The sequence below is a fragment of the Mizuhopecten yessoensis genome, unplaced genomic scaffold (assembly GCF_002113885.1).
Source record: "Mizuhopecten yessoensis strain PY_sf001 unplaced genomic scaffold, ASM211388v2 scaffold10589, whole genome shotgun sequence".
In the NCBI taxonomy this organism is placed as follows: Eukaryota; Metazoa; Mollusca; class Bivalvia; order Pectinida; family Pectinidae; genus Mizuhopecten; species Mizuhopecten yessoensis.
Window position 1 is genome coordinate 162,328 of NW_018408622.1, and position 60,948 is coordinate 223,275.

At 35.0% G+C, this 60,948-nt stretch overlaps 3 protein-coding genes across 5 annotated transcripts in view; 2 read left to right on the forward strand and 1 right to left on the reverse strand.

The window, feature by feature from the left end:
- Window positions 1-22,995, forward strand: part of LOC110461193 — a 40,611-nt gene extending 17,616 nt beyond the window's left edge. The window contains exons 4-12 of the mRNA XM_021514559.1: window positions 8,055-8,219; window positions 8,836-8,951; window positions 11,380-11,561; window positions 12,149-12,302; window positions 12,982-13,038; window positions 13,764-13,898; window positions 14,492-15,881; window positions 16,603-16,694; window positions 17,568-22,995. Of these exons, the coding sequence (XP_021370234.1) occupies window positions 8,055-8,219; window positions 8,836-8,951; window positions 11,380-11,561; window positions 12,149-12,302; window positions 12,982-13,038; window positions 13,764-13,898; window positions 14,492-15,881; window positions 16,603-16,694; window positions 17,568-17,707 (2,431 nt within the window). The 3' untranslated portion in view covers window positions 17,708-22,995. The remainder of the gene's footprint in view (window positions 1-8,054; window positions 8,220-8,835; window positions 8,952-11,379; window positions 11,562-12,148; window positions 12,303-12,981; window positions 13,039-13,763; window positions 13,899-14,491; window positions 15,882-16,602; window positions 16,695-17,567) is intronic.
- Window positions 22,996-26,799: 3,804 nt separating this feature from the next.
- Window positions 26,800-38,525, reverse strand: LOC110461187 (ELL-associated factor 1-like). 2 transcript variants are annotated; one of them, XM_021514553.1, is made up of 7 exons: window positions 38,361-38,525; window positions 35,819-35,913; window positions 33,619-33,755; window positions 31,780-31,958; window positions 30,944-31,042; window positions 30,213-30,284; window positions 26,800-28,800 (listed from the first exon to the last, which is right to left on the reverse strand). In XM_021514553.1, the coding sequence occupies exons 1-7, from the start codon at window positions 38,461-38,463 to the stop codon at window positions 28,754-28,756; spliced, it is 732 nt and encodes a 243-aa protein (XP_021370228.1). In that variant the 5' UTR covers window positions 38,464-38,525; the 3' UTR covers window positions 26,800-28,753. The 2 variants fall into 2 exon arrangements, with proteins under 2 accessions (XP_021370228.1, XP_021370227.1); XM_021514552.1 differs by having other exon boundaries at window positions 30,213-30,287.
- A 100-nt stretch (window positions 38,526-38,625) lies between these two features.
- Window positions 38,626-50,433, forward strand: LOC110461196 (methyltransferase-like protein 6). Of its 2 annotated transcripts, none has more exons than XM_021514563.1 (6): window positions 38,626-38,820; window positions 39,197-39,495; window positions 44,691-44,816; window positions 46,281-46,451; window positions 47,230-47,371; window positions 48,142-50,433. In XM_021514563.1, the coding sequence occupies exons 1-6, from the start codon at window positions 38,817-38,819 to the stop codon at window positions 48,630-48,632; spliced, it is 1,233 nt and encodes a 410-aa protein (XP_021370238.1). In that variant the 5' UTR covers window positions 38,626-38,816; the 3' UTR covers window positions 48,633-50,433. The 2 variants fall into 2 exon arrangements, with proteins under 2 accessions (XP_021370238.1, XP_021370240.1); XM_021514565.1 differs by having other exon boundaries at window positions 38,627-38,846.
- Window positions 50,434-60,948: the final 10,515 nt, after the last annotated feature.

Below are 60,948 nucleotides of genomic sequence, written 5' to 3' on the forward strand. Positions count from 1 at the left end.
CATAATCAAATTTGGATCGGTTCTTTGAGGTGGTCATTATAAAATTGTGATTCCTTTAAATATATCAAATCTATATTTCGCCAAAGTCCACATGGAAAGACATAATAAAATCATATTCTACATATATTGTGAGTTCACTTTCCATGAAATGTTACCTGCAAGCAACCTGATTTTGAAAGTTGATATCTGATAACAACGCTGTGTCATCTGTTCAGCATTCAATAAAAATATTAATAGTATATAGATATAGATTTGTAGTCAGTCACATGAACGACATTTCTCTTACGTGTGCATGTGTTCTACCTGTCCGACGAATGGAAAGGTTAAATACGTAGGTTCCGAGTGGTTGGAGGTATATAAGGGTTCGAGGAACATGGGCTATTCGAGCAATAGCAGTTTTACAAAGGATATATACTAATACAGTATATATATATTATTTACAAAGGATTTATAAGAGCTCGGTCGGGACCAAGCGAATTATTCAAGGACCAGGGGTTATTAGAGTAATGTGAGTTAGAGTAAGTGGCGTTTCACTGCATATGTCGATACTCAATAATAGGTTTCCATCGAGCATCTCTGTTATGATGCATATTCATCATGGTAATATCAATTCTGTGAATTCATATTGATAGCTTTGCCACATTGGTAACGATATGCAAGTACGTTTATACAAACATCATTTAACCTTGGGGACTTGTACCAGGTAAAAAGACAAACAGGACGTTGATGAGAAACTAATAATGGAGAAAGGCGTTTGAAGGCACAAATATTAGCTGACCAAAGCCATAAATATACTGATTTCTCTATGGATTGGCTTTCACGTGATAAAAGATTTACATTATCGAATTGTCAATCTGCATTGCCAGAAATTAAAACAGAACGTTGTTGATGAGTTAATAATGAAGAAAGGCTTAGGAAGGCATTATTGCTTGTACTCTCAAATATCACCTGAACAAAGTCATAAAATTACCTATTTCTCTATGGAGTCGCTGTCACTGATTTCATGATAAACGTTCATGTTATCAAAACGTCCATCAACATCGCTATAAATACGAATCAGGAATGATAATGATAGGACAATACTTACAAATCAATGCATTTCAATATGCATGACACAATTGCTTTGATAATTATCACAGTTACATAAGCGCGTTTTTACGCCTGAAAGCAACTAACACCAGCCCTTAATGGTTAATGAATGCATCGTGATACGATTCGGTTGATTATAGAGAAAACAGGTCGTTAAAACGCTATAATTGTCTACAAAAAATCACTTAATTAAAGTCTCATTTTCACATTTGGACAATTCACAATTTAGATTGCATTAAAAGATGTGTGTGGTTTTTTTTTTCTATATATATGCAATGGGTTTATTATTCAAAGACATAAAAAATCAAACCAAAGAAAGAAAACAAATGAAAAAGTCATTTAAATGTCGTCATCAATTTGCATTTTCACAAAAGTACGTTATAGTTTCGGGGGATATAACAGATAATAATAATACTTTTTACCTTAGAAAGGGTGACATAATGCGTTAAAAGCTGGTCTTTCCTAAAATAAAACATATCGACAAAACATAATACATTATACCATCCTAATATCGATACTGTTTACAGAGTTTTATGCAACGATGTTTTCATTTTAAAGATTCGATACCTCATGACATCACGTGTTGAATCAATGAATCACTACACGTTATCATTGTTGGACATGATAACAGTACTATCGAGGGAAATCATGTTTGCGTGATAGGTGCAGTAGCCAGGTGAGTTCTGTCACAACTGAAAAGTCGAATAGGTCGATATCAAGATTCTTCCTCTCCTTTGATAATTAAAAAGGGAATGGTCATTTGACGTAAATATCACGGTTGATATTATCTTGTTTTGTTAGGTTTGTTTGGTTATGTGCCTTCATGTTTGTAATGCTTCGTGTATGCTGGAGGCGGTGTGTTGGTTTATTTACCTCCTTGCGATAGCGCAGATCTGATGCTGACGTTAGAGTGCTACCTCACTGAAATTTCACGTCAAAGGCACCCAGCACATTATTACATCCGGTCACGTTATCCTGACAACAAGTTAACCAGTCCTTATAGCTACCAATTAAAAACTGACTGTCACCCAGAGAGCTGCAAAATACACTGTTTTAATTTTAGGACTTTGGTTTGTCTCGGTCTGAAGACAGGACCTGTAATTTTCTTACTTTGAACAAACGCTCTACACCAAGACTGAAATAGATGCATTGCCAAGTGAGGCATCAGAAATTGAGAAGAAGGTGGTAAAAAGAGAGATGGATCCCAAATATATCAACTAGTGTAGCATATCTATATTGGTCACTTTTTGTCCCAAGGTAGTGAGCACAAAGGTCATTCCAAGAAAATATGCTAGATGAAATAAGCAAAAGTAAAACTAAAACAAGGCAAGACTGGGACCCGAACCCATAACCTCCAATATCGATACGGTCGCTCTGGCCAAATGAACTTTTTAATCAGCGGTGGTTCTATTTCCAAGTAATATCGTTAACGAGTCTAAGGGGGAAATACTGTTCGTAATTTGTTTCATATATAGCAAATACACTGAAATATAATAAAACATAAATGTAACACACACATGCATACATGTTGATTGCACCTATGAAAGTTGGGGTCGACGTCTATTGAGATTAAACATTAGCGTCGGCCCCCGCTTAGAATTACAAAATAAATTTAACGTAAAAAGGCATGGGACATCGTTGACTTACACCTGTGTGGGTGTTCAAGTTAAATTCCTCATAAAGAATTTAAATGACACAATAGCTATAATAGTGTTCCATCATTGAATGCAACATATTCCAACTACTACTTTGATACCGATTATCATACAAAATAAAGGAAGAGTTGTTCTTTTTAATGAAGATTTAAGCGGTAAAGTATGTAAAATTTCATTATTAAAGTGAGAATTCCGATTTTGGACTTGTTAAAAATTTGCTTAGTCATAAATTTAAACGAGGCTATTTTTCTTTGCTTAAAAGTTGGGTACCGATACTATCTTTCAACATCAGGATATCAAAAATCAATTACAACCAGTAAAGGTGGTGTGCCAATTTGGGCCTACTGGTGGTGTACATTGTATCACCACTAAGTTTAAATACATACAATGTACATTGGGGCTACGCCATTATGAAATGACATGAAAATAAGGTCAGCTTGGAGATCATTCTGAAATATAAGGGGTAAACTGGGGGACCGAAAATCACATATGGTCTCTTTTTGACAAATCTACATGTTATTTTTTAAAAGTTCTTCATAATTTTGATCTACTGTGTAACACTAAAGCTGCAAATAATAATAAGAGACCAATTGTGATTTGTGGTCCCCCATTTTACCCCCCTTATACCTGGGAATGGTCTCCAAGCTGACCTTAATTTCATGTCATGCCACCAAATTTGGTAATTCATACAGTATACCAAACATAGCATACACTACAGCATACAGTTGTAACTTGGATACATCGGCATGAACGACACAACACTCACTGATAACGAGTTAGCAAGGTGTAAATACTTACCTGCTTAATGTATAGAGATCAGATTTATATTCATTAGGTATTTTATTGATATAGCCTGTAACGTTAATATAATAAGACATGCAGTCAAATGATAATTATCATATCGTTATTTTATTAATATTTGTCGATAAATATAATTTATAAGTGTTGAAGCAAGTTGTTCGTTTATTGGAATAACTTGATGAAATATAAAATGTCCGGGTATTATTGATTACCTATTAAATGCCATCACTGTAAGTTGACATCGTCTGTATATGACCAAAGCCGTGTCGTGGAAGCCATGCAATCGGCTCGGTGATAAGTCTGCAGTTTTTTTCGTGCATTTGATGACAATTTTCTTTGCTTTATACACTTCGGTTGTCTTAATCAATCAAAATATGAAGACGGAAGAAGTAATACCTCATCCCTACTGGGCCTCGATAAGTTTTGAACCCATTTGCTTAATCTCACAGTCTATTAACGGCAATAGATACGCTTCGACTAAACTAATATGTTGGGTCTATTTTAGGAAGGTACGGACAATGATATACAGCCAATATAGCAGCTATCCAAACCAAGCCGATAGTCTCCCTGAGTAAATGATAGCTTTATACAACATAAGTGAATTTTTAAACACATGATGTTGGTGTGCTGGAGTGATAGCTATAGAGAGAAGATTACTAAGGATAGCTTGTTGCTATGGAGTATTCGATCATGACATCCATTAGTGTTTATTTTGCGAACTAGATATTGTTGCTAAAAAGTAAAACACATTTTTTTTGGAAAGTGAATAGTTTTCTGTTCTTATTAGAAGATATAGGTGTAAATAACATTTCCTTGTTTGACATTTTGTCATGTCATGATTGTGTACACACCATTTTTGTTGCGTTCCCCTATGCATTTTACCTTTCTTTTTGGAATTTGTTTGAGGTAATTATGGCGCTATTTTGAAACAAATTTTCACATACTGAAATAAACGTTTCAGTATGATAACGGGAAAAAATTATAGGTCATATTGTATGTTATGGAGATAAGTTATTCAGTTGAAGTCGATTTATTATGCCATTTTGTTCTTTGACTTACAAAATAATGGAAACGGAAAAAATATGAAAATAGTGTCAGCTAAACATAAATTTTCTTTCATGGTGTCAAATTTCATTTCATTGACGCAATAAAGTGCTCCAAGAAACAAACTCAATGAAAAAAGACAGATGCATGCAATATTAAGTAAATCTGGGCAAATCGCGAGTACTTTTGTACAACCACAATGGTTGATTAAATGGACCAGACAAAAGAAAGTCCACCCATCACTTTAAAGACCAGGTGTCACTGCGGCCATTGACATGTGTACAATGTTATATTGGTTGCAATAACGTGTATAAAGCATCAAATCGCGACGTCTGACATTCATCTTTTCGTCTCTCTACGGAATTTGAACTTTTACTCTTTATATTTGCTTTGTACTTTATAACGCCTACATTGGTACAAGTTCATTTTTGACTATAATGCAGAATTTTCTCTTTTAAAACAAACAGTGTTCTCTTCCCAGACCAGGGCAAACAAACGATATTTGTATTCCCTTCTAAACGTTCAACAATTAGAGATAGAGCAACAACTCCATTTTTAATATGCAGGTTGACGCAGTGAGGATCAGCACCAAATCCACGCTATAACAAATAGGCAAATACACCAAACTGTCGCTTTCACACACGCCTACATTTCGTGCGTGGATGCATGTCCTTCAATGACTTTCGCTATTAAAAGGATGTTAAACTCTAGAACCAAACCCTGACATTACTTACGTTTTGCAGCATCTGATCCATTAACATGTGTTTGTGTTAGCAAATATATGTTGATAAGCAATGCCCTGATTTTCTTTGTGTGTGCTATTTGTGACTACTTGACTGGAAACACAACCGGAAAAGAGTCGTTATCACAAGCTATTTCTATTTGATACTGGTATCGAATTAGTATTGATATTTTGTGTAACAAGGCAGAAAGACACTGATACATCCGGTAAGTGGAAACTTCGTGTACTGGCTGTTTGATATATCTTGTAATCGTTTATATGATGGCACCAAAAGAATCATTAACAGACATAAAACATAACTTCACTCTTCAGGACATTGTATATTCAAGATAAAAACTAATGGCTCCACTTTGTTCAGAATCGAATCAATGGTCAAACGTGTATGAATGTCCCTACAAATAACACATATTTGTTTTACCCTTTTATTGACTTGCTGTGAAAGTTGTTAACAAAGTAAATTACAACTTCTATTTATTTTTATAAACCTCATTATCAAGATATTATCTGATTCTGCATCATTCATCAACACATGGCCAAAACCTCATGTTCAATCAACAATATATAACAAAGAGAACTATGAACGCTGATTGATCTTTGAAAAAACGTTTGTGGGAATATCACATGGTGTACTGGGTGTGAGAGTGTAGAATTATATAATGTTCACGTTATGTACATACACTTTATCCAACGCGGTTAAGCAGTGCATTATTTAAACAAAACAGCCAAAAAAAAGCCATAACCATCCGACTCAAAGTCGGAAGAAAAAAACACCAGCGGGCGCCGAGGCGATACCAGAACCGAATGAAATTCATTCATAACTATCGTCTGTGTTGTGAAGCGTACAACTAAGCGCATGAGATCAAGATAAAATATTATTTGGCTAGGTTACAATATTGGATATAAATAAAGCATAGCTTTTTTACGGATATCACAAAAATGTTCCGAAATGGCTATCAACACTGCTTGTGAAAACCAATTAAGAGATAATTGCATGAATGACTTCACTTTATGAATCGATAGTTGCGCCGTAATATGCAAAAACCTAGTTGTCAAATAATGTTTCTACAGAGACAAAACAAATCATTTTGTTATTTCTACACAAAGTCGACCAATTAAATCGCAGTATTTGGTGTTAAATATAACAAACATTTTTAGATGTGACGTCACAATAGCCGCAAGGTTTTTCTTATTGTTATGTTGAAATACATTTGCCTTGTCCCAATAATGTCCCAATAATATGGCGGGAAAAAGACTGTCTGTTTGCTGAAGTCCTTGTCTTTATTTAGAAACAACAAAAAAGTAATTCCGTCACACAACCATGGAAAAAAATCAAAATAGTCACACATAACCCCCGCACACCAAAAGGTGTTATGCATCCACGTTTATTGTAATAGCTTGGTTCCAGAGCAATTACTAATATAACCCGTGTAATTTTGTATTCCTTGTTCCACTAAACCGTTTTGAATACAGCAAAACAAGACCCATACTTCATCGTCATACTTTTTCATATGAAAGGGCAATGTGTTAAATAAGCTATAGACAGTCCGTCACCAATAGAACCAACGTTTAAGAGAATTATGAGTTAGCACAGGTTTTATCAAGTCACTATTAGACCGTTTGTCTACGATGTCATGCGTGTCCGTTGTGTATGGAGACTTTTCTTCTTATCTGCGGATCTGGTGTCGTTGCGTGTCGCTCTTCAGTTAACTGTTAATAGTTGTAACACGATTGTCTTCGTCGGCGCAATCTGATTCTCGTATTTACACAAGTTATAAACGTGTTTTATTGGTTGTTGTGCGACGAATGATGTTAGGGGAAATGTTTGCTTGCTTATCGACTCGAAGTTCAGCTTATACTATAAACATTGAGAAGTCTGGTGCAATTATATTGATTAAGATGAACATGGCTTGTCAAAGTATGCAGTTTGCAGTATGTTTACGGTGTACATATTTCAACAGATCGATCAAGTTTTTCATACGTCTAAGTTGTATATATTGTTTTACATAGTAAAATGTGGGTGTTTCAATAGAGACTACCCTTACAGGTTCGGTGTCAGTTATTGGCCTGCTGCATCCCACTGCATGATCGTGAGAGAGTATCAGTATGAGTCCACTGCAGAATCCTTAGTTTTCCTCTGCTCATTCTGCATGGGTACATTGTTGAAAGTGATGAATACAACATCGACCTGGTGTCCTAATTGGTTCCACCCTGGTTCCCTATGTTAGGTTTCTCATATAACTACTTTGTTCCTTTCAGTAACGCATTCCCTGTTTACTTCTCTGGTAAACAAAACCAAAACCATTTCACTAGAAAAGCTCTCATCTCAACTTAGTGACGATGCATTGTTTTTGCATTATAAAATGAACCTTGTGTTGTTCAATTACTTCTCGTACCTTTCTACCGTCGCAAAGCAACGGCATACTATTCTAAACATTATAGCAACTCAAAAACACTGCAACTGGATTATAATTCAATACACACTTTTGTTTATTTCAATTTGTCACAAATAATTTATTGAAATGTGTTGTTATAGCATCTCGTTTTCAAAGAATATTCTATTAGTAGATCACTGGGTAATAATGTTTGCTTTAAGGTACCACGTGATCAGAGTAGCCATCTTGAAATAAATCACCGGGCAGCTGCAAGACATATGAAAAATATGGATTATTACGTCATTCAAATATATGTTTAACGAAAAGATTCTTACCATTTTTCTTTTCAAGGGCAAGTATATCCAATCAACTCAATAGATACCGCCTGTTGGAGAGCATGTACACGCACCCGGATACATTTAATGAAAACGATCTGGCCAGATTTAATGACCAGAATCTGACACTTGAAGATTTGTTTCTCCAATCAGCTCATCAGAAAGAAGACTTCATTACCAGGTACAAACTTCGTTGCATATTTCAGGTTAACAACTGTATTATATGGTCAAGCTGTTCTGTCAAGATCTTCAAAAAAATAAAAGTAAGATATGGTGAAATGTGTTACAGTAAAGTAAACAAAAAACCGTTTGTTTTCCATTTTGTTGACATGTTTCTGAATCCTTGTGTACACTTGTTATGGTTACATGTTGATGACCGCCCTTTGTTTCACGTTACAATATCGAGTTTCTGTCACCCTCTGTCCCGTGTTGTGAGGAGGCGTCCCAAATTGTGATCACATGTTTCTCCGAAGCTTTGTCATGTGTTTTAATTACATGTTTCTATTAAAACTTATTTGCGCCATTTTTTTGATAAATGAATAACGCAATAATTCGTTGAAATGAGCCAAAAATCCTACGAACGAGACAAAAAGTCGTTCTTGCGGAAAATGGCGCGAATACGCTTATTATGTTTCAAACTTTACTAAATAGTAAAATATTAGAAAGACGTTTTTTAACTAATAACATTATAATCACACCTAACAATCAGAGCCATGTTTCTTCGTTTATATTTAAAATATTAGGTATTCGAAAGTTATCTAGAATTAAACTTAAGTGCATAATGTTAATTATTGTAGGTGTTTCTGGAAGGGTTTGCCGTGTACCACGGCCGACTTCAACACTACACTTACCGACCATGGTGTATGCTACACATTCAACGAGGGGAGAAACCAGGAGTATATCTCGTCCGTTGGTAATATGTTTAATTTGTTAGATGAGTTCATTTTCATTTTCTTTGTTTTATCCTTCCATTGAACTTCCTGGTGATATTTTGCAACTTTAATTATGTTGAAAAGGGACTATCCACAGTGGATTGTTCAAAGGTGGAATTGTCCTGGAGTATGTTAAGGATCCCTTTCTCACAACACTGTTTGGACAGTAATCATGGTCAAGCAGTGATTCCAGGTTCAAACCATCTTTCGTTTAACTCGTTTTAATAATGTAGCACTATCAGATATCAAATTTATGAAAAAACGAAATGTGCACTTTGTATTTATTATCACCAGAACAAATATCACCTTGAGCTCACGCCCACAGTTTGATTATGATAACGACATCGTGAAAAGGGGCCCTGGTATGCTGTTCTGCACGCGCAATGTATCAAACGATATTTCAACGCGTTATGAAGTATGAACTGTGAAGGGGTAATTGCTTACAATGTGTATGTGCCTCTTAAATGGGGTTTTGTTTTAATATTTCTCTTGGATTTTTTGTACAATTGGCAAACATACTTGACGCTATCGTTGCTCATCCATCAGGTCATCCCTGGCAGCTAATTCTTTTCACGAACAATCTTACATGTAGCCTCACCTTGAATTCAACCTTCCTAAACCAGGCAACCGTCTGGTTTAAATTGTCCGTATTGTAATTAAACGATGAATACTAAGTGGATTAAGGGATCAATAGATAATTATTACGACAGATTAAAAATTAATGCCAATCATATTTGTCTCAAAGTTATTGGAATCTGACTAACGACGTTGCAATTTCCCATGCATGATAGATAAAGCCTTGAAACAATTTCCTAGCGTTCCGTATACAAAGACTTTATATATCGCGTAGCCATTGCCAATCAGTGCGCCATCCGTGACCTAGTTTGGACAGCTAACCACTCCACTATCTAGTGATAATGCAAATTGAGATTAACTCTCGATAATGATTTTTTTACGATAAAATCGAGAGAGTTACTCCCTGGTCTAATTGCAGTTCATTAGCCATGATGATGTCCCTCTTAATACCGACTAAAGTCCAATGCATATCATAAACATTCCATATCACTTTCTATTGAATATGTCTGGACGTTTACTGGAGTATGTAAATTGTCTAATTGCAAATGTGTGGTCAGGTTATTACGTTCCGTGGATAAATTGTAAATAAATATATGACAATGTGTCAAACAGTTTGATGGATGTGACATCATTACTCCTCTTGTTTGCAATTATATCAATTTAGTCATCAAATTGATGTCAACATACCCCCACTGGTCCGAACGGATTTGGGTAATTTGGTACACATGCCCACATTCATTGTGTAAACAAGCGATTCAACCAGTATCGGATATAAACTGAAGTCTCTTTGGTAATAATCTAATCATTATTATAGGATTGTGAGACCGTCCATAGCTTGTGAGATTAATTATTAGGAAATTTTGCCGATAATGTAATCAGAAGTAGATTGTGAAATTCATTGTGGCGAATGTTTGGCCATATTTTACCAATAAAAGTTTGCCCTTTTCCCTAATCAGATTAGATTGTCAACGCTCAAATACAATATCCGAAATCGACGACAAACATTAAAAACTATACAATTATTCAATTCATCAAACTTGCAATATATGGTCTGTGTCAATAACAAATGCATTATTGAAGCAAATAACCAGCAATTCAATAGTATACCAGCTGGTGTAGATCCACGGTCGTCAATGCGTTTGAATACTGGAATACAGTTGAGTGCAGCTGCAAAGCATTACATTGCAATGATGAAATTCTCTCCATTATTGTGCAGTGCTAACAAAAACAATGCTTAACATTTGGACAGAGTTTGAGGGAGAACAAACTACATCTTCAAAACAGGAATCGTTCGTTTGACGTTTTATTTGTCTAGTGACGTAAGAGTAAAAATTGCAGATTTTGTTTTTCAAACCTCTTTTTTAATATTTCAGTTTTATCATTTACCCCCATCCTCATTCAGTCCACACCTTTTCACTCCCTTCGTGTCATCATTTTGAATACTCGCACGTACATATAGGATTAATATTTATTTATTTTAGAATTATAGAAAATCTATAAAGCAGTGGTTTCTGGTCAGTTTATATTGAGCACATCACATGGTAATTAACCACCATGTGTTGTTCACGCCCTCGAGTTTCCCTGGTCATATTTTCCGCATTATAAAACTCTCTAGACAAATGAACAAGATACATTACTCATAGTGACTTTTATATGCAACGATAATGCCTATAAGCGTAGTTATCATGTGTACGTTAGAAAACACCTTTTTTCTATTTCAGAACAAATAAAAAATACATGTAACACTTTGCAAATGACCTTATTATTTATTGAAGAAAATAAAAAGAAAAAAAAATGTATTGTATATAAGTGGTGTAAATATTTTATGTACAGGGGTGGAGAACGGCCTACGACTGACCTTGAACGTGGAACAATATGAGTATATGCCTGGCCCCCATGACGCCGCGGGGGTGAAGATGTTACTGCACGCTAATGGAGAGGTACCGCGTGTGCACGCGCTGGGTCAGGCGGTGTCCACCGGTGCTCACGTGTTCGTCGGTGTCAAGGTGTTCCGCGTAAGGATCTTGACACCACTTATAGGGTCCTAAAATAACCTTAATTCTAGGATTTTGTGAATGGCTGGGTCCTATTGGTAATCTGATTTAAAACTGTGGTAACTTTTCATTTTTACACTTCTGTGGTCACCGTGTTATGATGTTACCTTTCAAAGACATCCCAACTGTCAAAGACTGTCTCAATTAAATATTCTTTTCGACCTTTATATTGATTTCGAAAAAATGTGTTTCCTTAGTTTTTTGTTTCCTATTTTTCATATTGAATATCCGTGGTACATTACCACTGTAGCATATGCGAGACTCATATTTAAGAATCCCTCGTACTATTGCCAAAATAGATATGTGCATTGAAAACTCTACTTCATCCGTGACTATAGCTTTGATAAATCATTTCTGAAACCCAGATATTGCTGAACTTTCACTAGAAGTTCAAAAAGATTAAAGAAACAAAATCACTACAATTTTCTAATTGTAAAGGAGACGTTTTCAAGAAAAGCTATAATGGATTTGTTTAGTGTTTTGTCGGCAGTGGGACAGACATCCTTAATATATTAACACATATGGTAAGTGTAGGATATGTATTGTAGATAAGTAACCTGCCCCGCCCGCACGGAAGTTGTAGAGAACACACACTGGAGTATGTTGATACGTTTTCGATGGACGCTTGTCAGATGGACTGTCTAACTTCCCTGGCCAAGTTGAGATGTGGTTGTCGCCACGCCTACATGCTACATAAAAACGGTATGTATCATGAGTTCATTAAACATATCATCTTCTTCTGGAAACTTTAACAAATCTTTCACAAGGTCAAATATGTCACATGTAGTCTGTAAAACCGCTATTTAGTGTTCGAAATAAAATAAAATAGCTTTTAAAGTCAATTAGATGTAGCATATTAGAACTTTATCAATGAGCTCTTGACACCAGTCAAGCTTCTATATCAAACATATCCAGCCGATCAAAAGGATTTTCTCCCATTTTTATATTTTGACATAATAACAATTTTCTAATATCAATCATTATCATCAACGAGGAAAAAACATTAGTTTCTATCATTATGCCTAATATAAATCACCTATAAATTCAGTGAAAATATACTTCATGCTAATGCAATTTTGTTTGATGACAATTTCATTTCATTAAAGAAAGGTTTTTGAAATATTGCCACCATGTTATCATCTTTCATTCTGATGCAATTGATACTCGACGTCAGTTACAATGCAGTAACTGTGCGATATTTCCATTTTAAGATTTACTCTTTGTTAATGTAATTCGCGTTTGATGACAATTACACCTAAGTGAGCGGAATGCATTTGAAATATTTCCATAGTGAGTTTTTTATGATGAAGGAAATATTGTTTGACGACAGTTACAAATAAAAAGCTTTTGAAATATTATTTCGTTGAATGTTTTGTTCCAGGTGACCCCCCAGTGTGCACGCTATACGAGTACTTCAAATGTCTAAAGCCACTCATCGGTATGCTGTGTGACACAGACAACGGACACTTTATTGTTTCTGTGAAGAAGCACGATTTCTTACTTATTGTGTCAAACCTAACATACCATAGATATTTATACCGACTGGAGCATCAATGCCCCTTCACTAGGTGACATAGAATGGAACTCCTTATTTCAATAAACAGTAGCACACCTATCTTCTCTTCATCGTGCTATGATTATTCCTTAATAGAGTCACGTGATAGTTTATGCCAAAGCCTCAAATTCGTCTAGTAACATTATCTGCCTGTTTGTTACACGAATTTGATAACATCTCTCACTGCTATGAGTGTAACCAAACTGGCAAATTATAAAAGTCGATGTAATTGTTCACCAAGCTCTCGCAATTTTTCATAATAGACTGAAGTTGGCTTCCTGATATTAGGTTTTCGAAAAAAATTCTTTCGAAGAATACCAATTATACCAGACTCGATATAGTTATTCATACGTATATACATGTATGTGTAATTATATATATATAAAAAAAAAGTGAAAACAGTAACAGAACGGTGATTATAAGAAAATACATAAAGCCCTAAACCTGAAAAGAAAACAAATTTGAGCTACAATATTTTACAAATTGTCTGTTGTAAACTGTAGTTGTATTTTGAAACTTCATCAAGAGAATATACAACTGACGCTAAAATAAACATGACATGACATCATCTACATTACCATTGACTGTATCATCTTGTCGTCTTGCAGATGAGTTTCCCAGTATACATGATACTCTTTGTGACTGCCCTGTGCCTTGTAATTTCATTATTTACGAGCCGGACATCTCGTATGCCTCCACGTCTCAGTACGCTGTCAACAAGTTCCTTAGCAACAACGACAAAGGTATTTATGTAAACAACGTCACATTTGCTGATATATATTTACGGATCCAATATGTGTATTAGAGTAAATCGCTTTTTTTGCTGTATGTTATATAGATAAATTATTGTCTGTGTTTGCACTCTTTGCCCATATAATGATGTCCTGTGTGGACTATACTCCGTCAGTCATGAAAAACAGCAAACGCTATCAAAATGGCATCGCTTGAGTAGTGCGGGAAAGAATGAAGGACATGCGTCCCAAAACTGTAGATATACATTTTTACTTATTTAATAGAAATTAAAAACTGAAAGAAATATGTAATTTTCTTATAAGTATAATAGTTATAAATATCTTTAGGAAGATAAACTAAAAAAAACTTACTTGTTGCAAATTAAAGAAAACGTATTGCTACGTGCATATACAGTGTACTGTTAACATCACAAAAACTCCCGCTTGGCTATAGGGGTTATCCATCAAACGTTATAGACCTTCTAATACACACGCCCTTCAAGGGTAGATAATAATGTTTCTGAAACCGCCATGGTTCGTATCAAGTTTAGTTATTCACATTTATCGACACAGAAGACGTAAGATCCATAATTATTATCTTACAGCGGTTTTGTCGGCCGAACTGCTGAAAGCTACAGAGGTGACTTCACGGATGGAAAATTCAACATTTCAAAGAACAGTGACCCTGGCTAAGAACTTAGAAAAAACACTGAATGACGTTGAGCATCTAGTGTTGGATAACCTTTCTACCATGATTGATGATCTCAGTATGATGGTAAATGACAGTTATTCCGAGACATTTGAAATCTATTCCAACAAAGAGTTTCTATACAGATTTCAAGAATACATCGTAAAGAAGAATTTCATACGTGCAAGGGACGCTATGGAAGAGAGGGTCATTCATATAGTTGCCTTGGCGTACGCTGAGTATATCTTAACTATTGAAAGTCGAATTAGGATGATGGCTAATGAAAACTTTACTGACCATTCCGCGAGGCTTATGATGCATGAGACCACGACACTCATGCTACAAAATCGAAAGGCAATCGTAAACCTAGCATTCGACAATTATTCCACGCTCATCAATGCTTATGATATGGGTGCTCCTATTTTTAACTATTCGTTTGAAGGCCTAGGGCGACATTTTAATAGACCAGCAACGCCAAGGCATCTTATTATGGAAGCACGCGTCCATAATAGTTATGCCGTCAAGTACGGGCAAAAGTACGGCCTATACTTGAACAAAACTATTGAGCGATTGGAGTGGCTACAGGAACTCTCGGATGTTGCTTTTTATAACTCGACTTTGGATGAAGATCGGATGTTTTACTGTAGAGAGGAGTTCAAATACTACATGCGCAATTTTGTTTTTGCAAGAAGTGTGTTCTATTTTGATACAATAGAATGGCCGATTGGGGTCTTACAAAAACGATTAGAATATTTCAATAGCATATGGTCGCAATATTCAACATTAATGGAAAATATCTTGCAAAGTTTAAAGTCTCTAGAATTAGAACTAGACAAAACAGATGCTCTATTTTTAAACCCGCTAAACAACGTTCTATGGGACATATCGCAGTATATACACGAAGAGAATGCTACAAAAATGGCCATTGTTGAATTGCTGACGTCACAGGGCATACAGGACGGGATGACTGAGTTCAAGATGTTTTTCCAAAATGTCCGCGTAAGGGAAACAAATTTAATTGACTGGGTCAATCGTTTGGAAGAAGATGTATTAGAAATGTGGAAGATAGTTGTAGATGATATTGATTCAATGGAATATTATGAATACCTGAATGAATCTCGGCTTCTTCGCAACTTTTCAGATGTCGCAATAGAAATTCGTTCCGCTTTCTCAGAAATACGGAACATGTGTCAAATGTCACAGATAGTTGACAACAAAGACGCACTATTTCTGGACGCACTCGAGGCATTCATAGTCGACGCAAGAGCATTCAAAGAGTCCATCATAATAGATAGTGATTTCATCAAGTGAGTATGATTAAGACGTAAGCTTGTTGAATACGGTTGTCCTTTTGTAGATTGCTTTAAAATTGATTTTATTCGACAGAGTACAGTGTATAAACGACGGTTATAACTTTTTAGATAAGGTGCATGTCTAGTGTTTATTTTACATCACAGGGTTGTTAAATCTGCTTGTGGATTAGCAGTCCCCGCGGTTGGCCGTAACTCTGTAGCTAGAATTAATTGTATTGCAGTTAACAGGAAATAATGATTTAATAATATATCATCTGTTGTTTCTAAAGTGGTAAAATGGTGGTGTCATAAAGGGTTATATAGGCACCGTCTCCGACTATGGACAATATCTCTGTGTGTGGTCACTTTGGTTACATAATTTTAACACCCATTAAAAAAGAAGAAACGTTATCGTCAATCCCTCAGGATTCATAAAAGATGAAAAATACTTTTTTCATGTCAAGTGGTGTAGTATGGGCAAATTCCAACCAACGAGTTTGAAATTGGAGAAAACCCGATGCCTGTAAAGGATTATAATTTGCATGTCGGTTTTTTGGTTTTAAAATCATTAGAAAATACTGATTACTGATTAGAAACCAAATTTACCAATGTTTAGTAGATACGGCGGTTTCTGAAATTATCAGTGCAAAAAAAAAGATACCAGTAAGGGTACAGTACCTAGTTCTTAGTCTTGAATCACACATTTTATGCGAATAACTTCGTATTGTTATTTCAGAAATAACTTCCTTCAGCTCGATATCTTCTATCGACAGATGAGCTATGAGGAAATCAACCAGCAAGAAGCATATGATATATTTGCCTTACTTTGTAAGTATACCGTTTGCATCACAAATCAACATATCAATAAATGTAGAAATCCAATTTATTAATTTATAACATATATCATGCTTTAATGATTGGGTTTAAACCAAATTACTGTATAACATGACATGTTCGTTGTATATAATCATTCGTGGTTTTCGTGGAGGCTACGGAACTACGTGGAGGCTACGGAATCCACGAACGTTTGTACCACGAAACGATCTAAATTGCTTCAAGCAACGAAAGAAAATACCCACGAACATTTCATGTTATACAGTACTTTGAGCGAGGTCAACGCATCACGAAATAAAATATGTTTTATTGGATATCATCGATGGAATGCGTACTGTAAACCTTTTATAGGCGCACATATTGCAGCTATTCCATGACAAATTCCGAGTTACATGCTTCATGATTGATCGCCAAAGCTACATATGTTATGTGTTTATAGTATGCACGGATTCATTGATTTGATATTCAGCGGTTATAACCAATTGAGCCCGTGAAACACTTTCACTAAATTTCGTGTTTTTTTATTTTGTTGATTTTGTGGGTTTCAACAGTAATTTAGACCTATTTGAATTTCAAACTCTTTCGGCTCCTAACATCACCTATGAGTGCTACAAGGGCAAAATAGATGCATGATGCAGTGTAATTCATTTGTGGTATATTGTTTCAAATAGCAAATTGTAAAGGTGCAATAACTTGTGTGTGTGAGTTACATTCAACTTTCTAAATGTTTTTGAATGTTAATTTGTTAATTGTTACCTGCGCATTCGTTTTACCTCAACGACCTCTAAAGTATTATTACCGCTAATCATTTACAGTATGTCCTTCGCTTTTTTATTCTTTCAAATTTTGTTTTATATATACTTGCAGGTGATATCGGTGGATCCATGGGACTGTTCCTTGGTGCAAGCGTGTTGTCAATAGTCGAGGTCTGGGATCTCATTCTGGTACAAATTCTTGCTAAAACCAGACGAATGATGTCAATAAGTGCTTCCAGTGAGAAACGATGAAAAAAAGACCGTCGATGTTGTAGTGGAGACAGGGTAGACCCACGTCCTGCACGTGGTAGCACCGGATTATTGGTGCTGTTTTTTATAATCTGGTAATAAGACATATCTATTATTCCTTATCAGTAAGTGTCTGTAGGACATACCGGCCATCGAATGCGAGACGCATCTCTTTCTACGTTATCTAGTTAACGAAATATTTTACTTATTGATATTAAAAATATGGATAACGGACATTACTACGTATCATTCCTTTCATACGTAAGATAAATAACTAACAAACAACCATGTATTGCTGGATATATCAAAGAGCTACAGTAATTGATTATTCAGGAGGATTCGTTCTCAATATGGAATACATCAAAATGGTTAATCCTACAGCCGTACGTGCTTCTGCCGGTCAGGAACTTGGTTAATGACCGCCAGAAACCTACAGGCATTGTATCAAGAGGGGTCGGATAACCTACACAGTGAGCCATTGTCCAGATACGTACATATGTATGTACTATAAGTAAAGCATATACACTTAAGGCCAAAAATACCTTGCTATGTAGTATTTCAGAAGGCATTTAATCGGAATATCACACTAATATACTACATCGGCGATGGCATGAAAAATCAAATATTGATAGACTTTGTTAAAGAGAAAATATAACGGATTGTTGTATGAGATTTGTGACGTCTATAAGTGATTGTTTTATATCAAGGATATACTAGGATATGCTAGGCTAAATGAAAACGTTAGGACGACTTTGATAGCATATTACTTAGTAAATTAAGTCAAATTGAATATTGCTTTTACTAAACCAACAAAGTAATAATACGAATATTCTCTGACTATCGTTAGTTCGTTATCGATGCCATCTGGAAGGCTAACACCACCGCTATTGACATATTGAACTATATGCGATGTTACAATCAAGGCTATCGAAACATTATTTCACACCAGTAACATAAGACCAAACTATGGTATGAGTGCATTTACACATCACACGAATGTTATGTGAAAAATGAAAGGTACATGTAACATAGTGTCATTACATTGTAAAAAATTATCATTTTACTTGCAACATAATATCGCGTTATTAATGCCATAATATGATATTACTGGTTATATAATATCGCGTTATTAATGGCATAATATGATATTAATGGTTACATAAAAGCATGTTATTGATGACATAATATAGTATTACTGGTTACATACTATCGCGTTATTAATGCCATAATATAATATTACTCGTTATATAATATCGCGTTATTGATGACATAATATAATATTACTGGTTACATAATATCATGTTATTGATGACATAACATATCATCGTTACCCTTATTTCATGTTATCGGTACTCTCTTGTCATTGGTAGCATAACATCATGTCACTGGTAACACAATATAATTATGTATCTTGTCTTTGGTATCATACTATTATGCTATCAGCAACAACATATCATATCATTGGTAACATCATATACATTTTCATTGGTAACGTAATACAATGAGTATTTTATCATTCGTGACGTAATATCATGATATTGGTAACTTCATATACTGTCATTGATAACAAACTATTATGTCATTGATAACAAAATAGTATGTCATTGATAACACAATATTATGTCATTGATAACACATTAGTATGTCATTGATAAAAAAATGTCATTGATAACACACTATCATGTCATTGATAACACATTATTATGTCATTGATAACACAATAGTATGTCATTGATAACACACTATTGTGTCATTGATACCACAATATTATGTTATTGATAACACACTTTTATGCCATTGATAACACACTATTATGCCATTAATAACACATTATTTTGCCATTGATAACACACTATTATTCCATTGATAACACAATAGTATGTCATTGATAACACAATATTTTGTCTTTGATAACACCCTATTATACCATTAATAACACACTTTTATGTCATTGATTACACACTATTATGTCATTGATAACACAATATTTTGTCATTGATAACACAATATTTTGTCATTGATAACACAATATTATGTCATTGATTACCCACTATGTCATTGATAAAACAATATCATTTCATTGATAACACACTAGTATGTAATTGATAACACGATTTTATGTCATTGATAACACAATAGTATGTCATTGATAACACAATATTTTGTCTCTGATAACACCCTATTATACCATTAATAACACACTTTTATGTCATTGATAACACAAATTATGTAATTGATAACACAATATCATGTCATTGATAACACACTAGTTTGTCATTGATAACAAAATATTAAGTCATTGATAACACAATAGTATGCCATTGATAACACAATAGTATGTCTTTGATAACACACTATTATACCATTAATAACACATATTATGTCATTGATAACACAAAAGTATGTAATTGATAACACAATATCATGTCATTGATAACACACTAGTATGTTATGGATAACACAATATTTTGTCATTGATAACACAATATTTTGTCATTGATAACACACTATTATGTCATTGATTACCCACTATGTCATTGATAACACAATATCATTTCATTGATAACACACTAGTATGTTATTGATAACACGATTTTATGTCATTGATAACACAATATTTTGTCATTGATAACAATGATATACCATTAATAACACAATATTATGTCAACGATAACACAAAAGTATGTAATTCATAACACAATATCATGTCATTGATAACACACTAGTATGTCATTGATAACACAATATTTTGTCATTGCTTACACACTATTATGTCATTGATAACACAATATTTTGTCATTGATAACACACTATTATTGTATTGATAACATACTATTATGTCATTGATAACACACTTTTATGTCATTGATAACACAATATTATGTCATTGATAACACACTATTATGTCATTGATAACACACTGTTATGTCATTGATAACACACTATTCTGTCATTGATAACCCACTATTTTGTCATTGATAACACAATATTATGTCATTGATAACATACTATTATGTCATTGATAACACACTATTATGTCATTGACTACACACTTTTATGTAATTGTATAAGACATTGATTGGTGTATATTTGTGATAAACTTCATTTCCACACAAAACCCCCCACTGATCATTAAGATTTGCATAGGGCGTTTATGAGTGTAATTCTTGCTTTATATTATATTTTCAAAAAGGAACTTGATGAGTGTAATACTTGTGATAAAACGTATTTTTACAACAAAGCATACAATCAATCATGTGCATTTGATAAACTCTACGCCTAAGAGAGAGCAGTTTATTCATTCTGGCATCTCCTAGAAATGTGATGCTGGACGCGGAACCATTGAGTCCTGGCACATCATAAATGTATATAATGGTTTTATTCTTATAAGTAATTATTGATCTTAACTAATTAATGGAAACGAAGATATACACATCTGGTATAGATCCATTGACTGATTGTGGTCTGTTTACATAAATATCAATAAATGTCGAGAAGATATCCCTGAACACGGTCCATAGGGAGGGTTGTCTACATATGTCATGCATGGAAATGACTTGTTAATTATATTTATGTAGAACAGTTGATCCTTAATTCAGTCAGCAAGCCATTGTAATTACCTGACAATCATTTATAAGGACAACTCAAAGATACCATAGATTGCTCATTAATAGCTTTGCTTTTAGCGTACATGCCAGCTGCATGTATTCTGTGTGTTTGTGGAAGTACAGTGTCTCTAAATATACCGCATATGATGATGTTAATGGACTCTACACGATATACTTTATTTTTGTAATAGAGTTAAGAGAACTGTCAAAGAGCAAAATTCTAGTCCAACGTGTCCCAGAAAGTAACCCGGGTTTCCTCTAGCCCTGACACCAAATCAAAACATTTTGACAAAACAATATGTCTGGATCTGTCAATATATCGTCCTTGTCTGCCGTCAGAGCCAGAGGAAACTTGGGCTACCCAGTAAAAGTGGACAATTTCGCGGGTGGAGATGTTGTTGCGGCTCTTTGAACTGATTGCGGTTTAGAAATATTCGCGTTGGTTCTGAAAGCTTTGTGTTTCATGCACCTATAGCTATAATCTATATAATCTGTAAAACTATTGGCGTGTGGATATTTTCACGGTAATTTACACATTTACACATCGCAAAAATTGCCATTCTTTACAGGATGTGAAGTATCGCTGTAGGAACCAGCAATTGTTGTACTTTGAGTTTATTTGTCCAATATCGAATAAGTACATGCAACCAAATTGGGAGATATTTAATATCCCATAAGCAGGTCACACAGATTTGGTTCCACAACAGGAACTACTAAGAACAGGAAATGTATTTGTTTAGAATGCGAATTTTACTAATTAGCCTTTCAGCGGTTAAATAATTATTCATTTTCTTTTTATGTTATCATGACGAGATATATTGTAAAATTGAAAGTGGTAAATATGAAAGATAACCCCAGCATATCAATGTTGGCTACAAGCGAGGAAGGATAAATGCTATGCTGTATCATCAAAGGTGTGTTAAATATATAGCATAAAATGTATACATGTACATGCTGTAATGGGAATATGTTTGTGTATTTGTGAGTTGTAAACATTGTAACGTTATCATTACACGAAGTCAAACATTTTACAAAACGGAAGATAAATTCATAATTGATGTCAGCGTCATTTCATTAAGTATCAAGTCAGATGCATTTAAGTACATGCATCATTCAATAAAAATCTGTTACATTTCAATATCATTTCAGTATCGAGTCAGTATCATTTCAGTATCATTTCAGTATCATTTCAGTATCGAGTCAGTATCATTTCAGTATTATTTCAGTATCACTTCATTATAATCTAATTATCATTTCAGTATCATTTCAGTATCGAGTCAGTATCATTTCAGTATTATTTCAGTATCATGTCGGTATAATCTAATTATCATTTCAGTATCATTTCAGTATAGTATCATTTCAGTATCATTTCAGTATTATTTCAGTATCATGTCGGTATAATCTAATTATCATTTCAGTATCATTTCAGTATCGAGTCAGGATCATTTCAGTATCGAGTCAGTATCATTTCAGTATTATTTCAGTATCACTTCATTATAATCTAATTATCATTTCAGTATCATTTCAGTATCGAGTTAGTATCATTTCAGTATCGAGTCAGTATCATTTCAGTATTATTTCAGTATCACTTCATTATAATCTAATTATCATTTCAGTATCATTTCAGTACCGAGTCAGTATCATTTAAGTATCGAGTCAGTATCATTTCAGTATCGAGTCAGGATCATTTCAGTATCGAGTCAGTATCATTTCAGTATTATTTCAGTATCAGGTCTGTATAATCTAATTGTCATTTCAGTATCATAACAGTGTCATTTCCGTAGCATTTTGAGTCATTTCGGTGTCAGTTCAGCATCATTTCAGAATCATGTCAGAATCATTTGAGTGTCATTTCAGTTTTATTTCAGTGTCATGTCAGAATCATAGAAATGTCATTTCAGTTTCATTTCTGTATAATGTTAGTATCATTTAATTGTCATGTCAGTATCATTTTTGTGTCATTCCAGTACCGTAACAAGGGTTGTGTAAGTGTATCTGAATATTAAATCAGTATCGTCATTAAGCAAATGAAAATTAACATACAGTGTAATTGTCAATATTCTCCCACATTTCGTTCTCGCATATTTGTGTATCCTCTTTGGATTTGAAATAAAGTGTGTTATATTGTAGATAAAATTAAAAATGTAATTATGTATCGAAGCGTTTTGTTGTATTTGATATTTTCTAATGAGCTGTGCATATGTCAGGGCTATTTGGTCATTCGTCATTGATCATAAATCACCAGATATGTATTGTATATCTATTGCACATGTACCAACTGACATTTGCTGTTCACTGCTAAAACTATACATGACCAGCCCACGAGAGAACAGCTGATCTGATGAAATCTACATACTTGGCACTACTCCACTCTATCATTTATATACACTTGTAGGTCATCAACACATGATATATATATTTTCTCACTTGACGCCGTTGTGAGGGATTGTTACATTCAGTTCCGGCCTTATATATATATACTTTTAAAATACAAGTAACTTGGCCAAAATAGCATCAGCACCTGGTTCTAGCCAAACAAGCTTTATCGCAGAAAAGTTCATCTAGCACAACCACTTACATGTCTATGTGTGACGTTTTGATGACTAGCACGGTATGTTCTATTCAGTCTTTGCGTATTGAAGAGTTATCTTCTCTTGTGAACAGGTACATTGTATTGATTGTTACGTCATTGGTTTGTGTGCGAAAATTACGTCGTTTTCTCAAAAATTGATGACGTTACTCTCACAAACAAATGACGTAACAATCAATACCTGCTCACAAGAGAAGATAACTCTGCAATACGAAAAGACGGAATATCACCCTCATCAGATAAATAACCAATATAGCTTTACCGAATCAACGTCGATTTCATATTGCCAACTCGTATACATTTTACATACGCATTAGTCATCTGTCGGATGAAGGTGAGAGAGTACATACAATGTATCGAACCGAACTAGTCATTGAAACCTCACACATATACATCATTAACACTTAACTGGTTGTGCTACAGGAGTTTTCCTACGATTCATGTCTAACAAATTGAAGAAAATGTTTAGAAACACAAGTAAGCTCAAGTGTTGTTTTTGGTACATATTTATCATAGAAACTTTATTTCAAGCTCAATCTGAGGTGAACAGAGTGATTGTGATATTTCGATTTTGGCCAGTTCTTGAGATAATTACAAAAATTGAATTGAAAGATTGGCAAATATCGAACACATTGGCAACCTCTCCTTCAGCCATGTGTGATACACATTTGCTACCTACCGTAAATTACTGGTAAGGTTTGCTACAAGTATGACAGGCTGAAGTTTCTGTTGACAATATAGGGAATGTGAAAGTTTGTAAACATTTCTGCTAATGTGTCAAAGGTATGAAATATGATACATTTACAGAATACCCTTTTCGCTGGACTAGTCTGTTTATACTCTCAAGCTCGTTGAAAACATCAACAGCAAAGACACAAATCTTCAAGGAAGACATTTTATTTCAAACAGTGTTTTTAAAACATAATTATGCAACTGAAGCAAAACACATCCCCACACACCCCCACAATTTGTTCAGAAGAAATTCCAATCATACAGACTCATGTATTTCATGTACAATTTCCCACTCAAACATAAGGGAATATATATAAAGAGTTGTAAGACCTAACTCAATAACAGATGCAAGATCCTTAAAATGGATCCACCAGGGTTTCTATTTTCATTCAACTCAGTCAGCCCTGAAATTTCATAATGAACCATTCCAACCTTTGAATTGGAAGAGTTCAAATGTGTCTGCAGTGGTGAATGAGTTAAAACATACATTTTGTATTTAGATAAATAACTCATAAACAAATGAATTCTTAATCGATAATGAGACTTTGAATCAAGTTTTTATATACACATTTGCAGATACCATACCTTACTGGGCTGTGATAAATTATCCTCTGTCTGAATTTCTCAACACAAGGTAGATAGTACAATCAACACAAGGTAAAGTACATGCATATTTTCAAAAATGTTGAAATTCAACAAAACAATCCTTTAATGACAAGAAACATAATAATATTCAAAGTTTTAGATTTTTTTTAAACATCACATTATGAAACCCTTCATGACTGACTCAATACCGGATCAGGCTTTTACAACCGGGCCTAGCTGAATCCTGGTAATTACATTTCTTTGACATCTATTAAAAGGTTTGGTTTACTTCATGAAAAAAAAATGAAAACTAATTCGGAACATTTACAATGTTAAGCATCAGAAGAGAACACACAAATGTTATCATACTTCATGTAGTAGTAGAGGTCTATGGGTAACCATCACACAAACAAAGTAAATGTTAACAAGAATTGATGGTGTCAAAAACATAATGAACTGGTAGGAACTCTAGGATGGTTTGGGTGTGAAAACTATTTACAGTGGTTGGTATCGAATACACAACACTATTTACAGTGTGTGTGTATCGAATACACAAAATCATTACATAAAAAAACAAGCAAATCGGATTGAAATGTCTCACCTATACTCCTCTTTGACCATCAATGCAAATATCAGAGAAACTCAAAATCTTAATGTTGATGGAGATGCTTACACCGTCAATGGACCATGAAAGGTTGGCCACATCCAGCATTTGATGCATGGGTTGAGATGTACTACCTAAGATGCATCTAAGGTCCCAGTTTGGTTGGTCTAGCAACTTATACTTTCAGTGAAACTAACTTAAGTACTAAAACTTTATGTTGATGCCATCATCGCCAGAACAGCAACACCTTAGTCTCACCTTCACTATGTGACGGCGAGACAAAAGCATAAAATTATGTCGGTCAGAGCTGAATAATTGTAAAACGGTTTTAGTAATCACATACATCATTTACAGCATAATCTGGCGATCAATTAGTGTCAATTGTGTGCTACTTATACTCGGCTAATGCGTAACAACACCATATTTTGATAATGCACTAATGACTTAATCACATGTTTTGAAAATTATAGCAGTAATTTCTGTAAAAACTTAGTCCATCAAAATAAACATCTGGAAACGTTCACCACTCAGTAACTTACATTTGTTCACCATTACTATACCGTAGGATTTCATACATTTCATACAATACTACCTAAATGCTAGACTTCAAACCGCCATATGTTCAATACACTGTAGAGTACAATGTTCTTCATTTTTTGCAAATCTTCATACATAATAACTCCTTACATTGTACTCGACAACAATATGGACAAATTGTAAGATTCCATACAGTCACATTTACCACAGTAAAATGTGTAATATTTGATACAAGATCTGCATGCATGTGCATACTTTACTACATGTATATACAGCTGTATACAATGTACCAGGAAATCTTCGCCCAGACAAACTTTCCCACTTCACCCGTGGCATGAGATCAATTTTACCCCGTGTTAATTTCGCCCTTCACATTTACTTACCCTGTGTTAATTTCGCCCTTCACATTTAATTACCCCGTGTTAATTTCGCCCTTCACATTTAATTACCCCGTGTTAATTTCGCCCTTCACATTTAATTACCCCGTGTTAATTTCGCCCTTCACATTTAATTACTGTAGGTTTATTGTGCAGTTAACTTATATTTGCTGTTATGATTAATTCACCCTCATTACGAAAGGCGAGATAAGACAAAAATTGAACTGCAACGAAAATTGTCCGGTATATATACAAGACTGCCTTTCAATGAACAACTCTCTGTATGTTACAACCCAGTAATGCACTTGCATTACATTTTTATTTCATTACAGAAAATAACGCCTCAAATATACTTTGTTAGTTGTTTAACCAATGTAAAGGGAGATCATTGCTGAATATTTTCTGCACCATATATCATTTATGAATTTTGGAGAGAAAAAAATGACAGACAAAACTGCATATGTCTTGAAAACATTTCCTAACAATGTATATTCACTGTAAATCTCTCTTTAGAAATACCAACGGTGGTTTCTATCATTACTATCGGTATGGTCAATTAAACACTACATAATGTACTTCGTGCATGGCTGTTATATTACATGAAAGAATCTTGCACTTTAAACATGTGATGATCAGTTTGACTATGGCAACTCCTACTGTGTCATGTTGTTCTTTTGCCTGAAAATAGCCTAAATGTTTTGTCAATAACTCATGCCCAGGATAGTAATCTAAAAAGGTGAGGGATATCATCTTTAAATATACCCAAGGATCATTAAAAACTCCCCCCCCCCCCCGGAGGGGTTTGGAATATTTGTTATCTTTCAAAAAATAAAACTGTGTTCAAATTCCTGTTATGTACTCTGTAAATTATTCAGATGTATGAACATCATTTTAATTTTGTCTTTATTCACAAAGAAAGGCATTCAGAAACAATTCAGCAGTGAAAAAATATTTGCTGGTAGCAAAGAAAAGGAATTGCAAAAGTAAGTCTTTGAAAGAATCAAGGGATTTATGATAAGCTCAATTTCTGGGCTAAATCTTTATAGGGCTGGTACATGTATTTCACTCTTTCTATTACGATTTTCAGAGATCAGTACACTAAATGTATCAAATATTTTGTGATTTATAAAAAAAATCTTATCAAGTCACAAATTCAGATCGTAGGTAAAACACTTATATATGAATGGCTAAAACATAATCAGACATGAATCTCAGTTCTGAATTGGCGTCTGCATATGATCTACAGGTACTATTTACTTTCATATCCAAATAATCGCTTAACCCATACATAAATCCAGAACATAATGTTTCCCTCTAATGTTTCCCTCTACTCACACTTAATACTAGACATAATGTTTCCCTCTACTCACACTTAATACTAGACATTGTGTTTCCCTCAGTTACACATATATACCGGACATCTTGTTTCCCACAGCTCACATACATATATACGGGAAATCATGATGCCCTCAACTCACACCTAATACTAGACATCATGTTTCCCTCAGCTCACATACATATAAATGGGAAATCATGTTTCCCTCAACTCACACCTAACTCTAGACATCATGTTTCCCTCAGTTCACACATAAATATGGGACATCATGGTTGCTTTTTTCAGATATATGCACATTTATTAAGCTTGATGAACACAAGCTTCAGGTATTAGCTCTATATAACACTTCCTCACAGATTAACTGGTAATAAGTCTGTACAACAATTACTTACAGGTTAATTATTCACCCCTGAAATTTCATAATGAACTTCTCCATCCTTTGATTTGGAGGAGTTCAAATGGGTCTTCAGGGGTGAGTGTTTTAACAGGTAAACAGGACACTATAGGTACATTTGTAACTCATGCTCCGAGAAATAAACATCATACATTCATACCAGATCACAGTATTGCTACAGAATTGACATTTTACAAGGCATGAGGAAGACAAAGAACACTTGAAGGCTTCACATTTCTCAGGAAGAATAAGTTAAATTTTCCACAGTATGGTCCTATAGTTCTTATCAGTCACTGTCACTACTGCTCGTGTCACTTAACTGGAGATCATTTCCTGAAACAAGAACATAACACAACGTGTGAAATCTCCTATTTAAGGTACTGATCATGTATACAATACATAACAAGAGGCCCAATGGGTCTGCATCGCTTATCTCATACAAATCTCACACTTGTAACCTTAAAATAAAGCTACAGGCAAAATATCAATATCTATGACTCTAAGTGACATTCAAAAGAAACTATACAACATTAAAACACATTTGAACCCTATGTGACCTTACAAGTCAAACAAGGTCATTAAACTTTATAGCACTTCATCAAAGCATGCAACTTGCCAAATATCATCACGCAAGACCTTTTGTTTTTTGAGATGAGGTAATTCAAAGGTCTATACACATTTGACAATATGTAACCTTGAAAGTGGGTCAAGGTCATTCACATCAACAGACTTGATCTTCATCAGAGCATGGCTTAAAAACAATATTAACACCTTACTCGTATTGATTATAGAGAAGCAGTTGTATAATTTTTTAACATTTTTGACCCCTGTGACCTTGAATATGAGCCAAAATTTGACATTTGAACAAACTCTGCATGTTACTGGCTAAATATCATAACCCACGGCCTTTAGGATATTCAAAAGATCTTGTTTAAAGTTTTAAACATACTTGACTTGACCCCTGTGACCTTGAATATGGGTGAATGTCATTCACCTTAACAAACTTGATACTTTTCATCTGCCCTTCAGACCATATGAGCTAACAAGAGTACAGCGGGGGGGAACAATATACGCCCGTCGAATGCCATATAGTGTTATATACTTTCTTACATTGAAATAAGATCTGCACCATTCTAAGAGTGGTTAGTTGACATGCTATGAAAAATGTAGAAGAAAATTTCCGGACAAAAAATCAAATACTGGAATGAACAAAGGGCAATAACTTTTAAAAATTGCTGAATCAAAATTCTTTTAAGGGAGACACAACTTCATATCATGATTATAATGTATACCAAGTTTCAAAGAGATCGGTCAAAAAATGTAGGAGGAGATTGCCAGACAAACAAAAATTTACGCCGGACGGACGGACAACGTTAACCCCATACCATAATACTTCCGTCAAATTTGACTGACGTATAAAAATTGGCCGAGAAGTGAGACAGCAGTGCTCTGGACAAACTACCATCCACAGAAGGATAAATGGATAAATGGATAGATAGATTGACAAGCAATCTGATTTCAGTACTCCCCTATAACTTTGTTACAGGGTATAATAACACTGCTGTAATTTCTTGCTAACATTTTTATTTTATTATCTAATGCATATCTTTACTGTTATATCATGTTTATCACCTTAGTGTGATAAATCCAACTTCTTAAATTACAATCCATATTTAATTGCCTTTAAAAAACAGAATTGATTTGTATGACAAATAAGGCATAAAATTAAAACATCTTATAATTACTTAGTAATGATCCATAGGACTTCAAACCTCCAGAGGAAGACATCGGATTCGGAGGCTGAGCACTACCTGGGGCTGCTGAAGGATAGAAACACATACGTTATACTATTATGTAAAAACTATAAAACAGGTAAAACGAAATATAATTTTTTTTCTTATTTCTATCATCCTGTACATAAAGCTACTACAAATCACACAAACAATGCAGGTAGCTTTGATGTTACATCAAGTTTATGAAATCTAAATCAACAATTCTGAAAAGTTTAAATAAACTTTCAGATTTATATTAAAATGAAACTATCTTGAAATGGTTCTTCATCCCTTCAGATTTTACTTAATGGCCAACAACTACAGAGAAACAAATAGTCAAAGTAAACATTTCTTCAAAGTCTATTGTTAGATGTTTAGTTTGATATTGGAATTGCCTTCCTGATACAGTGAAGTTGAGAGACTGATAATCAAACATACATGAACATTTTGCACAAAACAACATAATATTAAATACCTACAATACATAAAAAGAAAAAAATATTTCGTTCTGGTGGTGGAGATAAGCCGGAGTTCCCAGAGAAAAAAACACTGACGGCCAGTACATGGCAATGTACAATTTTCAAAGAACAAAAGTGGTGCTCTGCCTTACTGACAAACAACACACTATAAATAGTGATGTCTGCTACAGTGACATAGATAAATGTTGTCATAGTATACCATCAATGTCCAGGAACAAGAGTTACCTTTCGTGTCTGTGTCTTTGTTTGACTCATCACTGGAGCTGTCTGAATCACTATTATCCCAACTGTCGCTGCTATCACTTATCTCTCCGATCAGCATGTCTAAAGTCGTAAGGAGTAAAACAATCAATGATCTACAATATATAGGTTATATCTATCACTGGTCTATTTGATCAGCATGTCTAAAATAGTACAGAGTAAACCTAGAGAGACTGTGAGCGAGCTCACAAAGACATCCTTCCCCCACGCTTGCACTTACACTTGTTACAAAAGTTACAAAACATAATTAAATAAAGAATTAGGAGTTGCGATTACAAGGTTTTCTGGAGCAGAAATTAAAGTTTCAAGGGCCATCACTCAAGGAGTGGGGGGGGGGGAGGGAGTTGAATTGCAAAGTCCTTTTTTCATGCATATCTACATATAATGGTGTACTTTGACTGTGTCAAATTATAATAAATCTATCCAACAGTTAAGGAGTTGCGCTTACAAGGATCATGGGCAGACGGTCACAAAGCGTAATTCCTATACCCCCCCCCCCCCCCCCAAAAAAAAACTTCATGAGGGGTATAACTATCGAGGATCCAAAATATGGAGGTTAAATCTATCACTGATATGATAATGTCTACAATTAATCAACATTTAACCTATCTCTAAAGTGTCTTAAACAGCATTGGTTTCGTACAATGATCCCCTTCCTTGTGCATGTAACAGATATCTCAACCCAAAGACATGATGTTTTTATACGATTACATTATATCAGTTTCATATTTTACGATATGGGAGAGGAGCAAAAATTAAAATCAAAAAACAGTTTAACTAAGTAATGATAATTCCCTGACCTTTGACCTCCTCTGTTTGCGTGGGTGTTATGGATGGTGATTCTGTATTTGTGGGCGGGCTGATTTGAACGGGTGCTGCCACCTTCGGCTTCATGGGTGACATTTTCTGTTTGTTGTTGTGGACATCCACAGGAGTCAATGGTCGGCCGGCTAGAGATGCCTTGCTGCTTCCTTCAATCCTGGGTACCAGACAAACAATGATACAACAATAAAATGTCTTTAATGTGATTTAAAAACAGACTTTTATAATTTATGATTATAGGATAAGGCATATTTAGCTTTGGATTCTGCATCAAATGTTTCAGAAGTATTGGACACATTCAGAAAGAAAATGATGGAAAGATTCTATTAATTCAAATGAAATCATTGAAAGGCAATATTAAAATCTAGAGTCTTATTAAAGGGAGATAATTCTTAATACTGGTTTATCTTTAAGGCTATATGCTGTAGTTATCTCCCTTTCATATGTTTAATCCATAAAACTACTGAAGAATTCAGAAGTCCCTAAATTTCATAAGTTACATGCATTCCTGTCTACCTTTTAAATATAATTCATAATCAAGTAAGAAATAAAAATATACATAAGACATTTCACCATTGTTATAATTGTGGAAATCTTTGGGAAGGAGCTGCATGTATCTTACAATTATATTTATAGACATAATATAGCCTCAAGCAAGACTTATTTTAGCTGTTGACATGTTTTTATTGCTCACTGATAATTGAAGTAATTTTGGGCTCAGGAACACTCTTATAGATGGTCACAAGCATAAGTAAGGCAAATTACCTAAAGTTATTTATACCAAAAGAAATTGTACTATATCATCTGTTTATCTCCATGAGTGACTTACATGTATGAAAGCAGGGCTGTTTTCGTTTAACCGGTCGGACCACAGTTGTTCGTTTATTAAATAAGGTCGGACCTATACTAGTAATCTGATGCTGCTTTCAGGCAAGCCTTGACAAAGCCTTGCAAGGCCTACATAAACGTTTGCAGGTCTGCCATGATTAATACCGAAATTGTTAAGTTAATAAACGGACAAACCGGTTGTTCCGCATAAACGAACAGGTCGGTCAAAGTGATGTCAATTGGAGACAATTTGGATTCTGTGACATTATAGACAATAGGCCCAGAGGGCCTGTATCGCTCACCTGTTTCTTTTGTTACATGAAACTGACATATAGGTAACTTCAGACCAAATTTGGTAACTAGAACACAAGACATTTTAACATCTCTTAAAACGATTCTTAAGATATTGTTGTTTGAAATTTCAAATTTCAATTTTAAAGCTTTTAACCCATGTTGACATTTGACTCCAGCTAGCACTTAAAGTTGACATTTGACCTCATTACTGTTATAAAGAAAAAGATTCACACTGCTGGTCTACATTGCTCACTCAAGTATCACGACTCTAGTCCAAATGGTTCTTAGGATATTATTGTTTCAAATCTTTAACATATTTGACCACTGTGACCTGGAAAGTAGGTCAAAGTCATTTTAATGAGGACACTTTATAGCACTCCATCCCAGGTACCTACTGGCCAAATATCATGACCCTGGGCCTTACAAAACTTGAGAAGATTGTTAAAGCTTTTAACCTATGTTGACATTTGACCCCCAACTAGCACTTAAAGTTGACCTTTGACCTCATTTCTCTAATTCAGAAAAAGATTTGCACTGCTGGCATACATAACATACCCAAGTATCACGACTCTAGTCCACATGGTTTTTAGGATATTGTCGTTTGAGGTTTTTAACATATTGATTGGTGATCACATTCCCTTACAGCATGAGCACACAATTTATTTGGTTTAGGAGAACATTGTAAAGGTGCTTACCTTGTTTTCTTCAGTTGTATATTGTTAGTAAGCCTCTCCAGGGTAAATGAACCGTTGGTGTGGTCTATGATGAGGACACATTCCTTGGGGCATTCTCTCTTGTTACCGTTGTACACGGTTTGTGGAGTACCACACCCCTGCAAAGTTATCATAGAGGTTTTTGGATTACACTACTTTTTCCTACACCCTCATTGGTCAGATCATAATCACAAAGAGGTACATGATTTGTGATATTGACTCTGTGCTACTACAGCAATAAGTTTATAACCTCTTTATATTGTCGTTTCGTTTGTAATTATATTATATTAGTTGCTCTATACCAAATACAGTTCTAGTTACGGTTCCATCAATCTGATTTAATGATAAAAACATCATAATTTATCACAAATTAGAACCAAGCAATTATGGATTTTGGTTAATACATGTATGTGTTTATAACTTTGTAACAGTCAATATCCCTTTCTCAGGTCCATATAACTAAATCTTGACCTCAAAAAGGTCCTTCAATTGAGGATGTTCTCACTTTTTGCCATTGTTCAACTTACATTTGTAAAATGACATATTATATTTTCTACCTTTCTTTTATAGTTACGGTAAACTTCCGGTCAGTTCGAATCGGCAGATAGTTCAAACACGTATTATTTTCAATAAAAAAAAAAAAAAAAATGGCAAACTCCATTGAAAGCTCGCGGCGATCGGCCCTGGAAAAGTGTCAATACTTTAATCAACAGACACGTTTAGGGTAATGGGTTGTAGTACGAACTAATGTCATGCTGTATGGCAAACTAAGAAATCGCCTGTGTATTGTCATATACAGTGTTAACTAAGCATTTTGATTAATTATTGCCAATCGAGGTATTACCTGTAAACGTGTGCCTGCATACCCGGTCCCCTCACACCAGGTACATTATTGTAGCTAGGGCAGGCCACGCGAGATGTCGCGGTAGGAATCGGCCGCCCGGTTATTGTGAGTGAATTGATTAGCATTCATGTCCAGTCCAAACAATCCACATGTGTCCTAATTAGCGATGGGTAATTTTGAAGGTGTCAAATAAGTTTGGTAGGTATTAGGACTATATCACTTATAATTTAAAAGCAGACATGTTGATGTTCTGACCTAATTTTATTAACATATATACCTATATTTACAGCAGCGCTTTCGTAAATGCAACAGGTTATGTAGACTATGTTTTCAATTTATTAAATTGACCATACATTACGAAATAATATATATACAATAGTTTCTGATTCAAATAAAACATATAATTATGCAGAAACTCAATATTTAGGTCTCTGATACAAGGTAGTCTAACTTTTGTGTCACAAATGAAATGTGTACTGTTTTGGGGCCTACACAATGGCCTCTGCTTCGCCATAAAGATCATAATTATCACAAAATGAAGATAGTTTAATGATCAATTAACATTGAATTAAATAATATACTATCATTTTACCCTTAATAAATTTGCCATTGTTCTATGCCAGGCTGTCGTTGTTACGTATCGACCTTACATTGGATGTTTGTGTCTTGATTGACACTTTGCCTAAATTTTTGCCGATAGTTCGAACTTGCGCTTATTTTCTGAAGCACAATTTCGTATAATTCGAACAGGTTCATCAATATTTATTTAATTTTGTTCGAACTGACCGAAGGTTTACCGTATTCTTTTAAATGGAAATTTCGGGAATGGTACATAGGGTCTGGATATATAGATAAGAATATGTGTGCGGCAGATAAAGGAAGCCATCTGGATATGCCACAGTGGGCCAGTTCTAAATTGAGACGAGGGGGCTCAAAGACTCTCGCACATCTACGACCAAGTGTTAACAAAGCGTAGCTTAATTGAGTCATTTTGGTGCATATATAACAACTATTGTACATACGTATCCGGCGTAGCCGAAATCAACATCGATTTTATGGACAACCCATACACATTTTACACCTTTGTGTGCATACGCTTCACTGGTCATTTGTCTGATGAAGGTGACAGTGTACATATCGTACTAGTCATCGAAACGTCACATAGAAAATTTCATTGGTTGTGTTAAAAAGAACTTCTCAAAATCCATATACTTACCAACAAAGAAAATGTTTAGAAAAAAAGAATATGTGTAGTCATAGACAAGCCATCCTCGATACTCCAGAGGTTACGCTCATCCCTGGACTATCGAGGATGCAGACAATCAATAAATACTGTACCTCCACATGTGGTACTGTGATGGAGACCTGGTGCCCCTCCCCAACTTCTACCAGTGACTCTCGTGATGTATCTACTGAAGCAGGTTTAAAATCATCTGAAATACAAATATTCATGCATGTACACTGTATATATTGAAAATTATATTGATTATACAAAAAATTATCATTTTCTGATGTCAAACATTATCAAAATGACATACAGTAATACTGATTTTGTTCTCCATTGATTACAATGCATAGTGCTTGGGAGTATCTACTCTAGTGCAAATATGACAGGCGAAAATGAAAATTTGTATGTTCTTTTTATTTCTCTACTGTTCTATACAACACAGCACAACAAGTGGGAAAACTACTGCCACCACCAAGGTGAACGTAAAAGAGCCTTCCACAAGCTTAATGCTGAGTGGGATTTCATTAACTGCACAATCCAGGATGGACTGGCATCCAACACCAAACTAGCTGTTCTGGCAATATACCAAATCGCGACAGCAAGACAGCATCGGTGTATTGCCCTTGAAGGAAGCGACATGTACAGTCTTCAGAAAGCCGACATCCTGCTGCAACAGTTCCATGTTTACCAAACTAACACCAGGCCCACAGCTCCCATATGTCAACATACATGTACACCACCCATTGCAGGATATAGAGGTAAACCTTATAGGAGTAGCCAAGCTGCTGAGAGACTTGAACGCCTCCAAATCCTATGGCCAGGATACAGATGCCATCCCAAACACAGTTCTAAAGAATAAAGAAATATGTGGACAACATCACCTCAGGCCACAGCATCATCTTCCAGTACTCACTCAGCACTGGCACACTATGAAAGGACTGGCTATATCTGCAAACATCTCTAGTGTGTTAAAGAAAGATGATAACTATATATAGACAACTAGCAAAGAATTACAGACCCATCTCCCTCACCTTTGTATTCTGCAAACTATTGCAGCACATCATCTGTCAGCACCTTATGAGTCACATTGAGAGGAACAAGATCCACACAAGTCTTAACCTTAGATTCTGGAGTGGATACTCATGTGAATCCCAACTTGTCGTGACCAAGGACGACCTACTCAAGTCACAGGATGCCAACCAGCAGGTGGACTGTGTCGTGTTGGACTTCTACAAAGCAATCAACACTGTGCCCACTCCAAGCTGCTCATGGAGCTATGTGCCTATAGCTACAGCAGGGCACATACACGAATGGCTTACCAAATTCCTGACTGTGAGATCAATGCGGGTGATACTAAAGGAGGAAATGACAGAGGAAGTACCAGTGGAATCCGATTTGCCACAAGGAACTGTCTATGGAACCTGCATACTCTTCCTTTGCCATATCAATGAACTATCAAATTATGTCAAGTCCACAGTCAGCTGTCCGCAGATGATTGCCTCCTGTAACATGTGATCCACAGCTTTAGAGACCATATCACCATACAACAGCTGGATCCCTAGGAGCTTCAAGCTCGAGGCTTGGGCCAGGAACTGGGGATGAAGTTTAATGCCCGCAAATGCTACCTGCTGAGCATTCGCAACTGGAGTCATTTCTACAGTCACAACAACACCATTCTTCATGACTCTACCCTCTATCTAGGTAGCACCATCTCCAACAACCTTAAATGGGATACACAGCATCGGGCAGCAAGGTTCATCACTATAGGGTCCTGGGATTACAAATCCCACAATGACAGCTGCATTTTTACCTCCACACCGCAAAAACTACATGTGAACTTCCCCATCTTCAAAACTGATGCCAGAACTTCCACTTATTTGTACAAAATTATTTAATTTCCAGGCCATTAATTGTAGAGCGGTCCGCGTCTCAACATATAAAAGGATTCAAGATACCAACAGGGACCAGTATAAAAACTCCTTCTTCGTCAGGAGAGTTGCTGACTGGATCGAACCACCTCCCAAATTCAACTGTAAACTGTGGAAGTGTTAAAGCATCAGTTGTCTTGAACTTCAGCGCGACTAACAGTTTAGAGCACTCTCTACCGCTGCAGCTATACCAGTTTTGGGATCTAGCAGCGTACCCATACAGATACAAGTACACCACACTATAAGCCATGGAGAGTAAACACTTTGTCATTTTTACAAAATGTAAGACATCAGAATTGATGTACATGTACATGTATATTTGTGCACAATTGTACCTCATTTTGTCATTTATCAGATTATGTTGAATAAGTATGTTGCCCTTTATAATTTTGTTTATGTGTAATAATGATGTTTAATGAAACATTGTTTTTAATTGGTTTTATAATTTCCAATTTTAGTGTACTTCAGTTGTTTGAATAAGGATCGGAGTGACAGTTACCCAAATGAAATAGTATTTATACGTTAATCTAAGCATTTAAACGCCAAACAATATGCTCTAAACACCGACGGATATTCTCAAAAACAGTATAAACTAATGAACACCCCTGTTGAGACGTAGCAGCAGCTACTGTACGTAGTGAGGACAATTTTCTTCAGTAACCATTAACGTAACTTTCAACAATTCAATCGGTCAATGTATTGTATATCATACAATTTTACTTACATCTTATAGAATGAAATGCTACTTTAGACCTGGGATTAAAACTTTCTCCCAATTTCAGTGGATGAACTTTGTTATCCACTCGTAAAGTCTTGTCGCTAGCCATGGCATCTAAACGTGTAATTCTCTCACAGCCATATGGTAAGTTTTCTACCGGAAGTAAAATTTGTAAACAGTGTTAAATACTCGCGCCTAATACACAGGAAAACTTATTATACAGTACTGTACTTTATAAATGGTTTTATTAGCAGATTCCCATACAAAGTTGTTTACTGGCCTTATGTGCACCTAACATTACCAAATTTGCGAGACAAATGTGTTTTTAATTCATGGATATAATACCTTTGGACTTTTGTCATACGTTCTTGTATACTACTTCCGGTTGTAGAGTTGCATCTTCTCCCTCTACAGTTACACGTGTGTGATGTATACAAAAAATGTATCTGACAGGTGACAGTAATGTGTAAGCTATATCAAGATTGTGCTCGAGTATGTATCCATGAATTCATTGTCTTGATATTATGTAACTTATTCTTTTTAAAGAATTTCATTGATTCCAAAATCATTTTGTTTGTGAGGAACACAGGATACACTGGCGTCACCAGTTTTGACGTGTATTCTACAGAGTTTGTGGTAACAATGTATTTTTGATTACCTTTAATACTCTGAAACGAAATAATTTCTACTCTTTGCTTAATAAACAAAGTTTATTTCAAAGTTGTATAGTAGGACACATTTAATTTGTTTTTGGTCACAAAACAAATCTTATTTGTTATTTCTTCTAATTAATACTATATTTTAATTGCACTATTTTTTTAACAATCCTTTTTTCTCCTAAGGTTTGGAGACACATGAATCAAGTGGACATCCTTTAAAAATGGATAACTGTTATGCGGATGGCGGAGGAGACAACACTTCAATTGTTGGTCATTCTGCAAGAGTTCTGACTGCAGAGGAGAAACACAAACTTGAAAAGGACGATAAACTTGTCTCCGACTTTAAAAGGAATAAATATGAAATAGAAGCTAAGAAAAACTGGGACTTGTTTTACAAAAGAAACACAACAAAGTTCTTTAAGGATAGGCACTGGACGACACGGGAGTTTGATATGCTGTGTGGTAACATTGGAGATTCAAGTGTAAGTGTTAGTGTATAGTTAACCATTGGCTATACTTGAGCAGCAGCCCCGAAGTTTTTATGAAGAATTTTCCAAGCTGCATTTTACTACTAGCTTATCTCCCTCTCAAGTTTGAGAACTTAGGAATCAGACATCAAAGAGATTAAAATCATTAGAGTTTATTTTTTGTAAAAAATCAATATTTTAGAGGTCAACATTTAGAAATGTGGGTAATGATAAAAAAAAATATATAAAACTTTTATCTGTAGGTTTTATTGCTTGAGGGTAAAATGCATTAAAGTGAATTACATTGTACTACTCCACAAACATTTGCCAGGGCCCGGGATCATGAAACGGACTTAAGTCTAATTCTGGACTTAAGTCCAAAGTTTTTTGTCTTAAGTCTAAAAACAGACTAAGCTTGAGGATCATGAAAAAAAAAATAAGTCTTAAGTCTAAATTTCTGTCTTAAATCCTAAGACTGCTACAGGGCAGACTTAAGTCTGAATTTGATCTTAAATATGGCGGACATATCGTACGCTTCAGGTGCCCGTCGACTGCTCCATTGAGAGTAAGGAAGAGACATTTCGTCCCGAGTATTTCTAGACCATTTACTTTTAAAACCCTCCAATTAATTCAGGACTAATGGAGAGTTTTACAAACGTGCTATTGATTCAAATGACCATCTTGAGGCAGTCCACATCGTAATCCAACAAGATCATTGAAGTTTCCCACCATTCAAGTTTCCGACCATCTACACTCGCTGGCTCAGCTTGTCCGAGAATCATTCACAGGAAGACATGATGAAATGTTAATCTTGAGTCTCATTTTATTGTAGACTTGTACATCCCTATAAAAAAACATACTTATATTTAGACCTAATAGACCTCTGCAAACAGACGTTCGCTTGAACTTCCACCGTTCCGATGTTGTAAACAATGCGACTGCAGCGCCGCTTCCTCGACGGTACCGTAATAAAACGAACAAACGCTTTCATTTGCGAGATCACAATTATCACCGTACTGCCGGTGAAACGAAAATGTAGTGTTCCCCCTAGCCTAAATAATTCTTTATTTTAATAATCATACATTGCTTAGAGAATTATTACTTTCTAGCTGGTTTCTTTTTATATAGTTGTACAATTGTAACTAGTTGTATTATTACACAAGAAAAAAAGTGATAGACTTTAAATATTTAACCAGAATTTGCAATATATATATTTGAATATAGTCAGTCAGCATGTCCTGGCAGGATTAAGATTAATGAAAGAATTGTAAGACATTCAGCTTTTCAATATTTGAAGAAACTGATCAACCTTGTCTGGCCTTCAGCTTTTATTAAAATTTTCTTGTCTATGGACTTTAAACAAATCTGATGTGTTGCAATTGATTACTAATAGAGAATATTCCCCTACCTGGAGGGTGAGACACAGAAATCTCCAACCAAATAGGTGATTTTTTTAGTTGTCAAATCGTTAGTAAGACAACCAAATAATTGCACCGAGGCTCAGACAATCAAATATACATGTATAAACTGGGGGGAAAAAAAGAGAAAAAAATTTATCATAAGGACTGATTTCTAAGAACAACCATGATCTCATAGATATGCATATCTTTCCAGATATATCATAGCACACTATTCCATGGATATCTCAGAAAATGTTCTTCTAAAGCAATTACTTTATTTTTAAAATTATAATTTATAAGTAATACCAGCCTCGGCAATATTGCTCAAAAGGCTTACATGTCATAATTCTTGGCGATCATCGGGAGATTTTATAAGTTATTATTATTTACCCCTATACTTATAAAGGGAAGGTTTGCTAGCAAAATAATCAGATCAACGTTTGATAAAAAAAAATCAAATGATCTGTTACAGTTCTAATTAAAAACACACACACATCTTATTATTGTTATTGTAATAAGAAGAATACCAAAATAAGCAGTCAAGTTTCAATCCAAGAATGATTTGACCAAGACTTTTGAAAGAGATTTTGGAAAGATATCAGGTGTTATAGTAAAAGGTACTGAAGGAATGGCACTCAACAAGAGAATGAAACTTGCTAATGCCGGCTTAATAGTGTGAATCAATCAAGTTTCATAAAAACATTTGGTACAAAGAATTTCGACAACTCCTCAACATATTTTGCTTCTTTATCTCAATAGAGATACTTTCAAAAAGAAAAACTCTTATCAGATCATTCACTTTTTGATAAAAAATAAATATCAATAACTAATTGCAGTTAGATAAACATGATAAACAATGTGGAACCTCTTAAATTGAATAGAAAATTAACATAATTTTGTAGGATAATTCAACATTTTATTGGTCAAAACAAGCACAACATACATGTAAGTTACAAGAGTTTGGCTAAATATGGCACTAAAGTAATACATGTACATAACAACTGAACATCATCATGGAATTACTCAAAATAAGAAATCACCATATATTTCAAACAGATTTTCAGTACATTTTTAGTAATAATGATATTAGTATACAGGTGATAACAACAGTATTTATTATTTTTTTCATTTTATTCCCGTTCGATTTAAATCGAAGTAATGACAACTGAAAAATGTACTGCCCCCCCCCCCAGGTTAATGGGGATGGGGCTATAATTTCTTTTATTCATTATTTGTTTGACAATTGCCCAAACTATTTTTGTTGGACCTCACTTTTGACAACTTTTGGTCGCTCAAGCAAGACTTCAACCGCCATTGGCGAGCAGGTGACCGTCCATTTCAGGCACTGCTGCACAACAAGGGACCAAGGGAAACCTACATATCAATACTTCCTCAATACTTAGATAGTATGTCGCACTTAGTATTATTTACAAATATTTTTTGCCATGAACAACATCTGCTGTACAGAGTAATCATAGTGATAAAAACAAAGTAACCCAAATTAAAACTAGATACCAGCTGTAACGGAGAGAAACCCAATGTCGGAGAGAAACCCGATGTCGTAACTTTACCTGCTCCAGAATGTGCATTTATCAAGCTATGTCATCCTGGACAAACAGTCTGCTATCACATTGCGTTGTCTCATGTAAAAGCCCAATAACCCCTGGTTACCCATTTCCACTCCCCCCAGGACACACACGGGGGAGGGAGGAGAGGGGAGGGCTTTCATTCCTCCTACGAGTACAAAAGGGGAGAAGTGGTGAGCTGTAAGTGGTCCCTAAAGACAGAGATATTAACCCCTCCCTTTCATTCCATTCCTTCATGAATGGGAATCTCAATAATAGTTTTACATTATTAAGATACTTGAACACTCTCCTGGTACCACCTGGTCTGCTCCTACTTTCTCCCTCTCACTTACCCTTCTCCTTCCCTCATTTTATATCCATCCTTCACTCATCATTCTCTTTCCCTCATTTATCCAATCCTTCCATCAGTTACTTTCCTTCTCCATTAATTACCTTTTTCTTCTTCCTCGCTATATTATCCTCCCCCTCCCTCAGTTCAACCCTCCTTCCCTTCCTAACAAACAAAACCTATTTCCAGGAACTGTGGTATGATTTACATGACATTGTACACATGTCACAGACCTAAATCAGATCAAATGTTGACACACAATGAAAACCTGAGATTCCACCTGATTCTGTTATATGATGATGAGAGGTGTATCAATAAGCAAATATTAACTTCTGTTTACAGAAATACATTTTATCACAGTCTTTATAATCATGAAGAAATTTACATGTATGATGTACATGTAATGACATGTTTTGGTAAACATTTATGATCCAAGTCTGACAGGGAATTGTAATATTCTGATGTGCAGCATCACCATGATCCCGTTCCCCTCTTCCACTTACACTAAGTGTAGAAATATATATATATTTATTCAATAGTACTCTATTTCTTTGATCTTCATCTTCAAACAATTGAGAATTATATGAAAGCTTGAGACAAAATTAATTCTTGTATGACAAAGGTCAAATACGTCGAAGTACTGGAAGTGTGAATTGTGCATTGATTTTGATAAAGCTTTTAAACCTAAGAAATTTAAACCTCTTGGGGGTGTCAGGTCGTTTCGGGACTTTTTTCGCCATGTAGACTATTGAACAGGGAGACAGTACAGTTCTCAAAGTGTAACACGTGTACAAACTTTCTCGAGACTTTATACAAACTAAATCAACAACATACTAATTTGATAAACGTGTGAAAAAGGTATTGTATAAATGGGAAATTTACAATGCGAATTTTGTGAACACTTCGGGGAGCTTACGAGTAGTCAGGCGGTTAGCCACACTTTTGTCTTAGACTTAAGTCCGTTTCATGATCCCGGGCCCTGGAGGCTATAAACAGTCGCACAAACACAAGTATAATTTATATCTTCTAGTTCATCAAATGAACAGCGCTGCATAGATAATGTAGGAGGAGCAGACAAATACATGGCTAGACCAGGGTTTGAACATGGGTCCCTCCAAACTCTAGACGGACAATCTACCGATTGAGCTACCTGGTCACCGACAATCGGCCAGTTCCAGTTCTGCTACATTCCTCCCTCATTTTCTAAATCTTCGCCCCCGAAGACATCACTTTTAACAGCCAAGGTTCAGGTATCCCCATGTTTAGCATTCACCTATTACTTGAAACAAGGGTTGGTCATAAAGGCACCGATTGTAGTAGGAGCAGAAAAAATGCATGGCCAGACCGGGGTTCAAACCTGGGACTCTCCGAATTCTAGAAGGAAGCTCTACTCATTGAGCTACAATGTATCTGGTTGCTGGAGATTGACAGAGTCAAGTTCCGCTACATTCCTTCCTTCTTTTTCTAAGGTTACAACCCAGGCTGCCTGAGGCTTGTGATAATTGTTCCACTTACTGTTAGTTTTAAAACGGCTACATATCATAGACACAGACTGTTTCCTAAACTATTTTGTATTATTCTTGCACTAATATCTTTTAAAGTAAGTTTCTGTTCAGAATGATATAAGAAGTCAGCATTTCTTAAATTCGATACTAGAAAAGTAACTAACGTTTTATATAAATTTTCAGATACACATGTAGTGATCATGAAATTATTTCAAAAAAATGAGGCAAACCTATTTTTAAGTTACAATTTATGTGTATAGATTAGACAGGTATCCAGGTTACACAACAATGTTAGTTTAGAAAGACTTGAGATGTTACAATAACTATGAACGGTACATAAATATATTAATTAATACTCAATACAAAAAAATGATTTCTCTTTAATTTGTAGGACAAACGGATTATATTGGAAGTGGGGTGTGGTGTTGGAAACTTTATCTTCCCTCTTCTCGAGCAGGACAGTTCTCTGTACTTCCATGCCTGTGACTTCTCACCCAGAGCTGTTCAGTTTGTCAAGGTACACATCCACTATGGATAATGTTTGTGTACAGTTGAACTCCCTTAAATTGAACTAAATTGAAGATATGAATGTCTCAATGTGCAAACTTACGACAAAGTCCAGATTTTTTTTCTTGTTTAACGTTAACACTACCGATATTCCATGTATGAATCAAACTTTTAAAAGTCAAAATTCTTGCTGTTTTGAACTACAATCAATGCCCAATTGCTAGGAAAACATTGAAAATTATAACTTAAAATGTAAGTAAAACAATTACCTGTACACGAACTTTGAAATGTTAACTTCTGAACATGCAAATTTTAGTACACAAAACACATCAAACATATTTTTGTAATTACATTAAATTCACTTTTTTATAAATTTAAAATTAGATTGTTTGCCTTGTGTTCTGTCTTTTAACAACCACATTCGGTCTTATGCAGATTTCAAAGATGTTAGAAGTTTAACATTTTCTCTATGGTCCTGCAAAGTTTGAAACATCAAAGTTTGACTAATTTAAAGCTACTTCACATTAAATTCACGGCCAAGTACCCATTATTTTTGTTCTCTGACAAACTCAGCTGTTTTTATTTGAGAGCTGCATTCTTGACTACCTTGAATAATATACATATTTTCCTTTCCTCATGGTCAAATAATTGACAAGGATTTGAATTCACAGATTGTGTTCAGACCACAAACATATAGCAGATATGAAAACCCTTGAAATATAACAACATGCAGCATGTATAGGAATGTTTTGCTTTTTAAGTACATGTATGTATATATATGGTCTACATTGAATACACTTTACAATTTTATTTCATTTATAGTTTTGATAGAGGAATATAAAGTCAGATAACCTGCCACATATACACAATGATCATATTTATATATGTTATACACTTGTACAATTATTTAAAGATCCCCATATATACCACTGCCAAACCAGTAACTATGCATTGTAAACTGTTTTCCCGTCATGACTATAGATTTGATGGATCATTTCTAAAAAGAAAACCATACCCTACAGGACTTTTATAAAAGAAAATGATGAAGATGAAATTAACAAAATATAATCACCATTACATGTAGTGCTCCAAGTGTAAAATTCAGCAGAGCTATACCGAGTTTCCAAACCTGGACTATAGATTAATATACTATCGCTCTAACCGAATGAGCTACATGGATTAAAGAGTCCAGACTCAACTTTGGCTACAGTTATATTTTCGAGAAAAATAAGGAGAAGTGCATTACAGTATATAGAAAAAACATACAGTGCAGTGGGACAGGGATTTTTCAGTAGATCTTATCAATGAAATCTATAATTGTTTGGAACTTTTCACAAAGACATACATACATTAAGTATTCTTTGCAGGTTGAACCCACCACTGGTGAAAACGTAGATTCTATAAAATCAAACTAAGTTCAGATGTACATATATATGTGTGATTGTATACCATTGCTTACAATAATGACTTACAGGAAAATCCGCTCTACGACCCGAAAAGATGTAATGCCTTCCAGTGTGACATCACATCGGACCCACTGACCAATCAAATGCCAGACAATTCGGTCCACCTGGTGTCCATGATATTTGTCCTGTCCGCCATTCATCCAGACAAAATGGCCGCTGCATTATCCAACATTTCCAAGGTACTTATTGACGTTTAATGAACATCGATTTCTTTATTACTGAATCTAAGTATACAAACATTTCTATTCTTTTTATTATCTATTAATTTCCTTTCGCATTATTTTTTAAATGGATGTTCACTTACCGTGATACACATACAAAGTACAGTGCCATCCTTAAAAGAAAGTTTGTTTGCAGATTCCAGTCCACTTCACTACAAAATGCACTGACTCATACTTTTTCTGAAACTTGTAATTTATCAATTTGTTTTGCTTAAAAAACTCTGAAACTTACTTTTTTCATATATATATAGGAATATGACTTTTCTTGAAATAAAAAAAAACAAAACAAAAAACAACAAAATCTGTTACATACCTTCAGTACTCCCTGGAAAAATGTGTTCATAATTCTGCAAACAAACAATTTTTTGAAAGATGGCCAAGTAAAGCCTAAAGTGTTGCCATATTTGTTACTGATAAAATAATCTGACCACCAGCAGTTCAATTGTCCCGCTATCCATCTTGCCAGATTACTTTATGGACAATTAAACTGTCCCATTAATTCAGCTGACATAGACTTGGTCAACAAGAGCGACAGAGTCAATAACTCTCCAATGTTATATCAGTGGTGGTCTCTATAAAAACAAAATCTGAAAAAAGGATACATGTGTTTAGATATGGTCACAAAAACATTTGATCCAATATTTTTCCTGATTTGACTCTGACATGAGACCCTCGATACTTTACTTTATGTATACATGCTGATGATAAAGAGTTAAGTCCCTTGTTTTTTTTTAAGGTGCTGCGACCAGGTGGTTTCCTGCTGTTTCGTGATTACGGGTTGTATGATTACGCCATGCTGAGGTTTCAACCCGGACACAAGCTGTCGGAGAACTTTTACGTAAGACAAGATGGCACCAGGGCATTCTACTTCACCACTGGTAAGTTAGGATATTAAAAAAACTTATTTAGATCTTATACATTAGACGGGATTTGGTCAGCATGTCCTTCTTCTGTACTGGTATGATCTGTCCTTAAATCAATATTTAAAGAACTGCCCTGATATTAGAAGTGTTGGAGAAAATAAATTACGTTTTTTTCTTTATATTTTATATGTTTTACATATATATATGCAAGTACATGTACTTTGTATTACCTTCATGTGAGAAAACAGGGGAAAAGTGAGAAAAAAAACATTTCCGTCTAAATATCTTGATTCCATATACAAAATCCTGTGCTGCTTCAGCTTTGAATTCCTGATATATTAGCTGTCATGATAAATTGTCCAGGTATACATTACCAACACTGCAAGTAGAGTACATGTCTTTCTGTGATTAATCATAAATCTTTCTTATCACAATCTACCCTTCCTGTCAAGAAATGATCATGAGATGATTTGTACCAAAACAAATTATTCAGACATAAGTAAAACATTAAAATTCAATATATATATCTATGGGTTATTATTCATTTCTTGTTCAAGTCCTCACAAATACAATGTACCAAAAAAGTATGTAATCAGAAAATAATCATGCAAACTCATGTTCACAAATTACAGGTGATATAAGGAAATTGATACAATTTAACAATTTTATAAAATATAGAAATACTTCTACTTTTAATCTACATGGGTTAATTGTTGTCATGTTTAAACATGATTATCATGTATTGAGTTCTGCTCCTGATTTCTTGGAATTTGCCTTGTTTTTAGAACTGCTGACAGAGTTGGTGACAGAAGCAGGGTTTATTGTCCGTGAGTGTGACTATGTACAGAGAGAGACCGTCAATAAAAAGGAAGGACTGAGTGTTCCCCGGATATTCGTACAGGGCAAGTTTGTCAAACCAAATCTTAAAGACAGCTCAACCGCTAAGGAGGGTGACTGTTTTGCTGATTGCAAGTCTTTAAATGATGGAAGCACTGGATGTCATACAGACTCCCAAAGGACAAATGAATGCGTGCCAGAAACGAAGATACACACAGACCCAACATGTGATCATGTGTCAGGTTCACAAATATGTACAGACATAATAGGCAATGTGTCAGGCTTACAAATATGTACAGACTCAGCAGAAAATGTGTCAGAATCACATATATGTACAGACTCAGCAGAAAATGTGTCAGAATCACAAATATGTGCAGACTCAACAGAAAATGTGTCGCATCCTCATCGGACAGAGTTACCTGAAAATTTGATTAAGTGATCTAGACAAAAGGTCAAATACTCATTTGACAGACACAAAAAGTAGCTCTACTTATAATGAGTGTTTTGCTGAAACAGACAGCACATCATCACTTTCCCTGGGGCCATTTAGTACATCTGGTAACATGTAGGCTGGTCAGTACTGTGACTTAATATATTAACTATGTGAGTCAGTCCAAACAGTGATCGTTTGATAGAATCATTCCCCACCTTAGGGGTAACACAGAAAAACTCGACCCAAGGGGTAAGGCTCTTATATATCTAGCCTGAGGCTTTTTCACCACCTTGGGGGTAAGACAGAAAATCTACACCCAAGGCTTAAGATTCTTAAAGTCTAGCTCGAGGCTTTTTTCACCACCTTTGAGGTAAGACAGAAAAATCTCTGCCCACAGGGTAAGGCTATTAAATATCTAGCCTGAGGCTTTTTCCCCACCTTGGGGGTTAGACAGAAAATCTACACCCAAGGCTTAAGATTCTTAAAGTCTAGCTCAAGGCTATTTCCCCACCTTGGGGTAAAGTCAGAAAAATCTCTGCCCAAGGGGTAAAGTTCTTAAATGTTTAGCCCAAGGCTCTGCCGCGGGCCAGACATTTAAGAATCGTACCCCTTCCGCAGAGATTTTTCTGTCTTGCTTCCAAAGTGGTGAATGATTATTTTTCTCCCGACTTCAATACAAGAGTCGTTGAATGAAACATGATCGCATTGGTTGTATGGGTTTGCAGCAAACCGAATGAGATACCTGCTGCGATCTGCTCTTGTTGGCGTGATGTCAAAGAATTGTTGAAATAATGTCAGTGCATTGTTGACGTGATCGACGTTGTACAACTGTTACGACAGGGGAATCCCTCATCGTCACCCTAGGATAAGACAGAGATTTCTTTCCCTGACCAGAATTGTGAATATATTTGTCTCATGTGGGAGAAATACAATGACTCCCTACACTAACTCAGTGACTCCATACATTGAGTCTGTGACTCAATCCAGGAGTGACTGTTATACAATACAATGAATTAGCAACTTTGTAGAGCGACTCATTACAGTAATGAAATGTTCTGTAAAACCCTCAAATGAGAGTGTTTTACCCCAATTGTTTGCTGTACACCGATCTTCTATAGAGCTATCCCATAAAACTAAGTGCATGGGGGTATAGAATCTTGAAAACCTATAAAACATACCAAAATCAAAATTCATGGGGAACACTTGAGTTACTCAGTGACTATACATTGACTCAATATCCATACTTTCATTCTTGTTCCATACACTAACTCAGTGATACCATACAAGAGTGACTCATTGACTCAATATTGACTCAGTGACTCTATGAAAAACTTGATATGGACAGCAGATTTAATACATTTAATATGACTCAATACAATGACCCAGGGTTACCCAGAAATAAAACATAAAAAATAAACAAGGCAAAGACTAGACAGAGACATATATACTACATGTCTCTGAACTAGAGAACTAAAAAACATCACTCGTTAGAATTAGCGATTCACTTGTCCAAATTCTGTTAAAGCATATTCATAACATCAACCTCCAGGAGTTAAGTCAGGAATTGTGTTGTTACATGTATAGACTCAACTTTTCAACAAAAAAAAGCATTCATCCAACAAAAAAAGTAAGTATTCATCCAACAAAAAAAGTATTCATCCAACAAAAAAAGCATTCACCCAACAAAACAAGTATTCATCCAACAAAAAAAAAGCATTCATCCAACAAAAAAAGTATTCATCCAACAAAAAAAGTATTCACCAAACAAAAAAAGCATTCACCCAACAAAAAAAGCATTCATCCAACAAAGAAAGCATTCATCCAACAAAAAAAGTATTCATCCAACAAAAAAAGTATTCACCAAACAAAAAAACCATTCACCAAACAAAAAAAGCATTCATCCAACAAAAAAAGCATTCATCCAACAAAAAAAGTATTCACCAAACAAAAAAAGTATTCACCCAACAAAAAAAGTATTCATCCAACAAAAAAAGTATTCATCCAACAAAAAAAGTATTCAGCCAACAAAAAAAGTATTCACCAAACAAAAAAAGTATTCATCCAACAAAAAAAAAAGCATTCATCCAACAAAAACAGTATTCACCAAACAAAAAAAGCATTCATCCAACAAAAAAAGTATTCATCCAACAAAAAAAAAGTATTCATCCAACAAAAAAAGTATTCATCCAACAAAAAAAAGTATTCATCCAACAAAAAAAAGTATTCATCCAACAAAAAAAGTATTCATCCAACAAAAAAAGCATTCATCCAACAAAAAAAGTATTCATGCAGCCAGTTCTCACTCATCCGTTATGATCGAGAGCATAACAGCGCTTTGCTGGATTCCTGATATGAGTGATGGTATGTTCTAGCCCCTACCATTGATTTTATACAATGTCTGTACAGAGTGACTATACGTAAGGATTGAGCGGCATTTGTTTTCAATTTCATGCTGCCAGTATAAACCCAAATTGATTACACACATATTCCATGGTAAACATGTATGTACGCGGTTTGCATTAATACCAGCATGAACGTTGAAAAAACACAATTCAAATCCTTTTTTATTTCCATTCTAATTTTTAGTTATCATTGACCTAAACAAGGATATTCCCTTATGTGTCTGTGTCGCCAGAGTGCAAAAGAAATTCCTAGAACAGCCTAACGTCACCCAGATGTTTACTTCTAATAGCAATCTCATGTTAATTGAGGCGGGAGGAGAAGCTTCAAAATGACACCGATCCTATTGCGTCCATCGATGCTTAACCTGCCTAGTAGAAACGTAAATAATAAAGGAGTGCCATGTTCTCTAAAGTGTACAGACAAAGACGGAAAGAATCATGGCAACATTTGTAATAGCTGTGCAGGATTTGTGATTGTCTTTCATCAATAAACATAAACCGACACCTGATTTGTATTTACTTGTCTTATGTATCTTTCTCATTATTCACTAGTATTTCCATTTCAAGAGTCTGCAAAATTTTCTTCGACTTGAAATCAAAGATTTGACTTTTTTACACCTAGCAAACAGAAATATAGTAAATCCTTGACTGATACTTCATTCTTTCCAATAAGGTTCATGCAATCTTTGATAATACCATAAGAAATCGAGAAACATGTTGATTGGTATTTTGAAAATTATGTGTGTCGAAGGTAGTCTTGGTTATTGAGACTCATATCTAAAAATGTGTACGGTGAGGTGTACGAAAAATTGTGAATTGCCTAATAAAATAATTTGTAAATTTAACGCAACATTCAAATAATATTTAAATTTGAACAGCAATATGTCTTTCGTTTGTAAAAAGGTGACATTCCAAAAAACAATGAAAGACATTCTCACAGAGATGACCACAACTACAAGCTTCACTCGATCTCAACAAGGTTCATTCTAAAGAGGTCGTAATTAAGGGAATGGCACTTGTGTCTGAGCTTTGTTTGCAACATATCAAGTTTACGATATCCAAGTTTAAAGTAGGTAGATGGAATTGATTGTATATTTGACGTTTAACAGGGTTTTAATGAATTTATAGCGGGCAAGGATCGAACCGAGTTTTCTTAGCTATTCCAAAAATGAAGTATTCTGTTTAAAGTTTCTTGAATTTCTAGACAAGATGATGATGATGACTTTAATAATGACTTATCGTCTGAAAAAAGATGAGATGTTGATTCAAAATCATCTGCTATGTCATTGATAAATATGAGAAATAAAAGTGGACCAAGGATAGAGCCTTGTTGAACCCCTGGCTCAACTAGACCGACAGAGGAATATTAACATTCTGGTGTCTCTGAGACATGCTTTTATAGCCATATACAGTTGTAAGTAAACAATACACCTGAAATTCCGTACAATTTGAACTTCATAAGACCTCTATGCCAAACCCTATCAGAAGTGTTGGATACAACACATATGTTTGTTTTCCCTAAGGTGCAAATACATACTTGGTAATAAATATCAATGAGTTGGTACACTGTAGAATTACAATGCATAACAAGACGCCCAGAGGGCCTGTATCACTCACCTGTTTCTTTTGTTACATGCAACTGACATATAGGTAACTTAAGACCAAATTTGGTAACTAGAACACAAGAGATTTTAATATCTCTTAAACGGTTCTGAAGATATTGTTGTTTGAAACCTGAAATTTTAATGTTAAAGCTTTTAACTCATATTGACCTTTGACTCCCGACTTGCACTTAAAGTTGACCTTTGACCGCATTACTGTAATAAAGAAAACAATTCACACAGCTGGTCTACATAACATACCCAAGTATCATGACTCTAGTCCAAACGGTTCTTAGGATATTGTTGTTTGAAGTTTTTAACACAATTGACACCAGTCACCTTGGAAGTAGGTCAAGGTAATTTTAATGAGGAAAATATATAACACTTCATCCCAGGTACATGNTGATCTCATAACTGTAACTGAGAAAAAGTCGTTCAAAAGAAAAAGTTGACGGACGGACGACGGACGCCGCAGTACGGCATAAGCTCACATGGCCCCAACACTACTGATATTTGTAAAACAAAGAATTTTCTATAAAAAATGTATTTTAAAAATCTATTTTGCAGTAATTCATTAAATATACTGTAGATACTTTCGTTTAACAAAGTGAGTTTATAAGACTAATAAGTGAGTAGTGAATTTTGTCAGAGTTATTTCCCTTAGACTACTGAGCGCGCCGATAACATCGATCGTTGTGACGTTTCGGTGCGGCCTCTTTTCATCCTGACTATTTACCTCCGTATTCTTACTAGTTTGGGTCCTAATCAGTTATCCGCTTACCGTTTCATGTCAATGTCGAGGATAATGAATCATCTAGTCATAGAACATAGAAAGGACGTACATATATAGATTGATAACCAAACACCAGATACAAATGTACACATTGTAGCTGGAACCACGGACTTAGATGCTGGAACCGATAGTGCTGAAATTAAAAATGCAGTGGCGGATCCAGAGACCTATCTGGGGGGTTTCCAAATTTCCTGGGGGGGGGGTTCCATGTGGGGAAAAATTGAGGAAAATAGTGAAAACACATGATTTTTAAAGAAAATTCTCAGGGATGGGGGTTTCCTGAAGCCCAAAAAAAACCTCTGGATCCGCCACTGAAATGTGTTAGGTGTATGATAAGTATCATTTAGAAGGTTTATATATCTGAGACGAAAATTTATAACAAATACATACAACCATGTTCAATAAGCTAAACCACGGAATTAGATTATCTAAGTCTGTGGCTAAACTGAATGATAAACTATTTGTAGCCTTTTCAGTAGCTGGTAGAAACATTGAAAAAGTGATGGAGTCGCAACGCTCAATAATGATAAAAATGCGTCTAAATGTGATATTCTTACATTTTAAGATATTTATTAAAATAGATAGCTCAGTCGGTTGGAGAGATAGTGTACATGTCACAATCTGAAGTCCATGGTTCGAATCCCTGTCTAGCCCCTCTGAATTATTGCACCGAAAACATAATTATTGATTGTTTCATCTTTATTATTTCTCATAAATGAAAGTCCGGTAAGGTATGGTTATCTTTTCAGAAATTATTTGTCAAACTATATATAGTAAGCCGGAAAAAAACAGTTTCCAACACTTAGTTACAGTTGTTGCAGTGGTACGAGGAAAATTAATGAAATGCATAGGAGTTATTCCCCTTCCTCCATATGCAAGCCTTAAGTCGACTGTAATATCTTAGTGTTTTTGGCTCTGTATTGTTTTAAGTTCGACAAATGAGGTTATTGTGGGCTAATATCCTTATCAGATGACGAAGCATTAAGATAGTTTACGACTGTGATCAAATGTTATACATTGCATACTTTATTACACACTTTTGTTGTGTAGTATGTCTTGAAAAATAAAATCCCGCGTATTTTTTAAATATACTTTTACACCCCATGTTTTTAGACTGATATCTGCTATTTTAAACAGCTACTTGTGTACATGTGCTTTTAATAAATGATAGTGCTAACCTAGTTGAAAATGAAATGTGACGTATGAGTGAAGTATTGACTTTGTAACTGTTCTATTATGCAATGTGTATGTCCTGTATGTTAGTCGGTTTTAATACAGTAGCTCCTTAGAGCTAATGTTGTATTGTTATACCATGTACCGACTCTAAATAAAACTTTTGACTTTGACTTTGACTTGATACATGCATTAAAATCCATCTGCTTCGATAGTTCTGGCTGAAGTTCAATGATATCTGCAGATTCAGGATGTCAGTTTAGATAGCAAATACAACGATTCCTATTACGGCCATGTAACTATATTTTTCGCTCAAGTCGTTACATTTATAAAATTATTTTATATCTGAAAACGGAGGAATCTGAAGTAGGAACTGTAAATGTCTACTTTTAGTGCTTTGTGCTCTATATAAGTACCGGAAGTGGGTACGGTAATGTAGCAAAAATATAAATACTTCTTTCCTTTGTTTTTAGAGTTATATCCTCAAAAGAAAGTTCGATTTAAGTTTATGAATTTTAAATGGGTTTGATGTTCTGATTAATTAATCTATGAAATATTTATAGATAGGACGTTAAACAATACTAAACCAAACTAAACCAATTTATACTAATTATGGTACCATGAACTTGTAGAGCATGTTTGTGAAAATGAAACAATTACAACCTGGCTGCAAAAACAGTTTAAAATCTGGATTTAAGCGTGTACTGTTTCCAATTAATGGGGTTTTTTATGATGATCTCCTCTTTGATAACAAGATTTCCTGAAACAAATCGCATCTCATTTATTCTCCAGAATTGAAATTTAACACCTGTTCAGATACGAAGAATGAATAGGCCTGGTGTATAACAGATAGGAGTACGTCATCAGATGTTGAACAAGCACAGCTCCAATAAAATACCAATACCCATTATTTCTTCAGTGTATCTCTTGATTAATCTCAATATCTAATATAACAAAATGTAACATTGTCGTTAATAATAAACAGGTGAATAATAGATTAACGTGGGCAGATTCATTATTGCTAGTAAATAAGAAAGCCGACAGCTGGAACCAATATGTTACCCTCAAAACGTGGATTTTATATTGCGCATGTTCGATTAAACGTATAGGATTTATTTCCCTTCCTCCGTATGCAAGCCATAAGTCTACTTTAAAAATACTCGAAAGTTAAGGTAAAAAAAAGATTTCTCCGCAAATAATATACTCAGTGACGCAATCCTACGTCTGCTGGAATTTCCCGTTGTATCAGATTTTTTTATTGTTGTTTTACGACCGATCGACAATTAAAGTTATTTTCTGCTAATATAATTCCCGAAAAACGAAGCGGGCATGGAGATATATTATGTCAGTTTATTTTTTTCATAAATTGTATTACATAATTAAACACTTATATTGCGTAGTTTATCTTAAGATTTACACACATTTGTTTCTTATAAGCTTTGATAACGCAAATGGGAAATTATACATGTAGGTTAGATATTAATTGCATAATTTACATTTTAGTACTATCGCCATATGTGATTTAATGTTGTTAATTTGTTTTGATTTTTTTTACTCGAGGGGTCTTTATTTTTTTCTATTTTTTGTCATTACAACAGAAACTAACTTCCCATGATTTATTATTCCATATCTCAAAGCAGAGAAATCGAAAGTAGGACATAATTATGTATGTAGTTGTGTCTGAAGAAAATGCAAACACTATTATATTAACTGCTTGCAGAAAGAACTTGACTTGCATGAAAGGTAACAGATTTATATGATTGTAACAGTACTTGTTTCTGTTTCCTTTTCATTAATGTTCAATCATATTTGTATTTATGTATTACACATGTTATGTGAATTAAACGAAGTTTAAACTAACTTGGCTTGCATGATAACCAGGAAAGTCCTAACTATCCATTTTCAATTTTTATGAACGTCGAAACACAAAATAACGCTTTTGTTTAACACTCTTTCTGAATACCCACGAATATAAGGATGTGGACCCGCCTCGTTTGTATTGGATACCAAAACTTCACAAGAATTCTTATATAAAACACAACATAGCGGTGCTTTTTTCTAGTTGACAACACAAACTATTATCCATTTTATAGAGGGGCCACGGTGGCAGCCGCCAGGAACTCCGGCTCCGGCTTTCCTCCATAACCAAAACCTGGCACTTCCTTAAAATGACCATAGCCGTTAATAGGAAAATGTATAATAGGACGTAAAACACAAACAAACCAAACCAAACCAAATCCATTTTATGCTATGTTTTACCATGCTTGAAATGACCAGTATATCTTACATCATTGATAACCTGTATTAAACAGAACACACCATTACAGATGACACATGCAATGTCTATCTTTACCTTCGACATATTTAAAACTCCATCTTTTAATGTTAAAGTGGTTCCTTTTAAAACCTTTTTGTTCCCTAGTTCCTTCCTTGGCAATACATAATTTTTGGCCCAATTGCTGAGCGTTCGCCCAAGTGTGTTAGGTAATGGGTTCTGTCACCAGGCCGGGACAAACGGAATTTCTTATAATGGTAGTTGTTATTCCCTGCTCAACGTTCAGCATTAAGAGTTAACGTAACAACTGGTTTACCCGTTGTCAGCATAACTTGACTGGGTGGAATACTGTGCGAGGAGCCTTCGGCATGATATTTTAGTAGGACACTCTCTTAAGTCGGCATCAGATCCGCGCTATTGCATGGAAGCAAATACACAACGTACCCTGCCTCCTGCACACATACATGGAGGCACGTCCTTAAATGACCTTAGCTGTTACTAGGACGTCAAGCAAAATAAAGCCAAACCGAACCAACCTTTAATTCCTGCTGTTGTTGTCATTTTGTTTATCGATTTTAACTCTGGATGTTGTCCAATTGTTTGGTAGGAACATACCAGTATGTCGTTTTCAAGGATATAACAGAAATTTGAAAAGTGTTCCTAAATACTTAATTAGTATGTATATTCTACTGTCGGAGCAATGCAAAAATCTCTGCATCATCTATGCTAATCGCTTTCTTAATAAGTGGCTGTTAGGTTTGTAGTTTATTACAGGATAATACCAACAAGCAAGCCATGGCACATGTAAGAACGCCTTTCATAGAATCATGATTTATTTGATTATCACATAGCCGTGATGTATCCGAGTGTCACCAGGTTGTGGCTTATAGGAGTAACATGAAACCATGTTATACATTAGTATGCCGAAAAAAACCTAGGTGTGCATATCTACAATGTAAATGGATCTATCAGAACTGACAAAATGCATTAAACAGGTTTCTATACGCTGATAAATACAAATGTATGCTCTGTAATCCAAGAGTGCATGTACATTACGTTAATATGACAAATCTGCCATGTAAATCAAGAACATGTACATGGGTAATTTCACCGTAACAAGCACAAGACGTTCCGCGCCAAGTTTGGCCTGTTGCAGATAAGCCATTTATACCTTCGTACAATTGTTACTAGAATATATCTTGATTGTCAAAAACAGAAGTAGTTCATTTCCTCATTGCTTTAATATTTCCTCATTGTTTTTTAATCAGGGTTAGCCTTTATCAGTCAAGATAATTTAAATACTGTCGGTTTTAACAAATGTTGCCTGTCTAAAAGAATAGCCGTGTCATTGGTCTAAACTTAATACGTTTTTCATGTGATGCTAATCTGGCAGAGTTTGACAGACGCTCCCCCTGTGTGATTATAGTCAACTCCCTGAAGAGTGTTGGTGTTTAGTAGGTATTCATTTTTCATCCGTTAATAAAGTATCTTAGTAATTAAATGCATATTTTAAATTAAATTCGACGATTTTATTTCAATAACAAAACGATATGTTATCGATGATTTTCTAAAAGGAATCGTATGAAGAAATTAAAAATTTCTTGAAAACTTTTATTGTTTTGAAAGATTGCAATAATTTGATAATATATGTATCGCATGTTTGCTTTCAAAACACTTGATTTTCAAGTTTTATTTATAAGATGCAAAACAAATCAAGATTTGACACTGGGGTTGAAGCAAACGACCTGGACTCCCACAGCTATCTGTGAGTGACGATAACCATCTGATGGTAGTGACGGACATTTCGTATTTACGTGTGGGTGACATATAATACCATTAGCATGAACCATGATAATCCGGCCTCTTTGATATATGAATTACAAATTACGGATGCGTGGTAGATGTTTAACAATGAGAAACAGGTGTCATCCATTGTTCTCATAAGCCAGAAAACCCCTTAATGACTGAAATATTGTCCATGAAATGAGATAAAAATGTTTTAATGTTGTAGATCGTGTGCTAAAATGCATACAATTCGTTGACAAAATATTTCCCATTTATGCAATATTTTGTTTCATTTTTACGGCAAAATAACGGTGCACTCTACATGGAAAATATGGCGACTTTAATTAATGAGCGTTAGGGAAATCGTCGATGGTTTCCAAGGGAACGATTTCGGTAATTCATGCATGTTAAGAAAGAAAACAAATGTTTTAAACAACTTCGTTTGAATGCATAACACAATATCGAATCAATGACACCTGAATGATACCGTTGATCTGGTAGTATGTGATACGTATGATAGTCATATTTTAAGACAATCACGTAGTATTTGTTTGTGTGTTTGGTATGTAACGTCCTGGCAACAACTAAGATCACGTGGAAACGGGTTCATAGGGAGATACCGACGAATGGAAAGAGTGGAGGAATGAGAAAAGAAAAGATACAGACTCCAAGCGTTGGAATAGGCCGGGGTAGCTGATCAATTTTGATTTCTTCAATGTTTACAAAACCGACGACACAGATGAAAACTCCCGATTCTGTCTCCTGAAACGCAGTGGAGTACCTTAGGTCTATAATTATTTCCCTAAACCTAAGAAGATAGATCACGTATTATATATCTGAAATAACAAATAGCATTATGGAAAAAGGTAACACCTATTTGAAAAAAAAAGATACACTGTCTTACAAACACATATTTGGGAAGCGAATATATCGTAACATGTATGAAAGTTAGAAAGCTTGAAACGCATTTATCAACATCTACGAGAGTTGTATTGGTACATGTACATACAGTAGAACCATGTGCGTGACACGGTTTATGTTTCAGATGATATATATCTGTCTTATCAAGTGTTGTTACAAATGTAATTTGATTCTTACACTTTTTCCATAGCAGCAGATTATGACACGTAACAGTGTTTTTTATTTTATTTTTACCTTCTAATATTCTTTTCCTTGTTTTTCAAACTTCGTTTACGTGGGTGAGGTTTTGGGAGCAAGATTCATAAAAAGATCATACTGTGCATGTCCTATTGAAAGATGAAATATGGAGTTAGAACTCGGGAGAATAGCTAGCATACATGCAGGTGTGCATAACTTTATCAACGTCAGATAAAGACGTATTTCTGTTCAATCTTCCTATCTCCCAAATATCCTGCCGAACTCTGCACTTCAGAAGCACGTGATTTCGTTGGGCGTGTCCAATTGATCAGTCTGGGAAGATTGGGCTGCTTCAGGCGAACACGGATAGGGACGGATCAAATAACTCTGCCATCTTTGTTGTAACGTCAGACATGCGAATGCCCTACTGTTTTATGGAGGCTGTGGTTAATAAACTGTACCATTAACATTGAATAATAATGGGTCGTGTGGATCTATATATGAAAGAACGCCACGCTCGTCTCACGATATTTATATCTTTATACGAAACTATTAAATATCCGGTAAATTTTACTATAATGATACACCGAAGATATTTAATGGCATGCGGTTAAATATCATATATGTTTCACGTGTATGGCAGAACATGGAGAAAAAGCACAAGTGAAAATATTGGTATATTCCGGCATACGATTAAAATATATATGGTATTCATACAGAAAAACAATTGTTTATTTAATAACTCCTTAAATAAAACCGACCAAAGCTGCGCCAAAACAGTTCTGGGATTAGTAGCGTAGTATCTGATGGCAGGTTCTTCTAACGTACGCTTGACAACAAGACTGTGCTCCATTTTGAATGGGTTACTCAATTCAATTCAGCCGTTTTCTGGAGGTTTCTTAATTTAAAAAAAATATGGTATGGGTTGCGTACGTAGCAACTTACAACCCTTAGAGTGCGAAGTAAATCTACCGTCGTTTCATTTGCTGCTGAAGGTAAAATAAAAATCTACGGCTTTGTATGAAATGAACAGAAAGAACCTTCCGGTAAATCAACACTGACAGTGATACATGTACATATTCTTATGTAAGTTCAGTAAAGTTGATAATTTCTGATATTTCACTGGTGAAAATGAAGTCAAAGCGTTGATCAGGGCGTGGGATACAAAGTTACAGACGGAGTCATCTGTCACGAG

Coding starts and splice junctions, on each gene's coding strand:
- LOC110461187 (XM_021514552.1), bottom strand. CDS start 38,463: ATGGCTAGCGACAAGACTTTACGAGTGGATAACAAAGTTCATCCACTG. Junction 35,914..38,360: donor AGCATTTCATTCTATAAGAT/GTAAGTAAAATT, acceptor TTTGTATTTCAG/ATGATTTTAAACCTGCTTCA. Junction 31,043..31,779: donor GCAAACAGAGGAGGTCAAAG/GTCAGGGAATTA, acceptor TTACGACTTTAG/ACATGCTGATCGGAGAGATA.
- LOC110461196 (XM_021514563.1), top strand. Junction 39,496..44,690: donor GTAACATTGGAGATTCAAGT/GTAAGTGTTAGT, acceptor TTTAATTTGTAG/GACAAACGGATTATATTGGA. Junction 47,372..48,141: donor GGCATTCTACTTCACCACTG/GTAAGTTAGGAT, acceptor CCTTGTTTTTAG/AACTGCTGACAGAGTTGGTG.